This window comes from Haliotis asinina, chromosome 14 (assembly GCF_037392515.1).
Source record: "Haliotis asinina isolate JCU_RB_2024 chromosome 14, JCU_Hal_asi_v2, whole genome shotgun sequence".
Lineage (NCBI taxonomy): Eukaryota > Metazoa > Mollusca > Gastropoda > Lepetellida > Haliotidae > Haliotis > Haliotis asinina.
In genome coordinates this window covers 19,238,881-19,299,828 of record NC_090293.1, presented here as the reverse complement: position 1 = coordinate 19,299,828, position 60,948 = coordinate 19,238,881, and the positions used below count along the sequence as shown (strand labels likewise).

Sequence of the window (60,948 nt, the reverse complement as noted above, 5' to 3'; positions counted from 1 at the left end):
TCAGACTTCTCAGAGTCAGGCTTGCGATTCTGCTTGCACTCGGTGCACCAAGGGTATCACACACTGATTGTGTGTTGAACAGTATATGCATGCACAACAGCAAATAACAATAACCTAAAGAGTCAATTCAGCATTTAATCAAGTTCGGAAAAAAATACATATATAATGTTCTATGATTATTGACCGACACCATACCTATTCTAATATCACCAGGGTTGTCATGCTCCAAATGGTTAATTCAATGCACCATGGAGTAATATATTATTACCAAAAAAATAATGAATAATTATTACCACCACAAGCGATATGTTAGGAGTCAGATATCTGTTGCAAAATATCGTATCTATTGCAATACACCCTTCAATAAAACGAAACTCATAAGCCACAAGAATTTATTGCGTTTCTGTAGGAGCAATTATTTCATGTTATTTCAATGGTGAAAATAGATGAGTTCCTCGAACCCGCCAACACAGCAACAGCTTTTGTTCTTGTTTCCGTTTACTTGATACACCAGATTGCGTCAAAGTCAGTACTTCGCATGGCCACGATTGGCAGCACACTGGATAGTGAGTGAGTTTAGTTTTACGCTGCACGCAGCAATATTCCAGCTATATGGCGGCGGTCTGTAAATAATCGAGTCTGGAGCAGACAATCCAATGATCAAAAACATGAGCATCGATCTGCGCAATTGGGAAACTATGACATGTGTGAAACAGGTCAGCGAGCCTGACCACCCGATGCCGTTAGTCGCTTCTTACGGCAAGCACGGTCGCCTTTTATGGTAAGCATGGGTTGCTGAAGGACTATTCTATCCCGGACCTTCACGACGTTGGTTAATAGATATAGAGGTGTGTGATATAACCGAATACCAACATGTCTGCGCCGATGTACCAGCAGAACCGGATGTTCTTCATTAATATCAACCATGGCTTCCATGCTCTTATATACATAGATATGGGGGCGTACCGCCAAGCCGACATTTGAGCCAAATAGACATGCAGTGAGCTGCGCAAAGCTGACTTACTGGTGTCCTTTGAAGTATTGAAGTAATCAACGCCAACTAGCATTTTCACAGCTGGGGGGTCCTCTCAGCTGTTGTGAATTCGAACTGGTAGGGTGAAAATATTTTTCATACGATGCCCTGGCTCAAAATATCACTTTGTCGTGGTGACGTCACGTCATGGACAATGCTATGTTCCGTGACTATGTGTTCTATATGAGACGACGGCGGGTAGTCAACCTATGATTGAAAGTAGATTTGGGTTTATTTTCCACAAATTGACGACTTCGGTAATAAACAGAATATCATATTCGTGTCCATATCGTACTATGTTTACGACACTCGTGTCTCTAAATATGTGTATTCATCGCTCTCGCTCTGGAAAAAGCGGCATTTAGGCATTTATAATGTATTCTAACGAAACTTTACCAATGAAACTTATGTTGGGTAGTGTAGCATTTATCCCCCTGGATGCCACAGGGACATATGTCCTTCCTCTTCACCCATCACTTTGAAGTCCAATAAAATCACGCGCGCGCACACACACACACACACACACACACACACACACACACACACACACACACACACACACACACACACACACACACACACACACACACACACACACACACACACACACACACACACACACACACACACACACACACACACACACACACAGAGTTGTGAACTCTGCGGAAAGTTCCGTTTCTTGATACCATCCACTATAATCTCAGACCAAAACTCGGCATCCAGGGGGTTAAAAATTGTGTGCTGTTCGTTGTGGGAAATTAGTTCATCAAAACGTGCCATCAAAAATGGTTGACGTATGTCCCAAAAAAGTCAGAAGCTAACTACAATTACCTCCACGCCAACGTCTACATATCCAGTGTGTTGGTAGACATGTTGGTATTCGGTTATATCACACACCTCTATATCTACCTATCTATTAACACCTCTGTGCGATATGTTCCCATTCACGTTGTATTGGCTCATCCTCATATCAACCTCTTATGACGTCATTAGAGGTTGTCTCCAGATATCCCCCTTGGGCATTATCTTGTCCTCCAAGGGGCTTACAATACCAAGGTTTACTCGGGCGAATATGGACAACCTCGGGCATGCCTAGATTAACCGTATTCTCCCTCGTGAAAAAAAAACGCCATCAGGAATTACCTCTGTTAAAATGACAAAATTAGCAAGTGAACTTTTATTACTTTTTCACCACAACATGAATGAATCAGTTCGTAGCGATAGTTGCGCCAGAACTCCTGTGCAGTTCTGTTGCAAACGTCTGACGCATCCTCAGTCGGATCTTCTGTTCTATTTAATATGGAGCTGATGGTTTCCTTTTGCTCCTCCGAGGTTCGTTTATAGGTCCTCACACCTGAAAACGGAATGTTTGATTTGTAAACATTGTGTATATTTATGACGTGCAAAAATTGCATTGTGTTCACAACAGTGAAGGAGTGAGTTGAACTTTACCGCCTTCACGAGTGTTTCAGTCATATCGCGCCAGTTATTGCTGGAGGAAGAAAAGCTGGACCACCAATGTGGTTTGTGAGGGGGTGAAACCTGCGAGCATCGCCAGGAACTAGTGAACCGTGGTCACTTTAAACATTAATTGAGGGGCGTCATTCACATTGTACATGCAACTCCATTAAAATCGTCCCCTTCACCCCAGTCATAAATTATGAACGGTCCCTAGAAACGTTACTTCTGTTTACGATGACGTAAAATGGAAAACAAATCGACTTGTAGAACCAACGCCGAGAGAAAACGTTTGGACCTACTAAAGACGTCATTCACTAGTGAATATAACCGCCTTCATATCTTATTTTCAGATTTCTGGTTTAACGTTAGAAGTTAGACTCACTCTCAACACTGCGGTGTCCCGTTCGCTCCATAATCAGATCATGTATTCCTTTCTCTTACAGCTTCGTTGCTGTAGTGACCATTAGTGAGTGGTTTGTCATATGTACGCTTATACCTGCTTTACGACAAACTTCAGGAACCACTTTCTGTAATGTGTTGTGGCCAATGGGTTGACGACTGTACCAGCATGTATCTGTAGGGTGTTGTGGTGACGTCAGGTAGAACATCTCATCCCTTCCATCTGTGGGACACAGGCTCATGTTCTTCTTGTATAGCATTACGTGACAGCGTTCTTTACATTTACTACATGGTGTGTCTACTCTTTAGGAGTTATCTTGCGATGCTCAAGTCCACCTTGACAGGTCTTTGTACTTAAGATATGCTTGCTTTCCGGTAGGTTCACACAAGGTAATCTGAGATGGCTTGTAACGAAGGCTTCCGTGTTCGGATCCACTTCTCATGGAGAAATGTTTACCATTTGGACACACCATAGCATTTACAAGAACTCTGGCTTTGTGACCTCCAAGATGTTTTAGTTTCCACAATTGGTGCTCTTCATCGTCCCTAATAGGCTCGGTTTGTTTCTTCTTTTTCTAATTCTCATACGTTCACCATCATACACTTGCCTGAATTCCTCGAATTTTGGAGAGTTGAGAATGTCGCCCACGCCCCTGTTTGCAGAATTACCTTCATCGTCATCGCTGATATCAGAATAATGAGGGAAATCAGAGTGTACCGTCTCAGGCCCAAGGACAGCAGTGAGGGCCTCTATTTCCTGACTTCGTCCGACTCTGGAACATAGAACATGCTCATGCAGCGTCCGAACACTACAGTTCTGCGTTCTTTCAATCGAAAACTCCCAGTTTGTTCATGAGCGTTCGCAAACATCCCATGTTTACAAAGGATACCCGCGGCGAGGTATCAGCAACCGAACGCACCCCGGGTCCTGCGTTCTGATCTGTGCACATGCACTTTCCCGTGGGACGATCTTACTTTATTTGGAGGGGTGTTTGCGAGATTTTGAGAGTAAGTGAGACCTTACAGTTTTTTTCCGAAACAATATTGTATTTGTTTACATAATTTTAGATTCATTTAGGTAACTTAACATAATCCTCCATTTTACCTGCGTGTATTTTAACAAAATAATCCCCCTTTTCCGCTACGTGTAAGGCAAATAGCAACGTCAGGAGAGGTTGTTATTTACTACATAAGCAATGTTTGATAAGTGATATACGGTTTATTCTTCAGATTTATATTTATATCTGTGTTTGTCGTAATGTGTTCATAGTATCGATCACTGTGTGGACAAAAGTCAGGAAAGAGGTGAGGACGAAGTCTGACTTAAATGACATAAGTCTCTGTCAGGCCATCATGCTCCATAGAACTGGGTCGTCGGATTTGCTTTGTTTAAGTAATATAGAATGGTAGTGAGTGAGTGAGTTTAGTTTTACGTCGCACTTAGCAATATTCCAGCTATATGGCGACGGTCTGTAAATAATCGAGTCTGGACCAGACAATCCAGTGATCAACAACATGAGCATCGATCTGCGCAATTGGGAACCGATGACATGTGTCAACCAAGTCAGCTAGTCTGACCACCCGATCCCGTTAGTCGCCTCTTACGACAAGCATAGTCACCTTTTATGGCAAGCATGGGTTGCTGAAGGCCTATTCTACCCCGGGACCTTCACGGGTATAGAATGGTAAACCTAATGGTCTGATACCATTATTTGCATCCAAGGACAACCATAGTTGTCGCATGCGACAAACATGGGTTACAATCTCCATATTTCTAGTTCTTATTTAAGTGACTTTAGTTTTACGCCGCTTTCAGCAACATTTCAGCAAAATTCCAGCATTATGACGGCGGGGAACGCCCGAAATAGGTTTCACACGCTGTACCCATGTGGGGAATCGAACCTTGGTCGTATCGTGAAGAGCGAACACATTCACCACAAGGCTATCGCAACGACTCCTTTAAATTAACGCATGCAGTAATTATGTGAAAACACTGAGACGTAAATGACTTGATTGAATGAAAATGAAACACACGTTCAGTATGAATCGTTTTCTAGTCCTCCTATATAACCTTTCCACACATATTATTTTGGTATTCAAATTAGATGTCCATGAGGTGGGAAACAGAATTTCTTGACAATTATAAATGTATTGCAGTAATTATGTGAAAGCACTGAAACACGAAACACGTTCATTACATTACTTTTCCACATCCATGATTTTGATGATCAATTTGGATTCCCATGAAGTGGGAAATAGAATTCCTTGACCATCATAAATACCTTTGCGGCGAACATCATGCCATCAGAGGTCAAGTGTAGTGACAATGTCGAAGATGGAAATAGTCAAGAAGGAGCTGGTGAAATACGACTATGTCCGATTTGCTCTTTGCGATTTGAATGGCATGAGCTGTGGTCAAGTCGTCAGAGGCTGTCAAGCTGCAAATTATCTCGAAGAGGGGCTGACCTTGTCTGAGGGTAAGTGATATGAATCTGACGCCGATGCGTCATTATCTTTGATTGTCAGCTGTTTGTTTCGGGGATTGACGTATACCAAGAAAACGGTTGGATGTCGTACCCTGGATCATACGTCGACGAAAATATATGAGATACATTTTACGTGTTTTCAAAATACAGGGGTTACAAGCATTTAAACGCACTGGCTTTGTACAAAGGACGTAATATGAAGTTGAGGTTGATATTGTTTGCTGACAAATGTTATCTCTGAATAAGTTCTCGAAAGGCATGTAGAAATTGGACGAAAACGAATACACATTGGTAATCAGTTTAACTCAAATATATGTAAATAACAAATTACACAATAATTGTCGGTAAGATATTGAAAGACGAATTTCAGACAATTACAAGTGAAATTGACGACAGGTGGCACGCCAGTACGATCTGAAAGTTAACAATGCATGCGGCTTTCTTGAGCATTGACAACAGCGTTGCATCATCTGTACGGGTGATGAGACAGTTGATGAAGAACATAGGATCTTGCGCCCAGACTCGGTGATACGCCTGAGAGTGTTCAGCTGCAGTTGTAGGCCTTGGTCGCACATCATTGAGCCTCCTCTGAATCTCGCCCCACGAGTGTTCTATCGGGTTTAAGTGTGGACTGAGGACATTCCATTGAAGAGTTTTTATACTGCGTTGGCGGAGAAAGTCTCTAGGTGTTCTGACAGTATGGGAGCGCTGGAAGACGAGGTTTCCATGGCGACCAAAACGTGGCACGACGAAGGGTTTCAGCGCTTGATCAATGTAGCGTGCACACGTTACACCATTACACCAGAACCAATATTCCGGAACACCATAGGGCTTAGTTTGTGACTAAGAGCAATAGCAACCCCCAGCATTATGCTTGGACTCGTTTCTGCAAGCGGTATTGTTCGAACATGAACAGAAAAAATGATTTGCAACATTCATTGCAGTCTTGCCAGCATTCAAACTTCCTAAAGCTTGGTCCCTCTGTTCCCGTGATAATCATGGCATGCCACCACTGTCGAACAGTGAATGATTCGGTTCATGTTCGGTGGTTCTTCTTTGTGGGTTGACACCTCGCGATACACGTGCATTACCATTTTCATGAAATACGCGCGAAAACCTTGTCCAGTCTTTACTTTAGTAACAGAAATTTGACGACATGTTCTTTGCATCAAATACAGAATCAAATTTTCTTCAACACTTGCTACGAACCAGGTCCTGCTGAAACATAAAAAAATAAGATGAAACATATCTGGCAAAAGATTTGGTAGGTTGGCGTTTCTTTCATAGGATTAATGGACAAACATAACAATGTGGGGAAATATGGTGGTCGGGATTTTTGATGAGGCATTCTGAAAGGGCAGATTTCATATAAGATTTTTGTTCAAAAGTCTTGTGTTCTTTTCTCCTGGTGTCTATAAGGCACGGCGGCTCTCCAATGTCTCCACACTTGCATGCCGTTTCGTACGCATCCCTCTAGGGTTTTATTCAGGTTCAGTGGGACCTTTTCCAAGGATATCTAACATGTGTTTTAGTGTTTGTTTTGTCTGTTCTGATGAAGTGTCTGCTGGCCTGGTGTCCTGCTTTGTAAACATGTTTTATCTCAGTAATATCGCTCGTGTGAATAGGGAATAAAATCACCTGATGAGTGAGTATAGTTTTACGCCGCAGCTAACAACATCACGGCGGCTTCACCTGATCAAGGAGCAACAATTAGCTCTGAAACATTGTATAAACATTAAAAGATGTTCTTATCCATAAACAAACGTGCCGTATTCATTAACACTGATGGTCAGCTATCTGAGATTGAGATACACCAAAAAAACGGCTGAATGTGCTCCCTCCGATGATATGTCGAGGATAATATAGGAAATGTATTTTACATGTTTTCAAAGAAACTGTCCCTTTTAAATGCACTGCGGGTAGGTAATATGAAGCTTCTGTTGGTGTTCGCTGTCCAAACTTGTTAAGTAAATCATTAAATGCTGTGCACTTTTTAGCAATCTACATGTAAGGATACAAACGTGAAGAAAACACATGGTCAAAATGTATGGTACACTATACTGAATATATACTCTTAAAAAAGAGAAACCTGAGATAGGAACAGTTTGAACTTTAGGAAAATATTTGACACAACCAATCCATGCTGAATGTTGGGGAATTGTTGCCGACGAAAAAAAAAAACGTTTGAAAAAAGAAATGTTGAGCAAAGAGGTTACGTGAATTGCTAAAAGGCACCCTACATGAAATGTACTTGCATCATAACATTGTGTATCACCCTGGGCTGAAGCCTATGACTGTAGGCTTTAAAAAGTCATTGGTACACATCAGTGGTACTCCGCATGCATTGCTCTAAGCCATTATAGACAGTCTGACAGACATATTTATTCAGTAACGTTAGCCTAGCGGCCTATAATACAACTGACAGGTACAACAGTTTGCAATGCCACGTGTTAGTTTCAAGTATAATGCTTAAACAGGTGTTTCAAAAACAGAGCAACTGATTTAATAATATGCTGATCTCTGTTCACACTGAGGCATGGCATTCAGCTGCGGCAAGTACATCTGGCGAATTTCATTATTTTTTGTACATTGCATACAAATGCATACGAAAATGGCATTCATCTTCAATCGCTCCAAAATTATAATTTATACATAGATACAACTAGAACAATTTTAAAATTAACGAAACAAGCTTAAAATTATGTAGAGATTTTTAAATTTACAAACTATTCTAAGAAGAAACTTATCATTCAGCTGCAAAATATAACATTCAGGCTCCAAACTGGTTTCAGCTTACAGCAGTGCGTTAATTAATGAGTGTTACAAATACAGTCATGAAAGTTTGTTTATACATGTCAATAAATCTTTCTCTAAACTTTCGTATAAAAGTATCTGCACCACCAACAGTTTGTGTTATCCACACAAATGGAAAACCTGTTCTAAACAGTATAGTTCTATCGTTGGACACACAATTACATTTTCCATTTTCATCTAAATATATAAGTAGTGCATAACACTTATACGGATACCGATTTACATCCATTTCGTACTTGAGGTAGTATAAGCATATCATATCTACCAGTCTCACCAAGTATAACCTTCATAGATGCAGTTTAAAATATGCAGTTTGCACTTGCTCTATTACAAGATGGTAATTACTGACCAAAGATTCACTTGCGTATAATGAAAGTTTATATCACCCTGAGCTGAAGTCTGTGGTTGGAGGCTTTAAAAAGTCACATCATTGGTACTCGACATGCATTGCTTTAAGCCCCTATTTACAACAAGAGAGAGAAAAGACTGAAGCTCAACGGTACAACGCCATCGGCTGTTTTAAAGGATGGTCGCCGCAGCATCAAGTGGTAAGGTACTTCAGCATGTACAGACCTATCTCAACCTGTGGAACCGATACAACAATACTTCTAGTGTTAATGACAGATCCAGGTCAGGTCGACCTAGCGTTAACTACCCTGCCCAGAATTGCTACTTCCGGTTGAGACATGTACGTTCAAACACCAAGGTTACATCATCCACACCAACCCTAATCCCTGGACAGCACCGAATATCTGACCAAACAGTGCACAAATGGCTGTGGGACTTTTCACGTCGTTCCCTTCATCAACGTCAACGGTTGATCTTTGGAGCATGATAATGCTCGACGCATGATAACGCATACCGCTACCTCAAACACCACAAGAACTGCACGCAGCATTTCAGCAAGAGGCGAAACATTCCTCAAGAGAGCATTCGGCATCTCCTACCTCTGTTGGTCACCGCCGCTAGGCTGTTGTCGATACTCATGGTGGTGACACCAGATACTGACATTCTACTCTGACCGAGTGGCTTTGATAACGCCGTGAAGGTCCTGGGGTAGAACAGACCTTCAGCAACCCATGCTTGCCATAAAAGGCGACTATGCTTGTCGTAAGAGGCGGCTGACGGGATCGGGTGGTCAGGTTCGCTGACTCGACTGACACGTGTCATCGGTTCCCAATTGTGCAGATCGATGCTTATGTTGTTGGTCACTGGATTGTCTGGTCCCGACTCGATTATTACAGGCCGTCACCATATAGCTGGAATATTGCTGAGTGCGACGTAAACCTAAACTCACTTACTCACTTTTATAACCCTGTGTGGTTTTACCAAACACTTTCAGGGTACTCATGTTTGGAAAATTTGTAAAGTGATGATTTTACTGTATGGGGTATGGTGTCATGTTTCCATCAGATTTCTGCACTCAGTAAGTTTTTTATCATCACTATTCTTGAAGAGTATACTTTTGTTTCATTCCAGGTACTTTGACACGTGGCCCAAGAGGAGATCAAGTGATTATAAACCACGAGAATAACTACTGCCATGGCAACATGAACATCGTTCCTGATCTCAACACACTCAGGGCAATTCCTTGGGCACCAGAAGGCGTGAAGGTTGTTGAAATGCTATGCGAATCTAGGTGGATGAAAGACAATACCCCACAAATGGCTTGTCCTCGATATGTTGCAAGAAAACAACTTCAAAGGTTAGAAGATTTTGGGTATGATGTATATTCTGGGTATGAAATTGAATTTATAATCTTTGATGAAACCATGAAGCCAGTGTTTGATGGTGCTGAGGCATACAGTCATAGGTTAATGAACAAACACAACAAAATCATTTTTCACATGGATAAGAACTTTCACGATTCCAAGATTGATTTTGAAAGATACCATACTGAATGTGCCAGTGGGATGTTTGAAGCTGTAACAAAACCAAAGTATGGAATCGAGAGTCTCGATATGGCCTTCAATCTTCAGGAAGGCCTTCTTGAAATGGCGGATCTGGGCGGTTTTACAGTCACCTTTATGTCCCGTCTTCCAGACAGTACCACAGGGGGATCCAAGCATTTCAATCTTTCTCTCTGGACTAAATCTGGAGAAAACGCGTTCTACGATGCTGATGCTGCAGACAAATTGTCTGTTGTTGCCAAACAGTTCATTGATGGCATCCTGAAACATAGCAAAGCTCTTTGTGCATTCGCAAACCCTACTGTCAATTGTTATAGGAACCTTGGCATGTTTCTTTTTCCTTCTGCAATCACCTGGGGACTCGAAGATCGAACGGCATGTATCCGCGCAAAGAACAATGGTCCTTCGAGAACATATATTGAAAACAGACTTCCAAGTCCAATGAGCAACGTATATCTTATTGCTGCGTCTACAATTGCTGCTGGACTGGATGGAGTCATCAAGACGATGGAGTGCCCACCCCCAGGGGAAGCAGAAAACGAGGAATTACTTCCTAGTTCCCTGAGTGAAGCTCTGGTTGAACTGGAAAAAGATGAGGAATTGTGTGACGCTTTAGGGAAGGATCTGGTGGCATGGTTTGTCCAGAGCAAGAGAGATGCGGAACTTGTCAAGTATGAGGGCGTTGAGACTGACGAGGAGCGATTTGCTATTGAGAAAAAAGATTACCTGTAAAATGAATTAATTTTGCAATGTAACAATGCATAGGTTATAACCCTTTGTGTATGTTACCTTTATGAATTTAAACGTTTATGCTTTGATAGAGAAATGTGTAATGTATTTCGTAATGAAAGATACATGTTATTGCCCCACTACATATACAGTGTATGGATAATGTGGTAGGTTGAAATATAATATATGTTTATTTTGTCTAACAACAGCGCAGAGCAATATTCCAGCCTCTGGAATAATCGGTTTTGGAACAGACTATCCAGTGATTCGCCATGAATCTTAAGACAATCGTGGGTTGCTGATTACCAGTTCTAGTCTGGACCTTCACGGGTTCGAGATACAATGAGAATAAGACAACTTTGTCCTTTAACTGGAAAGTGAGTAAATTAACAATAAAGGTCCTGTCTCGCTGATTCTTGTCCTTGAACAATGAAATAAAACGTATATGCCGTTTGTATTATGTCTCTCTGACATATGCCTGACATTCCTTTTCACTTTCCACGTGGAAGTGTGTTCAGAATGCATCCTTCTGAAAGATAACATGCGAGAGGATAATGGAGATACGTCATAGCCCTGCTAAATATAGAGAGCAATCAGAGTATACATGCATATGATGTTTGTGAGGGTGTATGAACAGTGTGGTAGGTCGAAATAGCATGTATGTTTTGCTCGTTGTTAACGAGGCCCTCAGCAATATTCTAGTCACATGAATAATCGATTCTGAACCAGACTACCCAGTGATTCACCATGAGCAGTTGGCATACCCCCATCGTTGGTCGCTGATGACCAATTCTAACCCGGATCACTAAGGGTCTGAAAGAGAACATGAAACCTTTCTCATTTTACTGGATTGGTGAGTGAGACAATGTCTGACTTTACTCATACTGGTCTTTGAATGGTTTTCTGCAGGTCCTTATGGCTGAAAGTTTCTTCATCTGTAATAACTAAGAATATTAATTCCAATATTAAAATATGTACACATTCTCATCAGAACCCACAACTGTTTATGGTTTTGGGTCCTTAGGGCCTGCACCTTTTCAGGGTTAAGGGCAAACATTTCAGTTATGCCCGACTTTTTCCTATTTTCATTCTTTCATTTCTTGTGAAGTGTTTTCAGAATGCGTTCTTATGAATGATTTAGCCAATAAAATGTTTAGTAAAAAGAACAACGACTTTAAGACCTGCGGTGATGTGGTGCTAGTGTATGAGGTAGGGTTATACATATCAAAGGAGATACTATCTGAGTAAAACTGTTAACCAGGGAGTATAATTTTGGTTGGAAAATGTATACTTATACTCAGCAAATATGCTTAAGAGGGATGAGGGGTGATTTGGGGTGATTTGGGGTGATTTCGTGCAGTGTCGATTTGGGACAGCAGAATCTACAAGATGGCGTCACCAGACACAAGGGGAGATAACAAAACAAGAATCCTTTTATTAACACTCCAATGGGTGAACAACTAATGGCAACCAATCTTTATGGTGAAAAAAGCGGAAATTGATGCATGAAAAGCTACACCAAACATATTTGGTAATCGCGAAGTTGACAAGTTTTGAATGACAATGGTCTAGTGAATACGCAGCGAGAATTACAGTAAATTTCGTTCTCAGAGGTGATAACAACATTCTCTTTGCAGGTAAAAGCAAGTTTATTGGTTACGAAACCCTATACAGTGAGTCTTAGAGGATCTAACACAAATGGTGTTCAGTTGGTATCTGAACACTAAGAGTCAGTCAGTTCTTGCCTCTGAAAGACTGCCTGAATGAACGAACCCAGAGCGTGGTGTACCCGAGGGATCAGTCCTTGGGTCTCTTCTTAAAGCTTTTTCTGTTGTATACAAACTCCTTGGAAAAGGCCATTGATAGCTTTGATGATAATCATCGTGCACTTGCAGACCTATTCCTTAATACCAGAGGATGTACAAATAGCCGGATGAAGAGTGAGTCAGTACAAGAAGGCAATTAGTTGGTAGATGATGACAAATGAATTGGAGCTCAATGAAGACAAGACTGGAACTATGTTGGCACACCACAACGTCAGAAAACGATCAACTCGGACATCACAGTAGCCAAGTCATCCACTGTCAAGAAGATAGGTGTTCATCTTGATCCTTGCCTCACCATGGCGCTACATGTAAAACATCTCTATAGAGTAGGGTACTTCCATTTCCACTCTTTTGGTAACATCCGCCATCTTGTAACCACAGATGCAGCTACAGTTCTCACTCATTCCCTTGTTCTTTCCATGCATTGCAATAGCCCACTGTTTGGATATTCTTTCAGACTTCAAACCCTTAACAATGCCGCCACCAGAGTTGTCACTAAACATCCAAATGGTCTCACATAACCCTAATCCTCTAGAGTCTGTATTGGTTGCTGGTTGAAGCCTGAATTCAGCTCACGATCCTCACTCATGTTTTCCGCTGCAGATACGTCCTAGCTCATCCATACCTCTCTGAGATGTTGTCAACATATATGCCTGCTCGCCCCCCAACCCTGTGGAACACTCTTCCTTCTCCCATAAAAATGCTTCATCCTCAGACGCATTCAAATCTGGACTCAAAACCTCGGATCATAACTGACAAGTATTCTGATTGTCATTTTGACATAATATCATATTTTCCTCATACACTCTCGCAACTCTTCTAAATTTTAACAACCAGCGAAAGTTAATTCCATTCTTCTTAGGGCTGTTTTATTAGCATTACTGATTAAATGACTCACTGCAATTATTTCTTTAAAACAATAACATTGTACTTATTTTGATAACCTTCACCATGCCCAATACACTACTGGCGTATTAAATACACATGCCTTGGTGGTCTAAGCCATTTACTCACCTTCACTATGAAGATTGTTTTTCATGCTGATTAAATACCGACATTTGCACAAACTTCGCTTGTGAAAATTCTTTGGTTGACTTCTGGACATTTCCACAGTGTTTTGAAGACAACCAAGTACAAATTCAAATCTTTATAATTCGACTGTATGAAATGAAACTGTGCACATTTGCTGTGAAATTTAACACTCTATTGAAATTAAACAAATGTTCCTTCGGATATGCCTTTTTCATGTTTAGACAAACACAATGTGTGCCTTACTTTGAGTTAATATACTCATGATATAGGCGTAATCTTTTATTTCATATGAATGCTGTAAGCATTTTGTCGCATCTGTTGAAAAACACCCAAGCAATTCCATCCCGTTGTTTTAATGGTGGAGTGAGGTTTGATTATATTCCAGCAAAACTAGGTGGGTGAGTGGGTTCATATTTAACGTCATATAGGCAATATCGCAGCCATATCGTGACGAGAACGATTAATTATAAAAATACAAATGGATTAATAGCACATACATTGTAAAAACCTATCAACGAAGGGCAGTAAACTTCACAGAGTAGAATGTAAAACTAGTGATTAGACCTAAAAAATGTATCTATAGAGGACAGTACAATATAAATATGAGCTATAGGTTGCCAACAACTGAGGGTAGATCACCATACTGAGGACCATGGGGATTTACAGTACAGTTGCGTCCTGAATGGACACTACCTGGATTTACATCATCCCTTCAATTGTTAGCAATTTAGCCATATCTAGCCATACACTAAGAGAACACTTATTCTAAGATTAAAAAGAGCAAAATTAAGATGGGAGAGATCAGAAATGGGATTCACACATTGCGAGTGAGTGAGTTTAGTACACAACACACAACAGTGTTCCAGCCATATGGGGGCTGTCTGTAAACAATCGAGTCTGGACCAGACCATCCAGTGATAAACAACATGACCATCGATCTGCGACATTGGGAACCGATGACATGTGTCAACCAAGTCAGAGAGCCTGACAACCCGATCCCATTAGTCGTCTTTTACAGCAAGGAGAACTCGGACCTTCACGGGTCTCACACACTTATTGAACTCGGATCTTCAGTCATTGCGTAAACCACGACCCTCGTTAGAAAAGTTGATATTTATGCACAGGCATTATAACATTTAAACTTCAATGCATGCAGTCATTACGTGAAATCATTGAGGTGTAAATGCTTTGATTCATGTAACCAGAGCATGATCAGTTTTAATTAATGAACTGGTATACCTATGTTATTTTTCCACAACCATTATTTTGATATTTAAATTGGATATCCACGACGTAGGAAAACATGTTTCCCCAACATTATAAATACCTTTGCGGCGAGCATCATGCCATCAGATGTCAAGTGTAGTGACAATGTCGAAGATGGAAATAGTCAAGAAGGAGCTGGTGAAATACGACTATGTCCGATTTGCTCTTTGCGATTTGAATGGCATGAGCTGTGGTCAAGTCGTCAGAGGCTGTCATGCTGCAAAGTATCTTGACAAGGGGCTTACTATGTTTGAGGGTACGTATTATGAAGCTGATGTTGATGTTGTTCGCTGAGTGAGTGAGTTTACTTTAACGATTGGGATACGATGTGTCAACCAAGTCAAAGAATCTACCACATCCCATTAGTCGCTTCTTACGACAAGCATGGGTTAATGAAGATCAATTCTAATCCGAAACTGAGCAATAGTAATATATTTTATACTCAATTATCTGATTTAGAGATTAGGGTATGCAATACAAACAAACCCCCAAAACCCAAACGGTTGGATGTGCTACCGTCGATGAAATATGAAGGTGTTTTCAGAGTAAAGGGCTTACATGTGTATAAATACAATGACTTCGCATGAGAGAAGTAATATGAAGTTGACGTTGATATTGTTCGCTGTCCACAATTACCTCTGATCAAGATCTTAAAAGGCATTTAGAAATTAGACGAACGTGAATACATGTGCTTCATACGATATTTTAGACCTAATTCCTGAGCTTCATCAGGTCAATGTAGTGTCAACGCACAGAGTGAATATATATAGATACACAACACGAACTGGGAGAATGTAAGATAGTATGAAGTCAGTTCGATAGGAATAATGCACAAAGATAACAACGTAAGGGTGAAACCAGTTATATTAATGGTATTACAATGTAAGAGAAAGCGAAAGATTATTGAGCAAGATCAGATCTTGTTGTTTTCTTGAAGCCTTACCTCTTTTACTAGTGGTTGATGTTGGAATGTAGGAAATATGGTGGTCGGGTTTTTTGATGAGGTATTCTGAAAGGACAGACTTTTTATCAAAGATTTTTGTACAGATGTCTTTTGTTCCTTTCTCTATGTATTTGTTTCCACAGCTGAAAGCATACACACATCTTCTAGGGTTTGGGGTTGACATGTAACATTTGTTCTAAATAGTGTTCTTTCTGGTGTGAAAGTGGCGTCTATTTTGGCAATTAATTGTTGATCAGGTGACTTACGTTGCACAAACATGTTTTTATCTCAACATATTCACGTTGTGCACTGAGTCTGCAGAAACTTGATGAGTGAGTGAGCTTTGTTTTACTCCGCATCTAGCAATATTCTAGCAGCATCACTACGGGTTCACTTAATGAAGGAGCAAGGATTAACTCTTAAATTTCGTATAAAGAATGAAAGACGTTTTCATCCATAAACACGTGACGTCCTCATTATTCTCTGGGTTATCTGTTGCCATAGACGTTGCAAGTTGACCTCCAGTCTATGGACATTGACAGTATGTGGTGCCATCATTAAAAAACACCCAATTACATCCCAGATGTGCTCAGTCGGGGCCAAATCGGGAGATAGTGCTGACCATGGAAGCACATCCTCATTGTCCATGGTGTGCCTTGCTGTATGCGATCTAGCTTGCTGAAGGATTTACATACGTGCATTGGCGTTCAGATGCATAATGATATGGTTTAGTAAAGACGTCGTTTGTATAGGTGCTGGCATTAACACGTCCTCGAAACACATGTATTGGTGTTCTTGAAAGAACACTGAAGCCGCCCCAAACCATCACACTACCCTCACCCCAACGATCTACCCGTCTCACACAGCAATCCACATAGCATTCGGCCATAGACGAACTCACCCATCTGCGTGACTGTCACCTCTCCACTGTTGCTGTGTCCATCTTTGATGGGTTCTAAGTGACGGCATCGGTGTCTGTGTGCAAATATGGGGGCCAGTGTAGGAACTCCGAGCGTTGAGGTCATACTGACGTAAACCGTGCCGTATGCTTTGGTCCGTACGCTCACCGTGTGCTGATGATTCCACGTTGCTCCTGTATTGTCAAAGCTGTGCACGTTGCAGTCTCGGTTTTTCCCGATAGTGGGATAACACAATGCGTTGATCTTGTCTGGGCGTGGAGACACGTGGCTGTCAAGGACGTTGACGGTGACGGGTACTTCCAGTCTGCTGCAAGCATTGACAGAGTCTGACGATTGAGGAATGATGGCAGTTGAAAGCTTAAGCCACTTACAGACTCCATCCAGCATTTAAGTAACCCAGTGCTCTTTCCCGTTGTTCCGGTGTGAAACGCGGTATATAAAAAGGGTCAATCACTTAAACTGGTGATTAACAGTTTGGAAATTCTGGAAATCGTATACTTATGTGCATTTGTGTTATTGCGTCAGAATCTTTTAAAATTGCGAGCATTTCATGATTTTCATGACATCGAGTCACAAAAGAAGCTGTGTTTTGATGCAACAGTCCAAACCACCATGACATTGTGTCTTTTACATGTTGAGATCCCTAGCATGATAGATCATTCAGTATATAATGAGGTAAAATGAAATGTACAGTGTCATGAATATACGTTTGTCTCATTGAAGGTACGTTGGCTCTTGGCCCAAGAGGAGATCCAGTGATTGTAAACCACGAGAAAAACCACTGTTTGGGCAACATGAATATCTTTCCTGATCTCAACACTCTCAGACAAATTCCTTGGGCACCAGAGGGCGTGAAGGTTGTTGAAATGATATGCGAATCTAGGTGGATGAAAGACAACACGCCTCAATTGGCCTGTCCTCGGTATGTTGCAAGAAAACAACTTCAAAGGTTAGAAGATCTTGGGTTTGATTTGTATTCTGGCTATGAAATTGAATTTATAATCCTTGATGAAACCATGAAGCCAGTTTTTGATGGTACTGAGGCATACAGTCATAGGTTAATGAACAAACACAGCAAAGTCATTTTTCACATGGATAAGAACTTTCAGGATTCCAAGATTGATGTTGAAAGATACCATACTGAATGTGCCAGTGGGATGTTTGAAGCTGTAACAAAACCAAAGTATGGAATCGAGAGTCTCGATATGGCCTTCAATCTTCAGGAAGGCCTTCTTGAAATGGCGGATCTGGGCGGTTTTACAGTCACCTTTATGTCCCGTCTTCCAGACAGTACCACAGGGGGATCCAAGCATTTCAATCTTTCTCTCTGGACTAAATCTGGAGAAAACGCGTTCTACGATGCTGATGCTGCAGACAAATTGTCTGTTGTTGCCAAACAGTTCATTGCTGGTATCCTGAAGCATATGACAGCTCTTTGTGCATTCGCAAACCCTACGGTCAATTGTTATAGGAACACTGGCGTGTTTCTTTATCCTTCGGCAATCACTTGGGGACTCGAAGATCGACTGGCATGTGTCCGTGCAAAGAACGACGGTCCTTCGAGAACATATATTGAAAACAGACTTCCAAGTCCAATGGGCAACATATATCTTGTTGCTGCGTCTACAATTGCTGCTGGACTGGATGGAGTCATCAAGAAGATGGAGTGCCCACCCCCAGGGGAAGCAGAAAACGAGGAATTACTTCCTAGTTCTCTGAGTGAAGCTCTGGTTGAACTGGAAAAAGATGAGGAATTGTGTGACGCTTTAGGGAAGGATCTGGTGGCATGGTTTGTCCAGAGCAAGAGAGATGCGGAACTTGTCAAGTATGAGGGTGTTGAGACTGACGAGGAACGATTTGCTATTGAGAAAAAAGATTACCTGTAAAATGAATTTGCAATGTAGCAATACGTAGGTTATAACCGGATGTGTATGTTGCCTTTGAATTTGAAACGTCTATGATTTGATAGAGAAATATATAAATTTTGTGTAATGTATTTCGTAATGGAAGATAGGTTATAGTAAGTGAGACAATGTCTGACTTTACCGATACTTGTCTTTGAATAATAATGTCTGTTACTATAATGGCACTCAAGCAGCTTTCGAAATTAACGTAGGAAAACCACTCGTATCCATAGTTGTTTTTTTCGGAAGGACTGAAAGTTTCTCCATCCTAATAACTAAGAGTATTATTTCCAATTATTAATATATAGGGCATGCACATTCTCATCAGAACCCACAACTGTTCATGGTTTTGGGTCCTTAGGGTCTGCACCTTTTCAGGGTTAAGGTCAAACATTGCACTCATGTCCGACTTTTTTCATAGTTTCATTCTTACATTTCTTGTGAAGTGTTTTCACAATGCGTCCTCATAAATGATTTAGCCAATAACATTCCGTGAGTATTTAACGAAAGGAACGACTTTACGACCTGCAGTGACGTGTTGCTAAAGCATGAGGTAGGATAATACATATCAGAAGAGATACAACAAGTGAACAAGGGAGTATAATTTGGGTTGGAAAATGCATACTTATATTCAGCATATATGCTTAAGAGGGCTGAAGGATGAATGTCCGTGCGCTGATCACATACACAATATAGCTTTACGATTACGAACAAGTATATTTTGGTGTAAGTTTTGATATTATTTAATGACACTACCAAAAATCAGTGTATCTTGAGAAAACCTCTGTTGACCATATGATACTTACGGAATGAAGTTGAACAGTAAACGATGCAGTGTCGATTTGGGACACCAAAATCTACATGATGGCGTCATCAGAAACAAGAGGAGACAGCAAGACAAGAGTCACTTCTGTTAACACTATAATGGGTGAACAACTAATGGCAACCAATCTTTTTGGTGGAAAAAGGCGGAAACTGGGGTATGAAAAGCTACACCAAACATATTTGGTAATCACGAAGTTGACAAGTTTTGAATGACAATGGTCTAGTGAATAGGCAGCGAATAGAGACTCTCCTCAGTTACAGTAAATTCCGTTCTCACAAGTGATAAGAACATTCTCTTTGTTGGTTAAAGAACGTTTTAGGTTAGGAAACCCTATACACTGAAGGTCAGAAGACCTAACACAAAGGGTACGGGAAGTGTTCAGTTCCTATCTGAGCACTAAGAGTCAGTACGTTCTTGCCTCTGAAAGCATGTCTGAGTGAACGAACCTAGAGCGTGGTGTACCCGAGGGATCAGTCCTTGGGTGTCTTCTTTTTCTGTTGTATACAAACACCCTGGAGAAGGTCATTGATAACTTTGATGATAATCATCGTGCACTTGCAGACCTATTCCTTCAAAACAGAGGATGTACAAATAACCGGATCAAGAGTGAGTCAGTACATAAGGCAATTAGTTGGTAGATGATGACAAATGAATTGGAAGTCAATGAAGACAAGACTGAGGCTATGTGGGCACACCGCAACGTCTGAAAACGATCAACTCGGACATCACAGTAGCCAAGTCATCCACTGTCAAGAAGATAGGTGTTCATCTTGATCCTTGACTCAGCATGGATCAATTTGTAAAACATCTGTAGACTACTTCCATCTCCACTCTGTTGGTAACATCCGCCATCTTGTAACCACAGATGCAGCTAAAGTTCTCACAGATTCCCTTGTTCTCTCCAGCATTGCAATAGCCTACTGTCTGGAATCTAATGACGTTCTTTTCAGACTTACAAAACGCCACCAGTGTCGTCACTAAACATCCAGATGGTTTCACATAACCCTAATGCTCCAGAGTCTGTATTGGCTGCTGGTCGAAGCCTGAATTCAGCTCACGATCCTCACTCATGTTTTCCGCTGCAGATACGTCCTAGCTCATCCATACCTCTCTGAGATGTTGTCAACATATATGCCTGCTCGCCCCCCAACCCTGTGGAACACTCTTCCTTCTCCCATAAAAATGCTTCATCCTCAGACGCATTCAAATCTGGACTGAAAACCTCGGATTCTTTACAATCTATGACCGTGTTTTGACTATCCACAGTGTTTTGAAGAGAAATAAGTACAATTACAGTAATTTCATAAATACACTTTATTATCATTGTATCATCATACACCACTTGGACATAAACTTAGATCTGTTTTATGTCAAGGAAAGTACAATCTACTCGTCATTATTAGTGGCCACATTTCACAGGTGATTTGAGGTACTTATACATTTAATTCAAGTTTTAAATTACATGATAAGACATCATTTTGGACACAGCCATGTTCTCCAGGAGGGCATGGGAATCAAGTATTGGACGAGGAATTTTTTTCCATATTTGCATATTTAAAACAATAACATATCCTGTTGCTATATTTATGTATCTATAAAAAAGTATGGCATGCAAGAATGCACACACACACACACACACACACACACACACACACACACACACACACACACACACACACATACATACATACATACATACCGTAGCGTCATACGACAAACATGGGTTAAATACTCCCTAATGTCCTTTTTTGACTGAGTGAGTCTTGATTCACGCCACTTTCAGCAATATCACGGCAGGAGTCAGGTAATTACGCTTTGTTTCAGGGTAATTAATATGTGTAAAATATCTGTTTGCAGTTGAAACGTACTGATGAATTTTAGTTTAAGCAAAAATAATAAAGTAAATATATTAGATTGCGAATCCTCATTAAACGACAAGGTATGATAAGGGTGGTTTTGAATCCACCAACAGAATTAGCTGAAAACATGTTATTTGTTTAGAGATATGTTAGCTTTGCATAAAAATGATATAGTTTATATGATCTGAGGTGCAATTTCGCTGCAGAGGGGCCCAAAAAGCATTTTATCAGTCCCCATGAAAAATAACAAGAAGTCTGTGTGCCATAATGACTTGTTTACAAGTGTTATTTTATTTATATACAAATTACAGCAGTTTTACGACAGGTAGTCATGCTGAAAAACATGTCAATGTCAGTTATAATGTTTTAACCTCAAGGGACCCAATTAGGGTTGCAAAACATTGTTAATTCAATCACTTGCTAATTGTGTCCCCCAAACCCAGCCATTATTCTCAGCTTTCTTTGCAAATGTAATCCATGGGTCAATTTTACAACATGTAAGCACGATCACCAGTCATGTTGTACTAAGAATCAGGGGCCTGTTTTGGGTAAAGGTACATTTTGGGCACAGCTTCATTTGAACTAGTAAGTGTTACAAGCGAGCATTTACAACCAGTTTTAGCAAATATACAGTTAACATCTCAATCATCATATGTTATTACAATAACCAATCTTGTTGCACTTAAAACCACTGGTCTTGACCCCAAAGTGGTTCATTTCGGGTGAAATTTCATTGTTAGCGCAGATTCATAGTAACACCATGCAAGTGTTAAAGTCAGTATTGAAAAGAATTCACAGAGTAATTATTCACAATTTATCCACTTCTACTCTTCATTCACACAGTCATCAATCTCAGTTTCTGATTCACTGTCAAGAACTGCAGCATTCATGAGTGTATAAGCCTAAAGTAGATCAAAATATATAAAATATGAATTTTAAAATATTGGGAACAAAGGCAACCAGACCGATGATGTTAATTAAAGCTTGTTTCACCAGTGTTGTAACATAGATTACCTACCTTGAGAAAAAAAATACGGTATTTGGATTTGATGTGAAACAGTTTAGTTAAACATTGTAGACTTGATAAACAAACTTTGAAAAAGAGAGAGAAAAGTTACATGGAATCGAACCTGCATGTCTGGTAACAAAAAGACCCCAACAGGTCACTAATGTAATCATTAGGCTACATATTCCTTTGCCTCACATTGTGAACCTAAGCTTATATATTACACTTTACAACTATGTATGACTTGATGTCTGCTTGTGTTCATCATCTTCTAGACCTTGATACAATGTTTTTATTCTAGCTAAAAAAATCCTTTTCATACAGTTAAATGTAGTCATTTTGGTTAAATGAAATCTAAGATGTCATTGGAACCATCAAGGTACAAAAGGTCTTGGAAAATGCATATGTTTATACATGGCAATCCTGTTGACAGTGTTATTTTGACAGCGACAGGTGACTCAAAGGCGTTTGATAAACAGATGATAGAAGAACTATGATCAAATTCTGACATAATAAAAAAGATTCAAAGACCTTTACAGTGCTTCTTGATCATATTTTGAAAATCTTAAGACATCTTACTTTTCTGGCAGAGACCAACACCCAAAAACCAATGTTTACCTCTCATAAATCAGCTTTGCGAGTGCATTATGATATATATTATTATAAATTGGCAAGATAAAACTATGAGGATTCGCTATAGTAATTTCACTGTTTGTCTATGTACAAGAACCATTAACCTTGTTGCCAGTCATATACAAACTGTTCGAAAAACTCATCAGCACTCGGTTTTCAAAACGGACCGTGCACACGAACACCCCATTTCCAAATCCCCAACATCAAGGATACCAAACCGGGCTTTGCACAACAACGTCCTTCAATCTAACAGAGACCATCAGCCACAACGTTGAACTTGGCAGTAAGGTTTACGCTGGTTTTATCGACAACAAACAGGCTTTCGATACTGTCTGGCACAATGGGCTGTTCCTGAAATTGTCTAACCTTGGAAACAATGGCAAAACTCTGAAACTACTTATGAACTGCCACACTGGCCTCAAACGTATAGTTGTTGTAAATGACTGCCACTCTCCACAGTTTCCAATCCAACAAGGTGTAAGGTAGGGCGGTGTTCTGTCCACTATCATCTATCTCGTGTTCATCAATCATCTCCTCAACAGTCTTCAGGAATCTGGATATGGAATTACCGTCGGAAGCCTCCAGCTTGGTAACCCAACCCTAGTAGACGACCTGACAGTTCTATCTCTCACCCCCTCGGGTCTTCAAGCCCTACTTGATATAGTTAGCGACTACAATCTGAAATGGAGGTATGAAGTGAACCCAACAAAATGCAAAGTCATTATATTCAACAGCAAACCTATTGACGTTACTCCTAAAGAATGGGTGCTGACTGGAAGCTCAGTTCCAACTGCCAAGTGCGTCATTCATCTCGGAACAAGGCTTTCCTCAGACCTCAGTCATAGCACAAGTATGTCGCAAAGCAAGAGCAGCATTCCACTCCCTTCTTGGAATAGGTATAAAACCAAATGCTGTAAACCCTCTCATAGCTGCATCAACTGTGCACAGAATTGTACTACCCACACTGCTGTTTGGGTGTAAACTCTGGACCAAACTACTCATCAAGGATGAAATGAAACTAGACATAACATGGTGCTACATGGCTAAGAAGATCCAAGGCTTCTCTCCAGGTACCCGCACTCACATGTGTCTGAGCATGCCAATTCGACGCCAACTGATGTTTTTTCACAAACATCCTTCTGCTCTACCCAGACGCCTATTCACAGCCAGACTCCTTCTTCATCTTCAAGGACAAAACAGTAACTTACAACATGAATTATGTCCCACAATCGTCTCACTCCTCCAGCAGTACAACCTCAGCATCCATCTCATCTCCTTCCTTCAAGGTCACTCAGTTCCATCAAAACAAACCTGAAGAAACTGGTTACCCAACGTATCCGCCATTCTTACACGACACAGTGGACTCAGCGTATTCATAATGACTCAGACTTCTCCAGATTCCGAAACCTTCACATGGAACCTACTCGCTGCCTACCCTGGTCTCTAGTTCTCAACAGACATCACCGCAAAGCATTCTACTTCCTAGCTCAGCTCTGGATTGCTACTCCAAAACAAAAAGATGCAATATGTTCAATGTGCAATAAATTCTACACAGATCTCTTGGGACATATCGCCTGCAGCTGTACAGCTCTTAGATCAGTTCATGAAATCTACTGGAACTACACTGTCGATAGTCTCCCCTTGGATCTGCATGTGCACCTGAACAACTGTGATGAAGAAACTCTCCTCCAATACATCATGGGACGTCCCCAGAACGTGTGCTCTGACCCAGACGTTCTCTTCAACTTTCACTCTCACTCAGCTCTTTTCCTAATGACGGCCATGTCAAGGTATCAACGCCTCATAACTATTAATGCAGTATCTCACATGCAAACACAGCAAAACTAGATTGCCCTATAAATACCGATCCAGCATCAACTGAACTCTGTGTCTCTTGCTCACGTGTCAGTGTAATAACGCTCATACAGCATAAACACTCAGCCTGTGTATTATATACATGTTTGTTTCCTCACCCGGCTCTATCCTGTCTATACCATAACCTCACATTTCCCTATCAGTAAACTAACCCTCTTCTCAGTGTATATACTCATGCTGTCCTATTGATGTAATAAGCATCTAATCTCTTACAGTGGCCAGCATGTTCCGATAGAATACTATTAAGACTCCGTAGTTCGACAAATCAGAAAACTACTAACGCTACGGTCAACAACTAGAACATGTCTCCTACAGGAATGGCAGTATATCACGGCTAATGTTGCTACATGTGTCGATATGTTTTGCCGTGTGTTGGAGCCAGTAGCGGCCATACTCACTATTGATTCGACATTTCATTGCACGAAAAACAACAAACACCAACAAAAACATACATACAAACAAACAAAAAACGACAAAAAGCAAATAAACAAACAAAACACAAATACTCTCTCTCTCTCTCACACACACACACGGGGAGTGTGTATTGATTATATTCGAGCAAAATTAAGACGGGAAAGATCAGAAATTGGATTCACACATCGCGAGTGAGTGAGTTTAGTACACAGCACACAACAGTAGTCCAGCTATATTGCGGTGGTCTGTAAATGTACGAGTCTGAAGCACATACGAGCATTTCATTGCATGCGGCCATTACGTGAAATCATTGAGGTGTAAATGCTTTGATTCATGCAGCCAGAGCATGTTCAGTTTTAATTAATGAACTGGTATACCACAACCATAATTTTGATATTTGAATTGGATATCCATGACGTGGGAAAACATGTTTCCCCAACATTATAAATACCTTTGCGGCGAACATCATGCCATCAGATGTCAAGTGTAGTGACAATGTCGAAGATGGAAATAGTCAAGAAGGAGCTGGTGAAATACGACTATGTCCGATTTGCTCTTTGCGATTTGAATGGCATGAGCTGTGGTCAAGTCGTCAGAGGCTGTCATGCTGCAAAGTATCTTGACAAGGGGCTTACTATGTTTGAGGGTACGTATTATGAAGACGATGTTGATGTTGTTCGCTGAGTGAGTGAGTTGGGTTACGATGAGTCAACCAAGTCAAAGAGTCTACTACATCCCATTAGTCGCTTCTTACGACAAGCATGAGTTACTGAAGATCAATTCTAATCCGAAACTGAGCAATATTATCATATTTTATAGTCAATTATCTGATTTAGAGATTGGGATATGGCAAAAAGACCCTATAAAAAAACAAACAAAAACAAAAACCAAAAAACCAAAAAAAAACCCGAAACCCAAACGGTTGTATGTGCTACCGTCGATGAAATATGAAGGAAAATATCAGAGAGATACTGTACGTGTTTTCAGAGTGAGTAAAGGGTTTACATGTGTATAAATACAATGACTTTGCACGAGGGAAGTAATATGAAGTTGACGTTGATATTGTTCGCTGTCCACAATTACCTCTGATCAAGTTCTTGAAAGGCATTTAGAAATAACACAAACGTGAATACATGTGCTTCATACGATGTTTTAGACCTAATTCCTGAGCTTCATCAGATCACAAAGTGAATATATATAGATATATATGTTTACACAACACGAGCTGGGAGAATTTAACATAGTACAAAGTCAGTTCGATAGGAAGAATGTACAGAGATAACAATATAAGGGTGAAACCAATGATATTAATGGTATTACAATGTAAGACAAAGCGAACGATTATTGAGCAGGAGAGGGTATACCGGGAACGTCTACTTTCTTTAGATCTTGATGCTTTCTTGAAGCCTTACCTGTTTTACCCGTGGTTGATGTTGGAATGTAGAATCCTTGTTTATTGCCAGGAAATATGGTGGTCGGGTTTTTCGATTAGATATTCTGAAAGGACAGACTTTATCAAAGATTCTTGTACAGATGTCTTTTGTTCCTTTCTCTATGTATTTGTTTCCACAGCTGAATGCATACACACATCATCTAGGGTTTGGGGCTGACATGTAACATTTGTTCTAAATAATGTTACGTCTGATGTGAAAATGGTGTCTATTTTGGCAATAGTTGATCAGGTGACTTACGTTGCGCAAACATCTTTTTGTCACAACATATTCCTTCTGTGCATTGACTCAGCAGACACTTGACTAGCAATATTCCAGCAACATCACGGTGCATTCACATAATGAAGGAGCAGGAATTAGCTCTTGGTGGTGGCCATGGAAGCACATCCACATTGTTTTGTGTCAAAAAGTGCATGGTGTTCTTTGCTATCCGTCGCACACAGCAATCCACAAAACGCTCTCTACGACGTCGCCATAGACGAACTCGCCCATCTGCGTAACTGAGACGATAACGAGATTCATCAGTGAAGAGCACACCTTCCCACTGTCGCTGTGTCCATATTCAATGGGTTCTAGCCCAGCCTAAGCGACGGCATCGGTGTCTGTGTGCCAAAATGGGGCCATTGTAGGAACGCCGAGCGTTGAGGCCATACTGACGTAAACCGTGCCGCATGCCGTGGTCGCTGATGATTCCACGTCTCTCCTGTATTGTCAAAGCTGTGCGTGTTGCTGTCTGGGTTTTGTTCCGATAGGTGCACACATCCACATTGTTCATGGTGTGCCTTGCTGTATGCGCTCCAGCTTTATCTTGCTAAAGGATTTACATACGTGCATTGGCGTTCAGATGTGTAATGACATGGTTTAGTAAAGACGTCGTTTGTATAGGTGCTGGCATTAACACGTCCTCGAAACACATGTAGTGTTCTTGAATGAACACTTATGACGTCCCAAACCATCACACTACTCCCATCCAAACCATCGCAATACCCCACCCCAACGATCTACCTGTCGCACACAGCAATCCACATAGCATTCTCCACGACGTCGCCATAGGCGAACTCGCTCATCTGCTTGACTGAAACGAGATTCATCGTGAAGAGCACACCTTCCCACTGTTGCTGCGTCCATATTTGATGGGTTCTAGCCCAGGCTATGTGACAGCGTCGGTGTATGTGTACCTATATGGGGCCATTGTAGGAACGCCGAGCGTTGAGGCCATACTGACGTAAACCGTGCCGTATGCTGTGGTTGATGATGATTCTACGTCGCCACTGTATTGTCAAAGCTGTGCATGTTGCCGTCTGGGTTTTGTTGGACGTTGACGGTGACGGGTACTTCCAGTCTGCTGCAAGCCTTGGCAGAGTCTGACGACTGAGGAATGATGGCAGTTGAAAGCTTAAGCCACTTCTGACTCATGGCACAGTAAAAGGGTTAATCACGGTTGAATTTTCACTTAAACTGGTGATTAACAGTTCAGATATTGTGGCAATGTTATATTCATGTACATTTGTTGTTTCTGCATCAGAATTTTGAATTACGTGCTTTTCATGATTTTCATGATGTAGAGTCATAAAAGAGGCTGTGTTTTGATGCAACAGTCCAAACCACCATGTGTCTTTTACATGTTGAGATCCCTAGCATGATAGATCATTCATTCATTCCAACCTATGATTTCACATTCTTTTTGAGTGCATCTTAATGTGGTGCGTTTCGGAACTTGTTCAGTATATAATGAGGTAAAATGAAGTGTACAGTGTCATGAATATACTTTTGTCTCCTTGAAGGTACGTTGGCTCTTGGCCCAAGAGGATATCCAGTAATTTTATACCACGAGAAAAGCAACGGCTTTGGCAATATGAATATCTTTCCTGATCTCAACACTCTCAGGCCAATTCCTTGGGCACCAGAAGGCGTGAAGATTGTTGAAATGCTATGCGAATCTAGGTGGATGAAAGACAACACGCCTCAACTGGCCTGTCCTCGGTATGTTGCAAGAAAACAACTTCAGAGGTTAGAAGATCTTGGGTTTGATTTGTATTCTGGCTATGAAATTGAATTTATAATCCTTGATGAAAACATGAAGCCAGTGTTTGGTGGTACTGATGCATACAGTCATAGGATAATGAACAAACACAGCAAAGTCATTTTTCACATGGATAAGAACTTTCAGGATTCCAAGATTGATGTTGAAAGATACCATATTGAAGGTACCAGTGGGATGTTTGAAGCTGTAACAAAACCAAAGTATGGAATCGAGAGTCTCGATATGGCCTTCAATCTTCAGGAAGGCCTTCTTGAAATGGCGGATCTGGGCGGTTTTAGAGTCACTTTCATGTCCCGTCTTCCAGACAGTACCACAGGGGGATCCAAGCATTTCAATTTTTCTCTCTGGACTAAATCTGGAGAAAACGCGTTCTACGATGCTGATTCCGCAGACAAATTGTCTGTTGTTGCCAAACAGTTCATTGCTGGTATCCTGAAGCATACCAAAGCTCTTTTTGCACTCTCAAACCCTACTGTCAATTGTTATAGGAACATTGGCGTGTATCTTTATCCTGCGGCAATCACCTGGGGACTCGAAGATCGACTGGCATGTGTCCGTGCAAAGAACGACGGTCCTTCGAGAACATATATTGAAAACAGACTTCCAAGTCCAATGAGCAACGTATATCTTGTTGCTGCGTCTACAATTGCTGCTGGACTGGATGGAGTCATCAAGAAGATGGAGTGTCCACCCCCAGGGGAAGCAGAAAACGAGGAATTACTTCCCAGTTCTCTGAGTGAAGCTCTGGTTGAGCTGGAAAAAGATGAGGAATTGTGTGACGCTTTAGGGAAGGATCTGGTGGCATGGTTTGTCCAGAGCAAGAGAGATGCGGAACTTGTCAAGTATGAGGGTGTTGAGACTGACGAGGAACGATTTGCTATTGAGATGAAAGATTACCTGTAAAATGAATTTGCAACGTAGCAATAGGTAGGTTATAACCTTATGTGTATGTTGCCTTTGAATTTGAAACGTTTATGCTTTGATAGAGAAATATATAAATTTTGTGTAATGTATTTCGTAATGGAAGATAATTCACAGCCCCGCTACATGTTTAGAGCAACCAAAGTGTATGGAGAATGTGGTAGGTCCAGATATAATAATATATATATAATATAATATTCCAGCCATAGGAATAATCGATTCTGTATCAGTCTATCCAGTGATTCATCATGAATCTTATGACAATCGTGAGTTGCTGATGACCAGCTCTAGCCTGGATCTTCAAAGGTTCGAGATACAATGGAAATAAGAGAACTTTGTCCTTTAATTGGAAGGTGAGACAATAAAGGTCCTGTCTCGCTGATTCTTGTCTTTGAACAAGGAAATAAAACGTTCATGCCGTTTATATTATGTCTGTCTTCAATTACTAAAATCGCGCTCAAGCCAGACTTTCTTACTTTTCACGTGAAGTTTGTTCAGAATGCATCCTTCTGAAAGATGACATGCGAGAGGATAATGGAGATACGTCATAGCCCTGCTAAATATAGAGAGCAATCAGAGTATACATGCATATGATGTTTGTGTAAGGGTGTATGAACAGTGTGGTAGGTCGAAATAGCATGTATGTTTTGCTCGTTGTTAACGAGGCCCTCAGCAATATTCTAGTCACATGAATAATCGATTCTGAACCAGACTACCCAGTGATTCACCATGAGCAGTTGGCATACCCCCATCGTTGGTCGCTGATGACCAATTCTAACCCGGATCTCTAGGGGTCTGAAAGAGAACATGAAACCTTTCTCATTTTACTGGATTGGTGAGTGAGACAATGTCTGACTTTACTGATACTTGTCTTTGAATAATAATGTCTGTTTCTATAATGGCATTCATGCAGCTTTCGAAATTAACGTAGGAAAACCACTCGTATCCATAGTTGTTGTTTTCTGAAGGTCCTTATGGCTGAAAGTTTCTCCATCCTAATAACTAACAGTATTATTTCCAATTATTAAAATATAGGGCCTGCACATTCTCATCAGAACCCACAACTGTTTATGGTTTTGGGTCCTTAGGGTCTGCACCTTTTCAGGGTTAAGGTCACACACTGCACTCATGTCCGACTTTTTTCATAGTTTCATTCTTACATTTCTTGTGAAGTGTTTTCACAATGCGTCCTCATAAATGATTTAGCCAATAGAATTCCGTGAAATTCCGTGAAAGGAAGAACGAGTTTAAGCCCTGTGGTGACGTGTTGCTAATGCATAAGGTAGGGTAATACATATCAAAAGAAATACTATCTGAGTACAACTGTTAACAGGGGAGTATAATTTGGGTTGAAAAATGTATACTTATACCCAGCAAATATACTTCAGAGGGCTGAAGGATGAAAGTCCGTTCGCTGATCACATACACAACATAGCTTTACGAACAAGTATATTGTGGTGCTAGGTTTGATATTCTTTAATGGCACTACCCCGAATAAACGTATCTTGAGAAAACCTCAACTGACTACATGATGCTTACTTACAGAACTATGTTGAAAGAGTAAACGATGCAGTGTCGATTTGGGACACCAAGATCTACAAGATGGCGACATCAAAAACAAGAGGAGATAACAAGGCAATCTTCGGGAAAAGGCGGAAACTGGGGTATGAAAAGCTACACCAAACATATTTGGTAATCACGAAGTTGACAAGTTTTGAATGACAATGGTCTTGTGAATATGCAGCGAGTAGACACTCTCCTCAGTTACAGTAAATTTCGTTCTCTCAAGTGATAAGAGCTTTCTCTTTGTTGGTTAAAGAACCTTTTAGGTTAGGAAACCCTATACACTGAGGGACAGAGGACCTAACACAAAGGGTACGGAAAGTGTTCAGTTCCTATGTGAGCACTAAGAGTCAGTACGTTGTTGATTCTGACCGTGGTGTACCCGAGGGCTCAGTCCTTAGGTGTCTTCTTTTGGTGTTGTATACAACCTCCTTGGAGATGGTCATTGATAACTTTGATGTGAATCACAATGCATTTGCGGACGTCTTCCAGTGGATGTATTCCTTAATACCAGAGGATGTACAAATAACCGGATCAAGAGTGAGTCAGTACAAGAAGGCAATTAGTTGATAGATGATGACAAATGAATTGGAATTCAGTGAAGACAAGACTGAAGCTATGTTGGCACACCGCAACGTCAGAAAACGATCAACTTGGACATTACAGTAGCCAAGTCATCCACTGCCAAGAAGATAGGTGTTCATCTTGATCCTTGACTCACCATGGAGCAACATGTAAAACATCTCTTTGGAGTAGACTACTTCCATCTCCACTCTGTTGGTAACATCCGCCATTTGTAACCACAGATGCAGCTAAAGTTTTCACTTGTTCCTTTGTTCTCTCCAGCATTGCAATAGCCTACTATTTTGAATCCGTAGCGATCTTCTTTTCAGACTTCAAAAACCAGAGTTGTTACTAAAACATCCAGTCTGTATTGGTTGCTGGTCGAAGCCTGAATTCAGCTCAGGATTCTCACTCATGTTTTCCGCTGCAGATACGTCCTAGCTCCTCCATATTTCTCTGAGATGTTGCCAACATATATGCCTGCACGCCCACCAACCTTGTGGAAAACTCTTCCTTCTCCCACAGAAAAGCTTCATCCTTAGACGCTTTCAAATAGGGATTCAAAACCTCCTTTTTTAAAACATTCCACAACCTATAACTGCCAAATATTCTGATCATTTTATCACCATACACAACTTGGATGTAAACTTAGATCTGTTTGATGTCAAGGAAAGTACAATCTACTCCTCATTATTAGTAGCCACATTTCTCAGTTGATTTGAGGTACATTTAATTCAAGTTTTAAATTACATGATAAGACTTCATTTTCGGCACAGCCATGTTATCCAGGAGTTCATGGAAATCAATTATTGGACCAAAAAAATGGTTTCTCCCATATTTACATATTTAATTAATAACACATTCTACTGCTATATCTATGTATAAATAAACATTGAAGCCATGGTTGATATTAAAAGGGATATTCGTTTCAGACATTGGTGGAGACATGTAGGCATTCAGTTATAGCATATATCATATTCAGTATACATACATACATATACGCGCGCTCGCGCACGCACGCACACACACAGAGACACACAGACATACATACAGACAGACAGACAGACAGACATACAGACACACATACATACATACATACATACATACATACATACATACATACATACATACATACATACATACATACATACATACATACATACATACATACATACATACATACATGCATGCATACATACATGCATACATACATATCCACCCCACCGTTTGTTTCAGGGTAAATAACATGTAAAATATCTGTTTGCAGTGGAAATGCACTGATGAATGTTAGTTGAACAAAAAGAAAATAAAGTAAATATAGTAGACTGCGAATCCTCATAATTTTACCTTGCTAACTGAAAATTAAAATCTCCGAATTTTATTCGACTTAGGATAAACACTGTTTAACCAACAACAATAGGTTCAAATCGTTTGATTTGGTTTGTATTACAAGGGTGAGTGAGTGAGTGAGTTAATATTTAACGTCACATCGCCAATGTCTCAGCCATATCGTGACGAGAACATTTAATACTGAAATGAAATACATGTCGTATAAAAACCTGTCAGCGAAGGACAGTAAAACAACTAGAATATCACAAATGAGATTAAAACTAGTGTGGAAAGTTTAAAAATAATATCACTACTCAGACAATACAGTATAAAATCAGGCTATAGGTTACCAGCAACTGAAGGTAGATCACCATACTAGGGACCATGGGGACTTACAGTGCCTTTGCTACCTGCATGGAGCCTAGTCGGATTTACATCATTCCCTCAGCTGTTAGCAATTTAGACATATCTAGCCAAAAATTAAAAATACAGATATACTACGACTAAGAACAGTGGAAAGTTTAAATTTACTGTGAATGTTTTTGGACTTACGTACCCTCTCAGGAGGACAATAATTTTACAATACTTCAACCCCCTTTGAGGGTACAGCCACCACCAATTCAAGTTACCAATCCAAACTTCCAATACTTAAAATACATCTATTTACACAACATAATTTCAAAATTCAACCAAAAAATCAATTTCTTTTAAAAAATCAATAATTAAATGAGACCTAACGCTGGTGAAAAGATCCTTAATTGTTTTAACTGTAAAATACTTATCCCTTGTGATGGAGAATTCAACATAGTCAAGCAGGATATGCTTGACTGTAACTCTCTCATCACAAGGGATACAAAATGGACGATCCTCACCTTCTAAAAGGTATGAATGAGTATATCTAGTATGGCCAATACGGCATCGTCTTAAAATAGCCTCTTCAAATCTGGACTGACAACCCAAGTAGGTGTAACCAATATGCGGTTTTATTTCATGTAATTTATTTGTACCTACTTGGGTGTCCCACTTCTTCTGCATCAGATCACGGATATAAGATCTAATGGTGGCTTTGTAATCACTGTAAGGAATAAGAAGTGGTGTCACAGATTTGTTGAGTGCTGCCTTGGCAGCAAGATCAGCCATTGTGGTACCAGAAATGCCTACGTGGCTTGGTAACCAACAGAAGACGATGTCGTACTGGCCAGTAGCAAGACAATTATACAATTCAATAATGTCAATTAAAAGTGGATGTTTACATGATAAATTTTTAATAGCTTGAAGGCAACAAAGAGAATCAGAATAGATTATATATTGTTTACGTTTAGGGTGTCTTTGAATATATTTAAGAGCTGTTAATATGGCGTAAGCTTCAGCTGTAAAAATAGAACTATTATCTGGTAATCTAGAAGATATTGTTCTGGATCCAATGACAGTGGCACAAGCTACTGCGCCACCGTCCTTGGTTCCATCTGTAAATAAGGATTTATAATTGCTATATCTATGTTTCAATTGATTATATTCTTGTTTATACAGTAATTCATTCGTTTCTGATTTTTTAAGTGATGTTAATGTTAGGTCAACTTGTGGCCTAACCAACTGCCAAGGAGGAGAAGAATGAAGACGGGAAGGAGCTATATGGTCCAGCTCAATGCTAGAAGCAGCATGAAATGGCTTAATTCTGAGCCCAAGAGGCGGAAGAAGGGAAGACGTTTTGTTATACAAATCCTCATAGAGAGGATTAAAGACACAATTAAATGCAGGATTAGACTCATTAGATGCTAATTTTGTAATGTATTGTAAAGATAGTTTGATACGACGTAAGTTGAGAGAAGGCTCATCAGCTTCGACATATAGACTGTCAATAGGAGAGGTTCTAAAAGAACCGAGACAAAGTCTGAGGCCTTCGTGGTGAACAGGATCAAGTAGTTTTAGGTTGCTTTGACAAGCTCCACCATATACGATGGAGCCGTAATAAAGTTTAGATCTCACCAGTGATCTATATAAGTGAAAGAGGGTAGTTTGATCCCCTCCCCATTTTGAATTTGAAACAACCTTTAATAAATCGAGTGCCTTCAGGCATTTGGCTTTAAGGGATTTAATATGCGGCAAAAAGGTCAAATGTGAGTCGAAAATACGTCCCAAGAACCTGGTCTCCTTGACCACTTTGATTGGAGTACCACTGAGATATAGTTCTGGGTCTTTATGGGGTTTGTATATACGACAGAAGTGTATACAATTGGTTTTTGATTTAGAAAATTTGAAGCCGTTTTCAAGACACCATTTATCTATTTTGTTTAAACACAGTTGCAGTTGCCGTTCAATAGTATGCATATTTTTACCACGACAAGAAATATTAAAATCATCCACAAATAAAGATCCATCTATTAAATCATTTAAAACTTTAGATAGACTGTTGATCTTGATGCTAAAAAGAGTGACTGACAAACTACTGCCTTGTGGAACACCCTGATCCTGATTGTAATGATCAGACAGGGTAGAACCCACACGGACTTGAAATTGCCTGTTATTTAAAAAGTTGGGTATGAATTGAGGCAAACGACCTCGCAAACCGAAATCATGTCAATCTCTTAAAATACCATATTTCCAGGTTGTGTCATATGCTTTTTCAAGATAAAAAAAGATAGACACAGCATGTTGTTTATTAATTAGTGCATTATTAACAAATGATTCCAAACGCACTAAGTGATCGACAGTACTTCTGTTTTTGCGGAAACCACACTGTATATCAGTTATAAGATTATTTGATTCCAAGTACCAAACTAGTCGATTATTTATCATGCGTTCCATGGTCTTGCAAACACAGCTAGTTAACGAAATCGGACGATAATTAGATGGATCCGTATGATCACGTCCAGGGTTAGGTATTGGTACCACTATAGCGTCATGCCATGAAGAAGGAAATTTACCTGAAGTCCAAATATTATCAAAAATGCATAAGAGCGTCTCTAAACAGGATTCTGGTAAGAGCTTCAGGAGTTGATAATGTATGTTATCAGCTCCAGTAGCAGTGTCATGAGCTTGATCAAGAGCAGTATGGAGTTCATGAATAGAAAATGTTTCATTATACTCTTCCCCATTATCAGAATTGAAATTAATAGTTTTCTTTTCTTGTTGTTTTTGATACTGCTGGAATTTAGGTACATAATTAGAAGAGGAAGAGTGTTTAGCGAGGGTTTCACCCAGTTTATTCGCAATATCTGATTTATCTGTAAGTAACTGATCTCCATGTTTAAGATGATGGACAGCAGATTTAGTACCCTTACCTTTACTTTTCTGGACCATGTTCCATACCTTGGACATGGGTGTCCGAGAATTTATATTGGATACATAATTTTGCCAAGATCGGCGTTTGTTCTGTTTAAAAGTACGCCTCGCTTTAGCATTTAAAATTTAAAATTTATTTAAATTATGCACCATAGGATGGCGACGGAAATAATGTTCTGCTTTTTTCCTTGCCTTCCTAGCTTGTTTGCACTCATCGTTGAACCATGGTTTTCGAATATGTGGAACTGCAGAGGATTAAGTTCATCAGAAAAACATTTAATAGCATCAGGAACGTCAATAAAACGCTCGGGTTTAAATTTTTCAGCACACAGTGTTTCATATAAAGCCCTGTTAGCCTTTTTAAAATTTCGTCTTGATGATGGAGGAATATCAGATGGACTTACAGCTTTTAATACAGTAGGAAAATGGTCACTTCCACAGAGATCATCGTGGACTGACCATTCGAATTCATTTAGTAGTTCTGAATTTGTCAATGACAAGTCAAGAGCAGAATAGGTCCCTGTCCCAGGGTGTAAATATATGCTGGAACCATCATTATAAATACATAAATCGTTGTCAGAACAAAAGTCCTCCAACAACTTACCTTTAGTGTTTGTAGTTATACTACCCCAGAGTGGGTTATGCCCATTTAAATCTCCCATTATAATACAGGGCTTCGGGAGTTGGTCACACAGGGCTTGAAGATCAGTTTTGGCAAATGTCGAAGACGGCGAAATATAGAGTGAGCATAGCGTAAACGCTACATGTAAAGTAATTCTCACAGCAACAGCTTGCATATTAGTATTTAGTGAAACAGGGCTTTGAATAACGTTTTGTCTGACTAGAACGGATAACCCGCCAGTGGCTCTATCACCCGGAGGTGAAAAACAATGATATGCATTAAAATGACGAAGGTCAAATGTATCTGTTTGTTTTAAATATGTCTCTTGGAGACATATCACTGAAGGTGTAAAATCTTGGACTAATAGCTGTAATTCATGTAAATTAGTCCTCAATCCTCTGCAGTTCCACTGTACAATATTATTGGAATAAACTATCTTTTGGGGGGATTTATTGGGGATCTACTCCGCACTCTTTTGGAGGGCGACAAGCTATGTGCCCTAGAATGGACGTTTTCAGAAACGTCCATATCTTCAAGAGACCCATACTTATTGTACAATTGAATTTTTTTTTTGTGATCCTGTAGGAGCTCTGCCACTTTGTTGTTTTGAAGCATCAGGCTTTGGCTTCGGTTTACTTTTCACCGTTTGTTCACTATCAGCTGTAGATTGAGACTTTGAGTGTGACTGAGATGATGATGTGTGATCAGAAGACGTCTTTGAGGTATTAGGAAGTGATTCCTCAGTCTGTGATGATATAGCAGTGCACAAATGCTGTGGAGAGTCGCAATTGACCCAAGTCAAGGTAGTTTGACAGCCTGTGGTTGACGTTGTTTTAGAACTAGACCCCAATGATGTTTTTGCTACTGTAGCATAACTTTCTGAAAGTTCAGATCTCTTTACCAGTTTTTTGGCCTCAGAAAAGGAGATATTTTGTGTAAATACGTACGCATTTTGTGTGAAAAGCGCTTGACATAGAGCACACCTTGATCCTTCATTTCAGATCCTATATCAAGTTCCGACATATCATCCAACAATCGATCACGATCTCTCACAATACCTCTACTTGTATTCAAGGTCTTGTGAGCAGAGACCGTGACCGGAATGCCCACGAAAGATTTCATGTTCATGAGGTTCGTTGCTTGTTGCTTTTTCCCACATTCAACTAGCAGGGCACCCGAACGCAAGCGTCTAATGCTTTTCACCTCCCCAGCAATACCTTGAATACCCTTGGACACAGCAAAGGGGTTCAGTTTTAATGGTGTCTTGTCAGGTGTCTCAATCACAATGAAACGTGGCCAATATTCAATCGATGCAGATGGTCTCTGGTCAGGATCAACAGGGTCAATATCAAGTGGACGTTTTGTATTTTTAAGTGGTATTTCGTAAGCCATGGTTAGTGTAATATGGTTCATCATCCGAGCTCCCCACCCACCACGGAGTATCACAAGGACAATGCTAAAGCCAGCGGACCTCCAGCTTGCAGCACCAAGGATACCCGGATGATATACTCCAGCAGAAAAATTAAAAGATTAATAATTCTACCAGATTGGCCCATGAGCCACCGACTTCTGGCATAGGACTCTAGGCAAATTACAGAACAACATATTTCAAATTCAAAAATGTTTTAGATTATAAAGCCAAGACCAAATTTACAACAATTCCAAATGATTTATGTGCATTGGTAAATATAATAATACCCCATGCACAGGGCTTGGCATGACCAGCCGATTGGTCGAACCGGACCCATTCGACCACCCGTCTAGGCGTAGTCAGGGCCAAAGTAGTGTATTGAGCAACAGGAACACGGTTGCAAGCTCCTATTGCCCTCAACCACCAGGATCCCTTCCTCCGCCGACACAGGGCTGCAACCCACGGCAAACGGGTTGGTGGACCACATATCCCCCGGGTCCACTACGGGGGTGTCGGCGAGCTCTTAGCGTTACCCAGCACCCACCACGAGGAGGTGGCTCGCCACGGGTGCCTGTATTACAAGGGTGTAAGCGCAGTCGTTAAAACAGTGGAACAAATGCACGTGCAGTAGGTGAGGAGCGTTAACTTGGACCGACCCTACATGTTCTCGGTGTTTAATTGCATGTGCATACCCCCTTGTATACAAACAAATGATCCTTTTCTACATAACTTTTATCCTAAGATGAATATAAATGTTCATTTGGCAAGGTAAAACTATGAGGATTCGCTATATTTCACTTTTTGTCTATGTACATTTTTGTTTGAAGTGAAAGGAATGATATCGACTTTCCAGAAGTCAACTTCCCTTTCCTTTCAGTAGGAGCGTCCCCAGCCTTCAGTGTTCACATTTCACAGCGTTTTAGATGGATCGTACTCATTTTGTCAGGATTCCAGAGAACGTCGTACCACACTTCAGACTTCTACTACGACAGAGATATCATGAAGGCCGACCACGTGGTCAACCACGTATAACACACCCCAGCGATGACCTCTACATCCAGACAGTGCATGTGAGAAATCGTTTTGCAACAGCGATGTTAACGACAACGACAGGAGCAACAGACCCTACCAGTCGGAGATACATGGATGAAGTTTTGCTGCCAGTTCTGCTGCCGTGTATGCAGCGTGAGATTGTCTAACAACACGATTACGCAAGGCCTCACGTAGCAAGACTGACAAACCACTTTGTGCATCACGCTAACAAGGTTGTTTTGACGGGCCAGCATGTTCCAATAGAATACTATTAAGACTCCGTAGTTCGACAAATCAGAAAACTACTAACGCTACGCTCATCAACTAGAACAATGTCTCCTACAGGAATGGCAGCATATCACGGCTAATGATGTCACATGTGTCGATATGTTTTTTTGCCGTGTATTGAAGTCAGGAGTGGTCATACTCACTATTGATTCGACGTTTCATTACATTTTGCATAAAATTTAAAAACAAACAAACAAAACCCCTAACAAACAGTTTAGTACACAACAGTAGTCCAGTTATATTGCCGTGGTCTGGAAATATACGAGTATGGAGAGCATATACGAGCATTTCAACGCATGCGGCCATTATGTGAAATCATTGAGGTGTTCAGCATGTTCAGTTTTAATTAATAAACTGGTATACCAGAACCATTATTTTGATGTTAAAATTGGATATCAATGACGTAGGAAAACAAATTTCCTCAACATTATAAATACCTTTGCGGCGAGCATCATGCCATCAGATGTCAAGTGTAGTGACAATGTCGAAGATGGAAATAGTCAAGAAGGAGCTGGTGAAATACGACTATGTCCGATTTGCTCTTTGCGATTTGAATGGCATGAGCTGTGGTCAAGTCGTCAGAGGCTGTCATGCTGCAAAGTATCTTGACAAGGGGCTTACTATGTTTGAGGGTACGTATTATGAAGACGGTGTTGATGTTGTTCGCTGAGTGAGTGAGTTTAGTTTAACGCCACTCTCAGCAATAATCCGGCTATATGTAAATAATCGAGTTTGGACCAGACAGCCCGGCGATCAACAACGTGAGCATTGATCCGAGCAATTGCGATACGATGAGTCAACCAAGTCAAAGAGTCTACTACATCCCATTAGTTGCGTCTTACGACAAGCATGGGTTAATGAAGATCAATTCTAATCCGAAACTAAGCAATAGTATTATATTATATTGTCAATTATCTGATTTAGAGATTGGGGTATGCAATACAAACAAACCCGAAAAGCCAAACGGTTGTATGTGCTACCGCCGATGAAATATGAAGGAAAATATCAGAGAGATATTTTACGTGTTTTCAGAGTAAAGGGCTTACATGTGTATAAATACATTGACTTTGCACGAGGGAAGTAATATGAGGTTGACGTTGATATTGTTCGCTCTCCACAATTACCTCTGATCAAGTTTTTGAAAGGCATTAAGAAATTAGACGAACATGAATACATGTGCTTTATACGATGTTTTAGACCTAATTCCAGAGCTTCATCAGATCACAAAGTGAATATATATAGATATATATGTTTACACAACACGAGCTGGGAGAATTTAACATAGTACAAAGTCAGTTCGATAGGAAGAATGTACAAAGATAACAATGTAAGGGTGAAACCAATGATATTAATGGTATTACAATGTAAGACAAAGCGAACGATTATTGAGCAGGAGAGGGTATACCGGGAACGTCTCAGTCTCTACTTTTTTTTAGATCTTGATGCTTTCTTGAAGCCTTACCTGTTTTACCCGTGGTTGATGTTGGAATGTAGAATCCTTGTTTATTGTCAGGAAATATGGTGGTCGGGTTTTTCGATCAGATATTCTGAAAGGACAGACTTTATCAAAGATTCTTGTACAGATGTCTTTTGTTCCTTTCTCTATGTATTTGTTCCACAGCTGAATGCATACACACATCCTCTAGGGTGTGGGGCTGACATGTAACATTTGTTCTAAATAGTGTTACGTCTGATGTGAAAATGGTGTCTATTTTGGCAATAGTTGATCAGGTGACTTACGTTGCGCAAACATCTTTTTGTCACAACATATTCCTTCTGTGCATTGACTCAGCAGACACTTGACTAGCAATATTCCAGCAACATCACGGTGCATTCACATAATGAAGGAGCAGGAATTAGCTCTTAAACTTATGATGGAGCAGGAGCAGGAGCAGGAGCAGGAGCAGGAGCAGGAGCAGGAGCAGGAGCAGGAGCAGGAGCAGGAGCAGGAGCAGGAGCAAGAGCAGGAGCAGGAGCAGCTCTGAAACTTTGTAGAAAGAATGAAAGACGTTTTCATCCATAAACACGTGACGTCCTCATTATTCTCTGGGTTATCTGTTGCCATAGACGTTGCAGGTTGACCTACAATCTGTGGACATTGACAGTATGTGGTGCCATCATTAGAAGTAAGCCATTTTCATCCCAGATGTGCTCAGTCGGGGCCAAATCGGGAGATAGTGGTGGCCATGGAAGCACATCCACATTGTTTTGTGTCAAAAAGTGCATGGTGTTCCTTGCTATCCGTCGCACACAGCAATCCACAAAACGTTCTCCACGACGTCGCCATAGACGAACTCGCCCATCTGCGTAACTGAGACGATAACGAGATTCATCAGTGAAGAGCACACCTTCCCACTGTCGCTGTGTCCATATTCAATGGGTTCTAGCCCAGCCTAAGCGACGGCATCGGTGTATGTGTACCAATATGGGGCCATCGTAGGAACGCCGAGCACTGAGGTGCGTTTCGGAACTTGTTCAGTATATAATGAGGTAAAATGAAGTGTACAGTGTCATGAATATACTTTTGTCTCCTTGAAGGTACGTTGGCTCTTGGCCCAAGAGGATATCCAGTAATTTTATACCACGAGAAAAGCAACGGCTTTGGCAATATGAATATCTTTCCTGATCTCAACACTCTCAGGCCAATTCCTTGGGCACCAGAAGGCGTAAAGGTTGTTGAAATGCTATGCGAATCTAGGTGGATGAAAGACAACACGCCTCAACTGGCCTGTCCTCGGTATGTTGCAAGAAAACAACTTCAGAGGTTAGAAGATCTTGGGTTTGATTTGTATTCTGGCTATGAAATTGAATTTATAATCCTTGATGAAACCATGAAGCCAGTGTTTGGTGGTACTGATGCATACAGTCATAGGATAATGAACAAACACAGCAAAGTCATTTTTCACATGGATAAGAACTTTCAGGATTCCAAGATTGATGTTGAAAGATACCATACTGAATGTGCCAGTGGGATGTTTGAAGCTGTAACAAAACCAAAGTATGGAATCGAGAGTCTCGATATGGCCTTCAATCTTCAGGAAGGCCTTCTAGAAATGGCGGATCTGAGCGGTTTTAGAGTCACTTTCATGTCCCGTCTTCCAGACAGTACCACAGGGGGATCCAAGCATTTCAATTTTTCTCTCTGGACTAAATCTGGAGAAAACGCGTTCTACGATGCTGATGCTGCAGACAAATTGTCTGTTGTTGCCAAACAGTTCATTGCTGGCATCCTGAAGCATACCAAAGCTCTTTTTGCATTCGCAAACCCTACTGTCAATTGTTATAGGAACATTGGCGTGAATCTTTATCCTTCGGCAATCATCTGGGGACTCGAAGATCGACTGGCATGTGTCCGTGCAAAGAACGACGGTCCTTCGAGAACATATATTGAAAACAGACTTCCAAGTCCAATGAGCAACGTATATCTAGTTGCTGCGTCTACAATTGCTGCTGGACTGGATGGAGTCATCAAGAAGATGGAGTGTCCTCCCCCAGGGGAAGCAGAAAACGAGGAATTACTTCCCAGTTCTCTGAGTGAAGCTCTGGTTGAACTGGAAAAAGATGAGGAATTGTGTGACGCTTTAGGGGAGGATCTGGTGGCATGGTTTGTCCAGAGCAAGAGAGATGCGGAACTTGTCAAGTATGAGGGTGTTGAGACTGACGAGGAACGATTTGCTATTGAGATGAAAGATTACCTGTAAAATGAATTTGCAACGTAGCAATAGGTAGGTTATAACCTTATGTGTATGTTGCCTTTGAATTTGAAACGTTTATGCTTTGATAGAGAAATATATAAATTTTGTGTAATGTATTTCGTAATGGAAGATAATTCACAGCCCCGCTACATGTTTAGAGCAACCAAAGTGTATGGAGAATGTGGTAGGTCCAGATATAATAATATATATATAATATAATATTCCAGCCATAGGAATAATCGATTCTGTATCAGTCTATCCAGTGATTCATCATGAATCTTATGACAATCGTGAGTTGCTGATGACCAGTTCTAGCCTGGATCTTCAAAGGTTCGAGATACAATGGAAATAAGAGAACTTTGTCCTTTAATTGGAAGGTGAGACAATAAAGGTCCTGTCTCGCTGATTCTTGTCTTTGAACAAGGAAATAAAACGTTCATGCCGTTTATATTATGTCTGTCTTCAATTACTAAAATCGCGCTCAAGCCAGACTTTCTTACTTTTCACGTGAAGTTTGTTCAGAATGCATCCTTCTGAAAGATGACATGCGAGAGGATAATGGAGATACGTCATAGCCCTGCTAAATATAGAGAGCAATCAGAGTATACATGCATATGATGTTTGTGAGGGTGTATGAACAGTGTGGTAGGTCGAAATAGCATGTATGTTTTGCTCGTTGTTAACGAGGCCCTCAGCAATATTCTAGTCACATGAATAATCGATTCTGAACCAGACTACCCAGTGATTCACCATGAGCAGTTGGCATACCCCCATCGTTGGTCGCTGATGACCAATTCTAACCCGGATCTCTAGGGGTCTGAAAGAGAACATGAAACCTTTCTCATTTTACTGGATTGGTGAGTGAGACAATGTCTGACTTTACTGATACTTGTCTTTGAATAATAATGTCTGTTTCTATAATGGCACTCATGCAGCTTTCGAAATTAACCACTCGTATCCATAGTTGTTGTTTTCTGAAGGTCCTTATGGCTGAAAGTTTCTCCATCCTAATAACTAACAGTATTATTTCCAATTATTAAAATATAGGGCCTGCACATTCTCATCAGAACCCACAACTGTTTATGGTTTTGGGTCCTTAGGGTCTGCACCTTTTCAGGGTTAAGGTCACACACTGCACTCATGTCCGACTTTTTTCATAGTTTCATTCTTACATTTCTTGTTAAGTGCTTTCACAATGCGTCCTTATGAATGATTTAGCCAATAAAAGGAAGAACGAGTTTAAGCCCTGTGGTGACGTGTTGCTAATGCATGAGGTAGGGTAATACATATCAAAAGAGATACTATCTGAGTACAACTGTTAACAGGGGAGTATAATTTTGGTTGAAAAATATATACTTATACTCAGCAAATATGCTTCAGAGGGATGAGGGATGAGGGATGAGGGATGAAAGTCCGTTCGCTGATCACATACACAATATAGCTTATGAACAAGTATATTTTCTTCTTTTTCTGTTGTATACAACCTCCTTGGAGAAGGTCATTGATAACTTTGATGTGAATCACCACGGATTTGTAGACGTCTTCCAGTTGGTGTATTCCTTAACACCAGAGGATGTACAAATAGCCGGATCAAGAGTGAGTCAGTACAAGAAGGCAATTAGTTGATAGATGATGACAAATGAATAGACCGATCCAGTCCGGGCCGATATCTGGCATTTCACGTTTGTCTAAGATACTAGCAGGGAAGTGAAACTGAAGTGTGTTGTTGGTTTTGTCTTTTTTATTCCTAGATTCCAGTCGTAATTTTATAATAACCGTGAACACAACCACATGTTCAAGCTGCAGATCGTTTAGGTATCTATAAATAGATTGTCAACACTGCGTGAGGAGCCTTGAGCTCGATCGTTTATCCGATGTTCAAATTTAGTTCAATCATTTAGGTGAAATCATGAGTTTATACCTTTGACTAACAAAGCAGAAATAATATTGCCATACTAGTAGATGTATCTTAACATACTTAAAAGCAAATATTCAGCAGCTAATCTTCAGGAAATCTAAGTAAAATTTCCCTCTTCAAATCTGTACACCATCCTAAAATGACACTGAATATATGGAAATATATCTTTTTTTAATCATCCTCTTCAGTTTATTTGTCTGTGTGTACTTTGTTGTGGAATCCTAATTTACAAACTTCCACAAGACTGGACTTCATGAACTGCCATATTTTATGTTCAGGTATATAACACCACTATAACACAAATAAGATCCAAGATACACTCTGCACCTGTACACTGACCCATCTTCCAGAAGCAATCTCTGGAAATCTCTGAACAGAGGATCCACAGTTACCAAAACAAGTAACTATGTTTCTTCAGGGATAATTATTAATTGATTACTAATTTGTTTTATTATATCAGAGACCATATCCCTAGAGGACATAACACAAAATCTGATCTATTTCCTTTTCTGGAGTCCTTAGAAATGTCATCAAAAACATATTAAAGTTGTTTCAAAATGTGGTAAAAGTCTTATCACACTTTAGGAAAATGCCCCTAAGTATTCACATCCTGCAAACCAGTGTGTAATTTAATATGAAGCCATGTAATAACCATGTATCAACAACCCTTGAACAATCTGTCCATCTTAATAAACAACACTAATGTTGTCTAAGCATGTCTGGTTCTGCTTTCAAACCACACGAATCTAATATGTTAGTTAGGTATAATTGTATATAAAATAATTATACTATTATATATTTTATTACCTTTCCACGTTTACTAAAGGATGCAAGATTCTGAAAAGATCTCTTGCTATCCTTTCCAGTGAAGTAATGCAAATGACAGTTGTATCAGTGTACCTCTCCTGCATGAAAAAAATATATATTGTAACAAACATTAAAAACAAATGATATTCTCTTAGTTAAGAAACACAATTTTATTGAATTCCCTCCAGTATTCCAGAAAGTCACTATTCTTCTCGCATGGTTTTCGTCTCGACCCTTATCGCTTTATAGAAATTCCAAAATATTTAAGGCATGGTTTTACAGACACTCATCTGAGATGCTATTCCTTTGATTAAAAAATATTACTCCTCAAATATTTTGCGTTTTTAACAGAAAGTGTACTGCACAGTCGCCCTTAGAGCAGCCAACAATTTAACTGATCGTGAGGCCTATCGCATTGCTTGATCCACCTCCATTTTTTGGCTTCACCAAAATGTTTCTGTTGAAGGTAGTCATCAAATAGCAGCAATGTATAATATATATTGCGAGTGTGAGAGGCATAATTCGAAGCACATCGCTTCGGAGGCTTCCTTTGACCCCGGAAATAAGTCTGACAAATCTACAATGCGCGCCCGGCCTGCTGATTGGCCGAATTGCGCCAGCTTTGATTGACAGACTGGATCGGTGTATTGGTACTCAATGTAGAGACTGGGGCTATGTTTGCACACCGCAACGTGCGAAAACGATCAACTCGGACATCACAGTAGCCAAGTTACCCACTGTCAAGAAGATAGGTGTTCATCTTGATCCTTGACTCACCATGGAGCAACATGTAAAACATCTCTGCGGAGTAGACCACTTCCATCTCCACTCTGTTGGTAGCATCTGCCATTTTGTAACCACAGACGCAGCTAAAGTTCTCACTCATTCCCTTGTTCTCAACAGCATTGCAATGGCCTACTATTTGGAATCTGTAGCGATCTTCTTTTCAGACTTACAAATACTTCAAAATGCTGCCACCAAAGTTGTCACTAAACATCCAGATGGTCTCACATAACCCCAATCCTACAGAGTCTGTATTGGTTGCTGGTTGAAGCCAGAATACAACTCAAGATCCTCACTGCAGGTACGTCTCCCATACAAAAGCTTCATTCTCAGACGCATTCAAATCAGGACTCAAAACCTTCCTTTTTCGAAACATTCAACAACCTATATCTGCCAAACATTCATTTTGACAAAATATCATATTTATCTCACAACTTCGCGCAACTCTTCTAACTTTTAACCACTAGGGAATGCTATTTCCATTGTTCTTAGGGCTGTTATATTAGCATTACTGATTAACGGACTCACGGCAATTATTTCCATTTCAAACAATAACCTACGTCATAACCAATATTAATTGAGTATGCCTTCGTGATGTAAGCCATTTAGTCACCCTCACTATGATAGTTTTTTAAATAATTTATTCAAACAACATCGTCGTAGGGGTGGATTAACCTATACGTAACGCACTGAGCATGCTCTGGATGGACCAAGGCGCACATGAAATGTGCATTTGGTACCTTTATTATCACATCTGCTAACCAAAGAGTGCACCAGTTGGTTACACTCAGATCCTGCTCCAAGGTTGCATGGTTAGTCTAGGCAACTGTTCACCTGAAATAATTCGGAAACGTATGGTGCAGGTGAAATTAGAAAAGTGCATCGGATATATTTTTGTCACTGAAGCATCAAATCCGAAATGTCCTCCACAGATCTTTGTACTGTTGTTTCCATCTGAATTGTCATGAAGGGCTCAAACATGCTAGACCCTTGAAGGTCCCGGGGTAGAATAGGCCCTCAGCAACCCATGCTTGCCATAAACGGCGACTATGCTTGTCGTAAGAGGAGACTAACGTGATCGGGTGTCAGGTTAGCTGCCTTGGTTGAGACATGTCATCGGTTCCCAACTGCGCAGATCGATGGCCTTGCTGTTGATCACTGGATTGTCTGGTCCAGACTCGATTATTTACAGACCGCCGCCATATAGCTGGAATATTACTGAGTGCGGCGTAAAACTAAACTCACTCACTCAATTATGATAAGCAGAATAAGTAAGACATAGTACTGGATAACGTGCTAAGATAACTGTCAGCACCTCTCGTGTTTGCATGCCAATAAGTGGCCACCTCAAAATTCTTTGATTGACTTCTCGACATTCCCAACAGTGTTTTGAAGAGAAATAAGTACAACTGCAGTAATTTCATAAATACACTTTATTATCATTGTATCATCATACACAACTTGGGCATAAACTTAGACCTGCTTCATGCCAAGGAAAGTACAATCTACTCGTCATTATTAGTAGCCACATTTCACAGGCGATTTGAGGTACTTATATATTTAATTAAAGTTTTATATTACATGATAAGACTCCATTTTGCACACAGCTGTGTAGTCAAGGAGATATAATACTGGACCAAGAAAATGTTATTTTTTCATATTCGCATATTTAATTAATAACATATCCTGCTGCTATATCTATGTATCTATAAACATTGAAGCCATGGTTGATATTAATGGAGATATTCGGAGATATTCAATGTCTGATAAATGATATGTGGTTTAATCTTCAACTTTATACTTACACCCGTTTTTGTTGTAATGCGTCCATAGTATCACTACGTGGACAAACTCAGGAAAGAGGTGAGATATGACTTGAATCGCATGAGTTATTGTCGGATCATCATACGCTGTCATGCTCCAAAGTATTGTGTTGAACTATACACATATATATATATATTCGTAAACCTATTGATCCCATTATTTGCCTCTAAGGACAATCATAGTTGCCTCATGGGTTAAAAACTCTCTAATTCTAGTCCTTTTTTTGAGTGAGTGAGTCTCGTTTCACACCACTTTTAGTAATATCCCAGCAATATCACGGCGGGAGACAGGTAATTACCCTTTGTTGCAGGGTAATTAATACATTTTGTCTGTTTGCAGAGGAAACGTACTGATGAATTTTAGTTTAAACAAAAAAGTAAAGTAAATATAGTGGAATTAAGATTGCGAATCCTCATACATTTACCTTGCTAACTGAAAAGTCTCAGAAGTTTATTAAACTTAGGATAAATATTGTTTAACCAATTATCATATATTAAAATCGTTATAACTGGTTTGTATTACAAGGGTGTAAGCGCAGTAGTTAAAACAGTGAAACAAATGCACGTGCAGTACGTGATGAGCGTTAACTTAGACCGACCCTACTTGTTCTCGGTGTTACATTTAATGTCCATACCCCCTTGTAATAGAAACAAGTAAAGCGATTTGAAAACATGATCCTTTTCTACACAACTTTTATCCTAAGATGAATATAAATGTTCATTTGGCAAGGTAAAGTTATGAGGATTCGCTATCGTAATTTCACGTTTTTCCGTGTACATTGATGTTTGAAGTGAAATGAATGATATCGACTTCCAGATGTCAACTTCCCTGTCCTTTCAGTATCAGCGTCCCCAGCCTTTAGTGTTCACATTTCACAGCGTTTTTTGTAGTTTAGATGGACCGTACTCATTTTGTCAGGATTCCAGAGACCGCCGTGCCACACTTCAGATTTCTGCTACGACACAGACATCATGAAGGCCGACCACGTGGTCAACCACGTGTAACACACCCCAGCGATGATCGCTGCATCCAGACAGTGCACCAGAGAAATCGTTTTGAAACGGCGATGTCAACGACAGCGACAGGACTAGCAGATCCTATCAGTCAAAGATACATGAATGAAGATTTGTTCTTGCCGTGTATCCATCGTGGGATTGTCTAATAACACGATAACGCAAGGCCTCACGTAGCAAGACTGACAAACCACTTTGTGAATAACGCCAACAAGGTTGTTTTTGCCGGGCCAACATGTTCCAATAGAATACTATTAAGACTCCGTAGTTCGACAAATCAGAAGACTACTAACGCTACCTATCACCGCTCAGCAACGAGAACAATGTCTCCTACAGGAATGGCAGCATATCACGGCTAATGATGCCACATGTGTCGATGTTTTTTTGCTGTGTATTGAAGTGAATAGTGGTCACACTCACGATTGCATCAACATTTCATTGCATTTTGCATGAAAATAAAAAGAAAAGAAAAATGAAAAGAAGAAAAAAACCAAAAACAAGAACTAAAAAACCCCGAACCCATGAAAAAACCCCAAAACGCGCTGCCACTCAAATGGTACTTTCGACTGTATGAAGTGAAAGTGTGCAAATATGCTGTGGAATTTAATACTCTATTGAAGCAGATATTCATTCATATATGCCTTTTTCATGTTTCGACAAACACACTGTATACTATATTTTGAACACAAATTAATACGCTCATTGTAACGGGTTTGGTGTGGAGGAACGTGGCTGTCAGGATAGTTTACGCTTTGGTTCAGTTTACAAGACATATGCAAAACGGATTAAAAGAAAATTCTAACAAATATATAAAGTCAATCTTTACTCTCAGTTGTTTGTTCTTTTCACATATGTTTTAACTGAATTAGAAATAAGCAAACTACAAGACAAACTTAAAGTTTGCTAGTCTAACGACTTGTCAGTTACGACGCTCAAGAAAAATACATTATTTCTTCAATTTCTATATTTTTAATTTCCCCAAGAATAATTATTGTGCCCAAAGGCATTGTCAAGATTGCCGCACCGTAATGATTACAACTTCTAACATAGAACTAAAATACCTATGCAACTGCAAAATTTCGTAAAAATTATCTCTGCCCATAAAAATCTATAACTTACGCTGGCCTGTTATGTCTCCAACTGCTTTAGAACGAGAATATCCCTTATGTTACGTCATTCTACTTCTACGCCATTCCAAGAAGCAGAAGCCGCAGAACGTTAGAGCGAGAAAAATGCAATCTAACATCCAAATGAGACGCAACATTACTAGTGTACTTAATATCACTTCGAGAAACCCGTCTGCGTAAGTACTTTTTACAATTCGACAATTCGAGCCAATCTCTTGAGAGACTCATAACTGTTAAATCTTACGAAACAATAGAGCGGAGTCGGGTACTACCGAACAAGCGGCTATTACTAAACAAAATTCTAATTCCGTATTGTTCACTAAATTTACCGATCGCTACAGTAATTTTCATGCAATGAAATGGGAACATCCTCTATCGGAAAAACAATTGTCTGCTCCTTAAACATATTTCAAAAGATACGGAGAATAAAACTCACGAAAAGACAAGCAACTGTCATCACATCCTTAAAGGACCACTAAACTCAATTTTTTGGTACTTTTCTCATCACTGCATATGAAAGACTTCTGGTTAGTCATAAACGGAACACCATTTAAAAAAAAAATAACTTGTGATTAATAATTAACACCAAGCGCTTAAAAGTTGCTAAAAGCCGTCTGCTTCTCTCTCGCCCGCAAACGAAACCGCAGACTGATTACGGAACTCTGTTGCCAGTTCGTCATTTTGCTGACTTCTCGACGTCACCAAAGATATGCCGGATTGTTGTGTTGCAGTCAATTGCTCCTTGGGGTCGGGTGATGGTATAACTATGCACAGATTTCCACCGGACCCTTTAGTTTGTGCTTAAATTGGTTGTTAGTAAGTGCGAAGGGAGCGTCGTGGAAGCCTGCGGTATATACTAAATCGGATGGTTCGCCCCCTACCACGCTTCCAGGATAGAAAATGGAGTTCAAGTTTCATCAACTTTATGAAATCAAGACGCATTGCTGACCAAAAGGATTTTGCATGAATATAACGCTTTCTTCCTTCTTCTTCTAAAGTCCGTCAGAATGATTGAGATTATGATTTGTTCTCATCAAGTTAGAAAATCAAAATACTTTTACCAGTAGATAAATATGCATTTGAATCATGGCCAAAAGGATTTTGCATGACACAACTTTTAACATAAGGACTTCTTCCAAGGGAGCAAGGTGGGGGTCGAAGTTACATTCATATTGCAAGCAATATTATATTGACCCCCACCTCAATTCCAAGAGTGAAATTGTGATGTTATAAGCAATGTCATGCAAATTCCTATTGTCCATCAATAAAATACATATTTTACTGCCAGTAGAAAGTAATTTTCCTTTTGTAAGTCGGTGAAAAGAAACTTTACCTGTAGCAGTATCATGAGCTTGATCAAGAGCAGTATGGAGCTCATGAATAGAAAAGGTTTCATTATAATCTTCCCATTATCTGAGTTGAAATTAATAGTTTTCTTTTCTTGTTGTTTTTGATACTGCTGGAATTTAGGTAAATAATTAGATTAGGAAGAGTGTTTAGCGAGGGATTCACCCAGTTTATTTTCTATATCTGATTTATCCGTAAGTAACTGATCTCCATGTTTAAGATGATGGACACTAGATTTAGTACCTTTACTTTTAATTTTCTGGACCATAGTCCATACTTTGGACATCGGTGTCCTCGAATTTATTTTAGATACATAATTGTGCCAAGATTGGAGTTTGTTCTGTTTAAAGGTACGCCGTGCTTTAGCATTTAAAAATTTAAATTTAATTAAATTATGCACCATAGGATGGCGACGGAAATAATGTTCTGCTTTTTTCCTTGCCTTCCTTGCTTGTTTGCAGTCATCGTTGAACCATGGTTTTCGAATATGTGGAACTGCAGAGGACTTTGGTATGCACTCATCAGCTATAGAGTTCAATTCATCAGAAAAGCACTTAATAGCATCAGGAACGTCAATAAAACGTTCAGGTTTAAGTTTTTCAGAACACAGTGTTTCATATAAAGCCCTGTTAGCCTTTTTAAAATTCCGCCTTGATGATGGAGGAACATCAGATGGAGTTACAGATTTTAGTTAAGTTGGAAAATGGTCACTTCCACAGAGGTCATCGTGGACTGACCATTCGAATTCATTTAGTAGTTCTGAATTTGTGAGTGACAAGTCAAGAGCAGAACAGGTCCCTGTACCAGCGTGTAAATATGTGTTGGAGTGAGTGAGTGAGTTGAGTTTTACGCCGCACTCAGCAATATTCCAGCTATATGGCGGCGGTCTGTAAATAATCGAGTCTGGACCAGACAATCCAGTGATCAACAACATGAGCATCGATCTGCGCAAGTGGGAACCGATGACATGTGTCAACCAAGTCAGCGAGCCTGACCACCCGATCCCGTTAGTCGCCTCTTACGACAAGCTGAGTCGCCTTCTATGGCAAGCATGGGTTGCTGAAGGCCTATTCTACCCCGGGACCTTCACGGGTCAAATATGTGTTGGAACCATCAATATAAATACATAAATCATTGTCAGAACAAAAGTCCTCCAACAACTTACCTTTAGTGTGTGTAGTGACACTGCACCAGAAACGTCCATGTCTTCAAGAGACTCGTATGTATTGAACAATTGAATTTTGTTCTTTGACCCTCTGCCACTTTGTTGTTTTGAAGCATCAGGCTTTGGCTTCGGTTTACTTTTCACCGTTTGCTGACTATCAGCTGTCGACTGAGACTTTGAGTGTGACTGAGATGATGATTTGTTTTCAGAAGACTTTGAGGTACTAGGGAGTGATTTCCCAGTCTGAGATGATATAGTAGGGGATAAAAGCTGTGGAGAGTCGCAACTGACCCGAGTCAAGGTAGTTTGGCAGCCTGTAGATGATTTTGTTATTTAGATCTGGACTCAGATCGTGTTTGTGCGACTGTAGCATAACTTTCTGTAAGATCAGATTTCTTTACCAGTCTTTTTTGCCTCAGAAAAAAGAGATATTTTGAGTAAACTTTATTCTGTTTATCTCCATCTGCTCTTTCCAAATAGGACACTGTTTAGAAAATGAGGAATGGTGGCTTGAGCAGTTGGTGCATTTTTTGAAATCACTGTCACAATCTTCTGTTGTGTGTGTTTTCTCACCACAGTGAGCACAAACAATGTGCAGGTATTTACACTGTGTCCATATTTCTGGCATTTAAAACACCTGAGCGGGTCGGGGATGGTAAGTTTCAACTTGGATGTTGCAGTAGCCTGCCTTCACTGATTTGGGTGCATTTGGCGATGAAAAAGAAAACAGATAGATATTCGTTTGGAATGTTTCGTTGTTCTTTCGGGTCGAAAACCGCTTCACATACAGCACATCTTGTTCTTTCATTTCTGATGCTATGTCAAGCTCGGACATATCAGCAAACAATCGATCACGATCTCTAACGATACCTTTACTGGTGTTCAAGGTTTTGTGAGCAGAGACTGTGACCGGAATGCACACAAAAGATTCAATACTCATCAGATTGGTTGCTTGCTGTTTCTTGCCACACTCAATTAGCAGTGCACCCGAACGTAAGCGTCTAATGCGTCGTTTTTAACATCCCCAGCAATACCTTGAATACCCTTACATACTGCGAAAGGGTTCAGCTTTAAAGGTGGCTTGTCCAGAGTCTCAATAACAAGGAAACGTGGCCAATACTCAATCGATAGAGACGGTCTATGGTCAGCATCAACAGGATCAATTTCAAGTTGACGTTTTGTTTTTTTGTTGGGTATTTCATAAGCCATGGTTGGTGTAACATGGTTCATCATCCGAGCTCCCCACCCACCATAGAGTATCACAAAGACAATGCTAAAATATGCGGGCCTCCACCTTACAGCACCGAGGATACCCGGATGATATACTCCAACAGAAGAATTAAAACATTAATAATACAACCAGATTGGCCCATGAGCCACCGCCTTCTGGGCATACGACTCTAGGCAAAAACATGAACTATTAAAATTGAAATTCAGAAGATCAAAAAATCGGCCAAGAGCTAATATATACATATTACAATTCTCAAAATGTTGTGCAACATTACATACAGTAATGCCCAGGGCTTAGCGTGCCCATTCAACCACCCGTCTAGGTGAAGTCAGGGCCGAAGTGGTGTGTTGAGCAATAGGAACACTGGTTCTGCTCCCATGCCCTCAACCACCAGGATCCCCTCCTCCACCGACACAGGGCCGCAACCCACGGCAAAAGGGTTGGTGGACCAAATATCCCCTCGGGTCCACAACCGGGGTGTCGGCGAGCTCTTAGCGTTACCCAGCACCCACCACGAGGAGGTGGTTCGCCACGGGTGCCAATAAATTATACGAAAGTTGAATCAGATGTGCTATTTGTGTTAACATGCTACCATTTCACCTAGCTAAAGTGAATATATTCCTTTCAGCAGACTCGATATGGTCTGATTTATAGTTTGTAGTTCTCTCAAATTAACCAGTGTCGTTCAAAGTTGTACATGGCACTGTTATGTGAAGAATCGTTCATGACAGCTTTGTTCCGTAGAGAACAAGAAAACCCCTCCTCTGTACGCACGTATTGAAGAGTTATTATCTGGTATGTAGTTGCTCAGCACCCGACAAGTACCTTTTTTGCCACGAGAAGTGTGTTTGACTCATGCTCATATGCGTAAATTGATAATGATATAACACATCAAACAATAACATATCTGACCTTGTTTACAACGACACGTATACTCTAATATATGTTTAATATATGAGTTATAGTCACACTATTACACTATACTGTACATTGTACCTGGTATATCAGTATATTGAGTGAAGACACCTTTGAATATTAAGACAACAATCTCTATAGACTCCCTGATTCAGGTAAGGCCACACCACTGAACACAGAAGGTAGTCTTTTTTATTTTTCATTCTTTCTTAGATTACAGTATAATTACGTTTATTCGGAACAAACTCTTCCTGAAATTGCAAGCAAATCTACATGAATTCCGTTTACCCATAGTCTCGAGTGAAAAAAATGGCGGTGAACGTAGCTGCACGTTTCAATTGTTGGTTGGTTGGTTGGTTTGATTAGGGATACTCTACATAGGCTCCCTGGTTTGATGTTCAACAACGCACTCAGCATTATTCCAGGTATACATTGGAACAGACTCAATTATACAAATTTTCAGTAAAAATATGGACTTCAGAGTATGTAATATGAACGAAATGACCGCACTTGAGCATAAACACTCGTCACAGAGGTCGTCAGTCCGACGATAGTCCGGAATAGACCAACACTAATGTTCGGAAAAGCCCGACGAGTGTTCGGAATAGCCCGACGTCATTGTTCGGAAAAGCCAGACGTCACTTTTCGGCAGAGCCGACAAGACTGCAAAATCTGACAATTAGATCGCTTCAAATATTTGCCTGAAACAGGTTTACTAGGCGGGATAAACTCGTCCTCACACGTGCATATGATGCACATTAAGAGGTTCTTTGTGTGTATAAATTATTGTTATGTGTGATGACACAGGGTGCGAATTAGGGGGAATGTGGTGTCAGCTGTTCGGTAATATCCCACACCGCTCTATAGTAATCGAACTTGAACTACAACAAACAATGCTTTTACATGATGAGATATAACTTTGTCTCAAGTTGTTAATAAACATAAACACTATATCGGGGGCGTGATCTTTGACCACCTGACTATTAAACTCATGATAACGTGGAAATTATACATTTGATATGGATGCTGAAAGGGTTTTATAGCATCTGTTGTACCCCACCACCCCCCACCCCCCACCCCAAACTATTCTATTCCGTTGTTTCAAAGTTGAAAGTGAGTTGAGAGTGTGCCTTCAGAAATGTTCCAGCAAAATTAAGACGGGAGAGATCAGAAATGGGACTAACACATTGCAAGTGTGTGAGTGAGTTTAGTTTTACGCAACGCCGTATTCCAGCTAAATAAATAATCGAGTCTGGACCAGACAATCCTGTGACCAGCAACATGAGTATCGTTCTGCGACATTGGGAACCGATGACATGTGTCAACCAAGTCAACGATCCTGACCACCCGATCCCGTTAGTCGCATTTTACGACAGGCACTGTCGTGTTTCAGAACAAGCATTGGTTGCTGAAAGCCTATTCTAACCCGGACCTTCACGGATCTCACACATTGTACCTATTAAACTCGGATCTTTTGTCATTGTGTTAATCACGTATTAATTTTTGAATATTTAATATTTATGCGCAATGATGCACTTACACCTCAGTGCATGCAGTCCTTATGTGAAAACATTGAGGTGTAAATGCCTTGATTCGTGTAATCACACCATGTTCAGTTTTAATTATGACTTGGCATACCTATGTTATTTTTCCACAACCATTATTTTGATAAAATTAAATTGAATATCCATTACGTAGGAAATATATTTTCCCTCAACATTATAAATACCTTTGCGACGAACATCATGCCATCAGATGTCAAGTGTAGTGACAATGTCGAAGATGGAAATAGTCAAGAAGGAGCTGGTGAAATACGACTATGTCCGATTTGCTCTTTGCGATTTGAATGGCATGAGCTGTGGTCAAGTCGTCAGAGGCTGTCATGCTGCAAAGTATCTTGACAAGGGGCTGACTATGTATGAGGGTACGTATTATGAAGACGATGTTGATGTTCGCTGAGTGAGTGAGTTTAGTTTAACGATACTCTCAGCAATAATCCAGCTATATGTAAATAATCGAGTTTGGAGCAGACTGAGTAATATTATCTTTGGTGGTCCACAGTCTGACTTAGTGATTAAAGTATGCAAAAAAAATTAATAAATAAAACAAAAAAATAACCCAAAACGGTGGGATGTGCTACCGCCGATGAAATATGAAGGAAAATATCAGAGAGATATTGTACGTGTTTTCAGAGTAAAGGGCTCACATGTGTATAAATACATTGACTTTGCACGAGGGAAGTATTATGAAGTTGACGTTGATATCGTTGCCTGTCCACAATTATCTCTGATCAAGTTCTTGAAAGGCATTAAGAAATTAGACGAACATGAATACATGTGCTTTATACGATGTTTTAGACCTAATTCCTGAGCTTCATCAGGTCAATGTTGTGTCAACGCATAGAGTGAATATATATATATAAATATATATATATATATATATATATATATATATATATATATATATATATATATAGAGAGAGAGAGAGAGAGATATATATATATATATATATATATATATATAGATAGATAGATAGATAGATAGACAGATAGATAGATAGATAGACAGAGATATATAGATATATATATAGATATAGATATATGTTTACACAACACGAGCTGGGAGATTTCAACATAGTATGAAGTCAGTTCGATAGGAATAATGTACAAAGATAACAATGTAAGGGTGAAACCAATGATATTAATGGTATTACAATGTAAGACAAAGCGAACGATTATTGAGCAGGAGAGGGTATACCGGGAAGGTCTCAGTCTCTACTTTCTTTAGATCTTCATGCTTTCTTGAAGCCTTACCTCTTTTACTAGTGGTTGGTGTTAGAATGTAGAATCTTTGTTTGCCAGGAGTAATTGGATTTTTGATGAGGTGTATCTTATGTTCCTTTCTCTGGATGGCTTTTGGGTGTGATCTATATCCTATGTATTTGTTTCCACAGCTGAATGCATACACACATCTTCTAGGGTTTGGGGTGGACTCAGTGGGACCTTTTCCATGGGACCATGTAACATGAGTTCCAAGTAGTGTTCTTTCTGATATGAAAGTGATCAGGTGAGGTGCGTTGCGCAAACATGTTTTTATCTCAACATATCCACGCTGTGCACTGGATATGTTGAGTCAGGAGACACTTGAAGAGTGAGTGAGTTTTGTTTTACTCCGCTTCTAGGAATATTCCAGGAAAATCACTTCGGGTTCACTTAATGAAGGAACAAGAATTAGCTCTTAAACTTCGTATAAAGAACAGAAGACGTTTCCATCCATAAACACGTGACATCCTCATTCTTTCTGGGTTATCTGTTGCCATAGACGTTGCAGGTTGACCTCCAGTCTATGGACATTGACAGTATGTGGTGCCATCATTAAAAAACACCCAATTACATCCCAGATGTGCTCAGTCGGGGCCAAATCGGCAGAAGTGCTGGCCATGGAAGCACATCCACATTGTTTTGTGTCAAAAGGTGCATGGTGTTCCTTGCTACCCGTCGCACACAGCAATCCACAAAACGTTCTCCACGACGTCGCCGAAGACGAACTCGCCCATCTGCATAACTGAGACGATAACGAGATTCATCAGTGAAGAGCACACCTTCCCACTGTCGCTGCGCCCATATTCAATGGGTTCTAGCCCAGCCTAAGCGACGGCATCGGTGTCTGTGTACCAATATGGGGCCATTGTAGCGTTGAGGCCATACTGACGTTAACCGTGCCGCATGCCGTGGTCGCTGATGATTCCACGTCTCTCCTGTATTGTCAAAGCTGTGCGTGTTGCAGTCCGGGTTTTGTTCCGATAGGCGGACAACAATGTGTTGATCTTGTCTGGGCGTGGAGACATGTGGCTGTCAAAGACGTTGACGGTCGCGGGTACTTCCAGTTTGCTGCAAGCACTGGCAGAGTCTGACGATTGAGGAATGATGGCAGCTGAAAGTTTGAGCCACTTCCCGACTTCATCCAGCATTTAAGTAACCGAGGGCTCTTTCTCGTTGTTCCCAAGTCAAACGTGGAATGGTAAAAGGGTCAATCACTGTTGAATTTTCACGTAAACTGATGATTAACAGTGTGGAAATGTTATACTCATGTGCGTTTGTGTTATTGTGTCAGAATTTTTAAAATTACGTGTATTTCATGATTTTCATATCGAGTCACGAAAGAGGCTGTGTTTTGATGCAACAGTCCAAACTATCATGTGTCTTTTACATGTTGAGATCCCTAGCATGATAGATGGTTCATTCATTCCAACCTATCATTTCACATTTTTTTCTGTGCATCTTAGTGTTGTGCGTTTCTAAAGTTGTTCAGTATATAATGAGGTAGAATGAATTGTACAGTTTCATGAATATACTTTTGTCCCGTTGAAGGTACGTTGGCTCTTGGCCCAAGAGGATATCCAGTGAATGTAAATCACGAGAAAAACCGCTGTTTGGGCAACATGAATATCTTTCCTGATCTCAACACTCTCAGGCCAATTCCTTGGGCACCAGAGGGCGTGAAGGTTGTTGAAATGATATGCGAATCTAGGTGGATGAAAGACAACACCCCTCAACTGGCTTGTCCTCGGTATGTTGCAAGAAAACAGATTCAAAGGTTAGAAGATCTTGGGTTTGATTTGTATTCTGGCTATGAAATTGAATTTATAATCCTTGATGAAAACATGAAGCCAGTTTTTGATAGTGCTGCTCCATACAGTCATAGGTTAATCAACAAACACAGCAAAGCCATTTTTCACATGGATAAGAACTTTCAAGATTCGAAGATTGATGTTGAAAGATACCATACTGAATGTGCCAGGGGGATGTTTGAAGCTGTAATAAAACCAAAGTATGGAATCGAGAGTCTCGATATGACCTTCAATCTTCAGGAAGGCCTTCTAGAAATGGCGGATCTGGGCGGTTTTACAGTCACCTTCATATCCCATCTTTCAGACAGTGATGTAGGTGGATCGAAGCATTTCAGTTTTTCTCTCTGGACTAAATCTGGAGAAAACGTGTTCTACGATGCTGATGCTGCAGACAAATTGTCTGTTGTTGCCAAACAGTTCATTGCTGGTATCCTGAAGCATACCAAAGCTCTTTATGCATTTGCAAACCCTACTGTCAATTGTTATAGGAATACTGGCATGTTCCTTTTTCCTTCGGCAATCACCTGGGGACTCGAAGATCGAACGGCATGTGTCCGTGCAAAGAACGACGGTCCTTCGAGAACATATATTGAAAACAGACTTGCAAGTTCAATGAGCAACGTATATCTTATTGCTGCGTCTACAAT

General features: G+C 40.2%; 5 protein-coding genes across 5 annotated transcripts in view; all 5 read left to right on the top strand.

Moving 5' to 3' along the window:
* The first annotated feature begins 5,222 nt into the window (after nucleotides 1-5,222).
* LOC137262159 (lengsin-like) lies at nucleotides 5,223-10,838 on the top strand. Its single transcript, XM_067799939.1, has 2 exons — nucleotides 5,223-5,373; nucleotides 9,676-10,838. The coding sequence occupies exons 1-2, from the start codon at nucleotides 5,223-5,225 to the stop codon at nucleotides 10,836-10,838; spliced, it is 1,314 nt and encodes a 437-aa protein (XP_067656040.1).
* A 4,223-nt stretch (nucleotides 10,839-15,061) lies between these two features.
* Nucleotides 15,062-19,183, top strand: LOC137261688 (lengsin-like). The gene is made up of 2 exons (XM_067799466.1): nucleotides 15,062-15,215; nucleotides 17,546-19,183. The coding sequence occupies exons 1-2, from the start codon at nucleotides 15,065-15,067 to the stop codon at nucleotides 18,706-18,708; spliced, it is 1,314 nt and encodes a 437-aa protein (XP_067655567.1). The 5' UTR covers nucleotides 15,062-15,064; the 3' UTR covers nucleotides 18,709-19,183.
* Nucleotides 19,184-25,817: 6,634 nt separating this feature from the next.
* On the top strand, nucleotides 25,818-30,177 carry LOC137261612 (glutamine synthetase-like). The gene is made up of 2 exons (XM_067799389.1): nucleotides 25,818-25,985; nucleotides 28,575-30,177. The coding sequence occupies exons 1-2, from the start codon at nucleotides 25,835-25,837 to the stop codon at nucleotides 29,735-29,737; spliced, it is 1,314 nt and encodes a 437-aa protein (XP_067655490.1). The 5' UTR covers nucleotides 25,818-25,834; the 3' UTR covers nucleotides 29,738-30,177.
* Nucleotides 30,178-40,319: 10,142 nt separating this feature from the next.
* Nucleotides 40,320-43,981, top strand: LOC137261600 (lengsin-like). Its single transcript, XM_067799378.1, has 2 exons — nucleotides 40,320-40,478; nucleotides 42,385-43,981. Exons 1-2 carry the CDS (start codon nucleotides 40,328-40,330, stop codon nucleotides 43,545-43,547), a joined length of 1,314 nt encoding a protein of 437 aa, XP_067655479.1. The 5' UTR covers nucleotides 40,320-40,327; the 3' UTR covers nucleotides 43,548-43,981.
* Nucleotides 43,982-57,441: 13,460 nt separating this feature from the next.
* LOC137261801 (lengsin-like) overlaps nucleotides 57,442-60,948 on the top strand; it is a 3,942-nt gene continuing 435 nt past the window's right edge. The window contains exons 1-2 of the mRNA XM_067799586.1: nucleotides 57,442-57,595; nucleotides 60,042-60,948. The exon at nucleotides 60,042-60,948 is cut by the window's right edge and continues 435 nt beyond it. Coding sequence (XP_067655687.1) covers nucleotides 57,445-57,595; nucleotides 60,042-60,948 — 1,058 coding nt within the window. The 5' untranslated portion in view covers nucleotides 57,442-57,444. The remainder of the gene's footprint in view (nucleotides 57,596-60,041) is intronic.

Bases quoted from the DNA above. Each gene is read 5' to 3' on its own strand.
- LOC137262159 (XM_067799939.1), top strand. From the start codon at position 5,223: ATGTCGAAGATGGAAATAGTCAAGAAGGAGCTGGTGAAATACGACTAT. The intron at 5,374-9,675 runs GTAAGTGATATG...GTTTCATTCCAG, and splicing joins GGGGCTGACCTTGTCTGAGG to GTACTTTGACACGTGGCCCA.
- LOC137261688 (XM_067799466.1), top strand. From the start codon at position 15,065: ATGTCGAAGATGGAAATAGTCAAGAAGGAGCTGGTGAAATACGACTAT. The intron at 15,216-17,545 runs GTACGTATTATG...GTCTCATTGAAG, and splicing joins GGGGCTTACTATGTTTGAGG to GTACGTTGGCTCTTGGCCCA.
- LOC137261612 (XM_067799389.1), top strand. From the start codon at position 25,835: ATGTCGAAGATGGAAATAGTCAAGAAGGAGCTGGTGAAATACGACTAT. The intron at 25,986-28,574 runs GTACGTATTATG...GTCTCCTTGAAG, and splicing joins GGGGCTTACTATGTTTGAGG to GTACGTTGGCTCTTGGCCCA.
- LOC137261600 (XM_067799378.1), top strand. From the start codon at position 40,328: ATGTCGAAGATGGAAATAGTCAAGAAGGAGCTGGTGAAATACGACTAT. The intron at 40,479-42,384 runs GTACGTATTATG...GTCTCCTTGAAG, and splicing joins GGGGCTTACTATGTTTGAGG to GTACGTTGGCTCTTGGCCCA.